General features: G+C 46.4%; 3 protein-coding genes across 11 annotated transcripts; 2 read left to right on the forward strand and 1 right to left on the reverse strand.

Moving 5' to 3' along the window:
* The first annotated feature begins 7296 nt into the window (after nt 1-7296).
* On the forward strand, nt 7297-9681 carry HSD17B10 (hydroxysteroid 17-beta dehydrogenase 10). The gene is made up of 6 exons (XM_081222919.1): nt 7297-7385; nt 7745-7909; nt 8537-8701; nt 8830-8958; nt 9037-9145; nt 9345-9681. Exons 1-6 carry the CDS (start codon nt 7359-7361, stop codon nt 9533-9535), a joined length of 786 nt encoding a protein of 261 aa, XP_081079045.1. The 5' UTR covers nt 7297-7358; the 3' UTR covers nt 9536-9681.
* A 119-nt stretch (nt 9682-9800) lies between these two features.
* On the reverse strand, nt 9801-24840 carry RIBC1 (RIB43A domain with coiled-coils 1). Of its 7 annotated transcripts, none has more exons than XM_081222914.1 (8): nt 24668-24839; nt 24249-24341; nt 17474-17678; nt 15762-15843; nt 15216-15557; nt 10988-11106; nt 10179-10559; nt 9801-10041 (listed from the first exon to the last, which is right to left on the reverse strand). In XM_081222914.1, the coding sequence occupies exons 3-8, from the start codon at nt 17588-17590 to the stop codon at nt 9997-9999; spliced, it is 1086 nt and encodes a 361-aa protein (XP_081079040.1). In that variant the 5' UTR covers nt 17591-17678; nt 24249-24341; nt 24668-24839; the 3' UTR covers nt 9801-9996. The 7 variants fall into 7 exon arrangements, with proteins under 7 accessions (XP_081079040.1, XP_081079043.1, XP_081079038.1 ...); XM_081222917.1 differs by having other exon boundaries at nt 9801-10017; nt 17474-17590; nt 24668-24837; XM_081222912.1 differs by having other exon boundaries at nt 17474-17590; nt 24668-24836.
* A 148-nt stretch (nt 24841-24988) lies between these two features.
* LOC308608394 (structural maintenance of chromosomes protein 1A) lies at nt 24989-59925 on the forward strand. 3 transcript variants are annotated; one of them, XM_081221392.1, is made up of 25 exons: nt 24989-25182; nt 30749-30937; nt 31056-31168; nt 32171-32374; nt 32468-32706; nt 33344-33602; nt 33696-33836; nt 34690-34772; nt 34926-35133; nt 36467-36652; nt 36746-36925; nt 37026-37172; nt 37272-37409; nt 38389-38505; nt 38612-38718; nt 41855-41996; nt 43956-44101; nt 44193-44346; nt 45422-45532; nt 56325-56481; nt 56957-57111; nt 57231-57382; nt 58520-58589; nt 58875-58985; nt 59419-59925. In XM_081221392.1, exons 1-25 carry the CDS (start codon nt 25074-25076, stop codon nt 59500-59502), a joined length of 3702 nt encoding a protein of 1233 aa, XP_081077518.1. In that variant the 5' UTR covers nt 24989-25073; the 3' UTR covers nt 59503-59925. The 3 variants fall into 3 exon arrangements, with proteins under 3 accessions (XP_081077518.1, XP_081077519.1, XP_081077520.1); XM_081221393.1 differs by lacking the exon at nt 30749-30937; XM_081221394.1 differs by lacking the exons at nt 30749-30937; nt 31056-31168 and having other exon boundaries at nt 25089-25182.
* Nucleotides 59926-69483: the final 9558 nt, after the last annotated feature.

The following is a 69483-nucleotide window of genomic DNA, read 5'->3' on the forward strand; positions in this document are numbered from 1 at the left end:
AGCCTGTACATCGCCATCCAATACTTGGTTCCAGAGCAGGCGACTCTTCTTCCCCACCTGGGAGTGGCAGAAATAAAAGGGGAACTTGCCCCCTGCCGATCCCCTTCGCTGGACTCTTTGGGTTCCCTCCTAACGAACCCCTTCGCCAGTCTCTTTGAGGGCCTGAGCCACCTTTGGGCTACCTGTGCCGACGGATCAGGGTCTCCCCCATTGTGTCCCATATCCCCTCCAATGGGACAGTCTCACATGGCGCAGGTGGCCTAGGGTGGAGGGCACAAGCACTAAGCACGACAGTTACTACTGACTGACCACCTTTTATACCAGGCATGACACACTAGGATAAAGCGAGTATTCGTATTCCCACTTGATTGCGGAGGAAACTGAGGCCGGAAGACGAAGAAGACTCGACCCAGGTCCCACAGCCGCCAGCCGCCCCTTCAGTGGGTGCATGGTCAAGACTTATCACACACAGGGCCTCTAAAGCCTCGCACCCGGAATGGGCACCCCTGGCCCCGCGGGCCCCCCACTTCTGGGTGTCGCCCAGTCACACTGGCGGGGGTTTCACTGGCACTGCCGCCCCGCCCGGGCTGACTCATCTCCCTCACACCCGTTTATTCTGTTCCGAGTCTTTCCTAACTCGACCCGGGCGGGCGCGGAGGGGATTTGGGGGCCCGCAGAGTTGTTGGAGAAACTAGTCTAAGACCTTGGCTAGAGAGCAGGGAGGCCCCGAGAGGGCCAGCCCCTGTGTCCGCCTCTGACCAGGAGTGGGGCGGGGGTGTTCCGCGCCGCCTGGAGGAGGGGTGATGAGGAGCCCGGAGGGAGAAGAACGCTTCCACCCGCATTGCCGGAGCCTCCCTCCTCCCGGCTCCCGCCCCCTGAGGGCAGCGGCTGTCACTGCTCGCTCCGGCGCCAGCTGGCTCCTGGTTCTCCGCCTTCATGCGTACCTGCTCGCTTTCTTGCCTTCCCACCGGCTGTCCACATCCCTTTCCCTTCCTTCCCCACTTCCTCCCTTGCTCCCGTCCTCTTTGCCTTCCTCGACCTCCATATTGCCCTCCCACTCCTCCCCTCCAAACAAACAAACAAACAAAAAACAGACCCAACTGGTCATGTAATGGCTTCACTAAGCCTGCAGGTGACTCCCAGCTTTTTAGCTCGCCTGCTGGGTGGATATGTAAACCATGAGGTAATTCTTCCAAGTCTGTGAAGGGAAGGCAGCTACAAGTGGAACTGACGCTGTGTACTGATCACAACACATCGATTCCACCAAATGATGCAGGTTTATTGGGATGTCACACATATGCATTCATTCACTCAGCAAACTGCTGTCTGTTCTGCGCCAGGCCCTGTATGGCAAATGAAGGATAAAGAGATCAGAATACATCCCTGATCTCTCAGGAGGGTAAGTATTGGTTCAGAGGTGGGCATAGAGAGCCATGGGAGCCTGAAGAGGAGTATCTCACCATCCTGGAGGTTATCTGTGGGGTAGGGGTGCCATATTTAGCAACTGAAAATAGAGGATTCCCACTCAGATATGAATTTCAGATAAATAACAAATAATTTTAATTATTAACAAATAATATTAGTATAAGTATGCCCCAAATATTGCATGGGAGATACTTATGCTAAAAATTATTTGTTGTTTATGTGAAACTCAAATTTCATTACTGAGCATCTTGTATCTCATCTGGCAGCACTACTGTGGGGGGTATCAAGTCACTCGTCATTGCTGGAAAGTACAGTGTTATACAGGCTGAAGTCAGACAGTCAGAATGCAGCAACTTATGGAGAGCCCTAAAAGTGGGGGAGAACCACTCAAAGGGTTTAAAGCAAGGAGGGGGTAACATAATAAAATTTTAGTTTTAGGAAGAGGTTTCTTCTGGCTTCTTGGAGGATCCTTTTAAGAGGGACAACAGTGGGATCTCACTAGTTATAATAGTTCAGGCAAGAGATTTTGGATAGTGATAGTAGGAAGATGGGAGAGAGGAAGTGCCAGATTTAAGACGTATGTAAGAGTTAGATCAACAGGATTTGGCAACTGATTAGATGGAATGAAGAGGGCATCATTCCCAGCGTCCAGCTTTGGAGTCTGGAAAGATGGTATTGCTACCAACTGAGATAGAACAGATGTTGGAGGCAAGGACTGAGTTTAGTTTAGGACATGTGTTGGAGGTGCCTAAGGGACATCTGGTGTAGGGGGCCAGCAAATGATTGGCTATCTCATTCTGAAATTCGGTGAAGGTAAGCCTGGAGATTAGGAAGTCTTCAGCAGAGAGGCAATATTGAAACCAGGAGGTGGATGAGCTCCCCAGAAAAGGAACTCAGGCAGAAGGCCAAGAAGAAGCAGGGGAGCAGGAGGAACCAGGAAAGTGAGGTGTCATGGAAGCCAAGGGGTGGTTTCTAGGAGGGGGAAGTGATCAACCATGTCAGATGCAGCCAGAACGTCCTGATTACACAAAGGCTGAACAACGACCATTGAGTTGGGCAAAGGTAAAGTCATCATGACCTTAGGCTGGCATCAAACAGGCTCATTTAGACATCAGTCCCATTTATTCAAATGATAAACACTCAGCTAGCATGCAGTCCTCAGCATGCTCTCAGATAAACATCACAGTCATTCTCACATCCCACACACTCCTTCAGAATTTAAACCATTCATTTGAATTGTGCCCCAACTCACTCAGAAATTACAGGCACACCTTCAGATGCTCTCCATACTCATCAGCTGGGGGCCTTCATATTTGCCAATGTCACCTCAGAGTCGGAGCTAGTGCAGCTCTGCCTTTGCAGGGATAACTGCAGGCACCCACGAGGGTTAAATGGGTTATCCTGTGGTTTTTATCTCCCAGGAGTGAAGACCACCTTTGCTCTTCGCTCACCTCCTGGTAGAGCTAACACCCCTTGGGTAATGCTGGATGTTGCGGGTTTTGGTGTCCCTGACATGACTCTTTGCTCACTTCTGGCCCTCATGCACCCTAACTGATGAGTGTGTGCAAAAGTTCAGTTTGCTCTGTTTCCTTTTTTTTTTTTTTTTTTGGCGGCACCAAGTGGTGCGGCACGTGGGATCTTAGCTCCCCGACCAGGGATCGAACCCATGCCCCTGCAGTGGAAGCGTGGAGTCTTAACCACTGGACCACCAGGGAAGTCCTGTTCCCTATTTTCTAATTATCTTCAGACAGAGGCGCGAACAGTAAGAGAGGGGATGCTCAATGGCACAAATCCCCAAGGAAGTGGGAAGGGTTGGGATCCAGAGCCCAGTGGGAAGGGCAAGCCTCAAACAGGACCTCTCTTCTCTGAGACCCAAGGAAAGGAGAGTGTGGGTAGAGACAAGGTTGGAGGTGAAAAGAGAGGAAGTGTTCACCCAATAGCCTCTGTTTGCTTTAAATGCAGTAGTTCTTAACCCAGGGTCCACAGCCCTTTCAGAGTCTGTAGAGAGAATTCAGGGAGCCCATGGACTTGGAGGTGGGGGTGGGAATTGCATCTTTATTTTCACTATCACCAACAGATATGTAGCATGTCCTTCTAGGGCATGTGGGTAACAAACTACAGTAGTATTAGCAGTACCTGTGGCTTTGTCACCAATAGAAATCAAATTTTCATAGCATATCATGGTTGTTGCAGATCTCCCAAAATTACATCACTATTTGAAATCATCGTAGTCACTAGACCTGTTGATAGAGTTTGGTATTTAATGTATTAATAAAGAAGCACTTATATAACTACATTACAGATGTCTTTCTTATTTTGGTAATAGTATTTCTTTTGTAATCTTTATTTATCTCATGCATGCATTATTCTGGGAAGGGGTTCCTTAGACTTCACCAGATTGCCAGAAGTGTTCTTAGCACAAAAAAGGCTAAGAGACACTGCTCTGAAGAATAACAGTAGCTAACACTTACATAGCTCTTCCTAAAGGCCAGGTACTGTCTTAAGTACCTTTTTCTTTTCCTTATGTAGTTGTTAACTCATTTATTCCTAACAACCCTACAAGGGAGGTGCTTTGATTACACCCATTTTATGGAAGAGGATAATGAGGCACAACAGTAAAGTAGCTTGCCCAAGGTCATCCAGCTAGTAAATGATGAAGCTGAGATTCAAACCCAGACCTCTGGCTTCAGATCCTTTGTTGAAAAGTCAAGGAGGTGAATTGGTAGAATGCCAAGGGGTAAATGGGTTGAGGGCACTGGTGAGAATGGTAAAGAGAGAGGAGGAATGAGAGAGGGTCTACACTGTCCAGAAGAAAAGTAGGAAGAGGCTGCTGGGCTGGAGAAAATAGAAAGACCCACAGATCAACAGGGTTCAAGGAGATAAGAGAAGTGGTGGAGAGGAGAAGACCTGAGGTGACTGGGAGAACACGGTCAGAGTGAGAGACAGTGGTGTGTAGATGTGGGGGAGTCATTCCAGGGCATGACAAGGTTAATAATGCGGTTTAGACAGAGGTGGTTAAAGTAGAGAGGAGGTGAAGGTCCCTGGAGCTGAGCAGATGAAAGAATCATGAAGCTGGGCCAGCAAATTCTTCCAAGATTGGCTGACTGATTGATTGATTCATTCCTTCATTCGTATTGAGTGTCTAGTACACTCTAGGCAGTGTCCTTGGCATTAGGTAGCCAAGAGGTAAACCAGCAGGACAAGACCCTGCTGCCATGGGGTTTACCTTCCAGCACAGGGAGTACAACACAAATACACACACAAACAAGGCCAGGTTAGACAAGACTCAAAAGCCTTGAGGCACAATTCCACAATGTCAAAAGTTCTGAAAAGTATAGGTTGTTTTTTCATACTTTGGAGCCCAAACTAATTAGGTGACAAAACCTGATCTGAAGTAGCATGAGGTTATTTGTAGTCTTCATTCACTCAGTGTGAATTTTCATACTTTTGACTCTAGAAATTAATGTTTAATTATAAGTGATGCTCCAGACCTTTCTAAGTAGTTATGTAATATAGAGTACATGTGGTATATAAGGTTATGTAATATAGGGTACATGTCTTCCTTTCTAAAATTGAAAAAATTCTGAATTCCAAAGCATATCTGGCCCCAAGTTTGGAAAAAAGGTGATGGACCTGTAAGTGCTATGCAGAGAATTCAAACATGCAATGTGTTGATCCAAAAACTGGCCCCTGAACAGGGAGGGCAAGGAGAAACTGAAGAAAGAGGCAGACCACTCTGCATTGGTAGGTGGCAGATTTAATGAGCAAGGGAACTTCCAAGGTTTGTTTTGGGTGGCCGAAAGGCGAGTAGATCTCCGCACCCACCTGCCAGAATCTTAAAAGTTTATATAGAGGCGTTAAGGGGGTTCAGTCATGTATTCAGTCCAGATGGTCACACCTTACTTTTTCAAGGCTGCGTCCTTAAAACAGCTCCACCTGTGGGAACGGTGGATATATTCCAAGGACAGAGGAAGGGGTAAGGAGTCTCCCAATGCCTGGGTCCAGCTCTGTGGTCGAGCAGAGGTCACGTCCTCTTGATGACATCTTCCAAGCCAATGGGATAGTAACTAGGTGGCTTACAGCTTGAGAGTTCCAGGTGACATTTAAGCTTAGTTCTGAATGACCAAGCAACAACAACAACAGCAACAAATACAGTCATGCAAAGATCGGGGGAGAGCATTCCAAACAGAGGGAATAGCTAATTCAAAGATAACACAGGGGGGGCTTCCCTGGTGGCGCAGTGGTTGAGAGTCCGCCTGCCGATGCAGGGGACACGGGTTCGTGCCCCAGTCCAGGAAGATCCCACATGCCACGGAGCGGCTAGGCCCGTGAGCCATGGCCGCTGAGCCTGTGCGTCCAGAGCCTGTGCTCCGCAACGTGAGAGGCCACAACAGTGAGAGGCCTGTGTACCTCAAAAAAAAAAAAAAATTAAAAATTAAAAAAAAAAAGATAACACAGGGGGGAGGGATAAATTGGGAGATTGGGATTAACATATACACACTACTATATATAAAATAGATAACTAATAAGAACCTACTGTATAGCACAGGGAACTCTACTCAATACTCTGTAATGGCCAATATGGGAAAAGAATCTAAAAAAACAGTGCAGATATGTATATGTATAACTGATTCACTTTGCTGTACACCTGAAACTAATGCAACATTGTAAATCAACTATACTCCAATAAAAATTAAAAAACAAAACAAAGAAGAACACAAAGAGGGCACTGTGGTTGGAGCATACTGGGCTCAGTGAAGAGTGCTATAGACTGCTGGGGGGCTTCATGTTGTCAGAAAGATTGTGAACCTGGTATTAAATCCTTTGATGAATATGGTGTAGTGACCATGAGTGTGGCGGTGGTCAACATTTAGGAGGCCCAGAGGGAAGTCTTCCTGGATGGGAAAACACAAAGGGAGATACTTCAGATAGATTAAACATACAATCGAATGAGGCTGAAAATGTAGACTAAGGTTATGGTCTGAAGACCTTGGTTTGGGGAGAAGTATACTTCCATAGAAAGAAGTCAGATTAGGTAGATTAGGTGGGCTCAGGATTCTAATTGGGATACTGGTTAAAAGATGTTCTAGGATGTTCTGGGTCTTAAATGACAGTCTCTCGTTGAGGTCCAATCTGAAATGTTTCCAATCTGATCTGGGCTTTGGGGTTTAAAATAGGTTAGACAAAGAAGACAGTAGCAAAGGCTGACCTGATGAAAGATGTTTTTGGCTTCTCTGTTTATGCCTCTTTGGGTTTGTGCTTCTCAGCAGCTGTCTCAGAATGTCTGTCTCCTAGCTTCTCTCTTAATGGCTGCCCACATCCATATCTCTGAGAATCTGTCGGTCATCTCTGTTCCTCTCAATCTCTTCCTCGACATATTTCTCTGTACATGGCTCTCAGAATCTCCATCTTTGGATATCCATGTCTGGGTTCTAGAATCTGGTTCTTTGTCCCTTCCTTCGTGTGTCTGTACTGTAATTATCTCTTTTTCCAATTGAACTTTTTCCACCTTCCCTCTCGTAAGGCATGAACCTTTTATTATTCCTCTGGTTATCCCCAGTGCCCCGCACAGAGCCTGGCATATAGGAGTCTCTCAGATATAAACATATGAATGTCGAATGGAGGCTTTTTCCGAGGAGTAAGGTACGCACGCTCAATCTCCTGTCCCCCTCCGCCCAGCGGAGCTGGCCGTCTGCCCAAAGGCCGGAGGTTGTGGTGGTGCGATGCTGCTACTCGTTGTTTTCTCCCCCGGGTGAAATAACTCTCGGCCGGGACCTTGCCCGGGCCTGCTCTCGGGTCTTGGACGCTAGCCGCCGGCACTGGCCTTTTGTTCTCAGCCGCGGACAGCCAGCCTCGCCGGCCCCGCCCCGCGGCTCTGCCTCGGCCAACCAGCGAGCGCCCGGCAGTCCTGCTTGTAGAGAGGCCAGAGCAAGATGGCTGCTGCGTGTCGGAGCGTGAAGGTAACCGGGTCTCCGTCCCTGCTTCTTGCCCCGCTGCACCCGCTGGGACGGCGCGGCCGTAGAACTAGGGGGGAGAGATCGGTGCTGGGAGAAAGGGTTACTCTTATCGAGGCCTGCTATTGCGGCGGTTGGCCTACGGAGGTGAAGGTCAACTCTCTGTGGCACGTGCATGCGGGGTGTCTGGATGGGCTTTTTGGGGATGAGACACCCAGAGGTCCCATCGTTAAAGTGAGGAGGCACATCAGGGTTAAACCGCAGGGGTGACCGGGAGCCTCCCTCGTAGAAGCCTGGGAAATGGGCAGATGCAAGGGTGGGGGTGGTCTGTACAGTATAGTTGTTGACCGTGCCCCTCTTCACAGGGTCTGGTCGCCGTAATAACCGGTGGAGCCTCGGGCCTCGGCTTGGCCACGGCGGAGCGACTGGTGGGGCAGGGGGCCTCTGCTGTACTTCTGGACCTGCCCAACTCGGATGGGGAGGCCCAGGCCAAGAAGTTAGGGAGGAACTGCGCCTTTGCCCCAGCGGACGTAAGTGGGATTACCTCACCTCTCCCATGGGGGTCCCTTTTCATAAGGGTACCGTCTATGTGGGCAGTGGACCCATCTCCTTTTCCCTTTTGGCTGGAGCCGTTGTCAAAACGCCTTCGGTAAGGAATTTCTAAAGCTGGGTTTCACAACGGAGGGGTTGGGAATTGGCCATATCAGAATCTCCTCAAGGAAGTATGTATAGTTTGAAAATACATATTGTGCCCTGTAATTTTATATTTACAAAGTCAAAAAACTTTTCATGAAACAAACTACAGGAAGTAAAGCTTGACGAAATTATCTTAGCAGGTACGGGTACAAAAAAGCTAGTTTATCTTCATATCAATAATTCTCAAAACTTCTCTGATCCACAGCAGTTGAGAATCTCTAGGGGTATGTGAATTTATCAGAAGAGGGTATGGATTTCAAAAATGTTTTGAAACACTGCTCTGTATTACCTAACATTTTCACCTTTATCCCACTCTCGAGTTTTCTTTCTCCTGGCCTCTCCCTTGCTTACACAATTCTCTTGTCACTCAAAGAGTGAACCTGCCTTGCCCTCCCCTCCTCAAGATTTAGTGGTATGTGTGTGATGGGAGATGAATACCTTCTCCACTTCTCCCTTTGAAGGTGACCTCAGAGAAGGACGTGCAAGCAGCCCTGACTCTAGCAAAAGAAAAGTTTGGCCGTGTGGATGTGGCAGTCAACTGTGCAGGCATTGCAGTGGCCAGCAAGACATACAACTTAAAGAAGAGCCAGGCCCATACCTTGGAGGACTTTCAGCGAGTTCTCAATGTAAGGCCTTAGAGGTTCTCCAGGGGTAGTAGTAAGAAGTATCTGGCTGTGGGTGTCCCCAAAGCTTTTAGGGGACAAAAGACTGCTTCTGCTTTAGGTCCTACACCATGTCTCTACTGGTCCTCCAGGTGAATCTCATAGGCACCTTCAATGTGATCCGCCTGGTGGCTGGTGAGATGGGCCAGAATGAACCAGACCAGGGAGGCCAACGTGGGGTCATCATCAACACAGCCAGTGTAGCTGCCTTTGAGGGCCAGGTGTGTGAGTAGGCGCAAGGCTTGTGCCTTGGTGACTTGTTGGGTCCCTTCCCCCTGTGACTTCCACTCCTTCTCCAGGTTGGACAAGCTGCATACTCTGCTTCCAAGGGGGGCATAGTGGGCATGACACTGCCCATTGCTCGGGATCTGGCTCCCATGGGCATCCGGGTGATGACCATTGCTCCAGGTAGACATATCCCCTCCCTGCCACACCTGGGATTGGATGGGCTCCATGGGCAACTGAGAGGGGAAGGTATTTACCATCTAAACAGCAGCAGCCTTCTACCTCTGGGCATAGGGAAGCACCACAAGTAGGGTTAAGGTGAGGAGGGACCAGGTCAATATGAAAGCGAGGGTGGGTCTCTGACTCTGGTTGTCTTGTCTAGGCCTGTTTGGCACTCCGCTGTTGACCACCCTCCCAGATAAAGTGCGCAACTTCCTGGCCAGCCAGGTGCCCTTCCCCAGCCGACTGGGTGACTCTGCTGAGTATGCTCATCTGGTACAGGCCATCATCGAGAACCCATTCCTCAATGGAGAGGTCATCCGGCTGGATGGGGCCATCCGCATGCAGCCTTGAAGGGGGAAGGCAGAGAGAACACAGGCTCCTCTGTCCCTCCTCTTCCTGGAGTACCTACTCCAGCTTGGGAGGAAGCCCAGTAGCCATTTTGTAACCTCTGCCCACCAGTCACCCTTCGTGCCTAATAAAGTCTATTTCTCACAGGGGAGCGAGCAGCACTGTGTGCTGGGGGGACTGGCATGGGGAAGAAAGGTGAATGGGTGAAGACTCTGACAGGGTTGGATGCTCAGAGCCCAGGGGTGGGGCGGGAAAGGCAGTACCTCACACCTTTTGTGTCCTGTTACAACACGTGGCCTTGATTTTAGTGAATAACTTTATTACCTAGGGTCAAAGGTGGGGGTGCTGGCTCAGCTCTCCCACTGGGTAATGGATTGGTGGAGGGGGTCTGCGTCATCTTCCTCTCGACTCAGCCTCTGTGAGCTTGATGGGGGGAGGAGGGAGAGATGACCATCCTGATGAGCTCAGCGGCTGCTGGTGTTGAACTGCAAGTGATACTGGGCTGTAGGCTGATTGGTGTAGATTATTGAATTCAGTTAGAAATCCAGAGGCCTCAGGTGATGGGCTTTCCCTCTCTCCCTGGCCCTTGCCATCTGTCTCCACCCTCCCTTGGCATTCATCCCTGCTGCCACCCCCTAGAACTCACTGGTCTCTTTAAAAGCTTCTTAGCCAGCCGCTGGTCGAAGAAGCCTAGTCCCCCTCTGAAATTCAGCTCTTCTAGCTCCATTGCTGCCTGGGCCGAGCACATGGGCTGGCCTTCCCATATGGTATCCAGTGCTTGTTTGGTCTGGCGCTGTGCCTCCTTTTCATGGTGTTGCACCTCCTGTACTTTCTTGATGGCAGCTCTCTGCTCTAGAGTCATGCCCTTCCAGCAATAGGGCAGGACCCTGTGGGGAGCCATCGGGTTTTGGGCGACCTGGGGGTTCTCAGTCAGTAGGTCACTTGTGATCTGGTTTTGGATCTTCGTGAGGTTGGCCTCCTGTTGGTGCTGATGCTCGCGGCGCTGCTGCTTAGCCATCTTAGCTACCTGGTGGGGCCCCAGAATGTGAGCATTTGGATGCCCAACCTCAGGGAACTCTCAGTCACGGGAGGGGGAGACATGGCCCTACTCAGGGAGAGAAGGAACAGATATTGCATGGCCTTTGAGTGACTTAAGGTGGGGGAAGGGCTGGAATGGGCAGGGAACTCCCCTGCCCTCTGGAAGCCCTTAGACTAAGAGGCTGGGGAAGGGAGGGCAGTGTTCTGTTCTCAGGTCATCCTGAGTCTGGAGGTGGGGAAGGGGACCTTCTGCCCTAAGAGGGCCCTTGGGTGAAGGGGGAAATCCTCAGGTAGATGAGAGGGCTGGTGTTGATTCGAGAAGGGTTGTGAGGGGAAAGATGTGGCTGAGGTTCCCCAGGACTTTGTTCAGGGGACTGGGGAGAGCCGGGTGCACTGGATGGTTCTGGCCATACGTACCTGGGCCTTGTTGGCTTTGGCCGCGGCACACTTTATGGCCTCGCGGCAGCACTGCTCCAGCTTGGCCACCTGGATGGCCCGCAATTCCACGGCTAGGCGCAGCTGTTCACTGAGCGTATCTACACAGAGAAATATGGTCAGGGCACTGTACTGGCTTGCTGCATTCCTGGTTCACTCATTCAGCCATTTGTTCAGCGAGCTTTGTGGATGTATGTGTATGTATGTTTCGGAAGGGGGTAATGTCCTCATTGGAGGGATGTGTGGAAGGAGCTACTCTTTGGGGCCAGGGATAACCAAAGTGACAGCAACAAGAATTTCTCAGGTGCCTCACTGAAAGATGCCTCCAATGGACCTGAGTCTCAATGCAGCTCTGTTGCTTCTGGGCTGTGTGACCTTGGGGAAATCATTTCATCTCTGAGCCTCAGTCTAAGGGCCATGTGTTGGGTTCTGAGGATACCAACGAATTAGATCCTGTCCTCAGAGAGTTCCTTGTCTAATGGAGGAGATGGATCAAATGTAGATCATCAGACCACAATGTGGTAAGGGCAATGACAGAGATGTGTGTAGGGCATTAAGAGAGCTTTGGGTGAGAGGAAGGCTTCCAGGAGGAGGTGATCCTTGAAATACATGTTGCATATAGTCAGAAAGGGCAAAGGGCATTCCAGGCTGCAAGCACAGCATGAGCAAATGTATTGAAACTTTGCTTCAATCCAGCCACACCAGTCTCCTTGCTGTTTCTAGAACATGCCAGACGTTCCTGCCTCGGGGATTTGCAATAAACGTTGCTCTTGTCTCATGCTCTTTTGCCTCCCTCAGGTCTTCGCTCAAATGTTACCGCCTCACTGAGGCCTTCTGTCTCTCCTACCTAAAATTGCCACCTGCCTGCCCCCAACATTTATCCTCCTTCTCTGATTTATTTTTCTCCCTAGCATTTGTCACCATCCAATATACCCTACATTTTACTTAATTATTTTTGTCTGTTGCCTGTCTCTCTCCTCACTAGAAGGTAACCCTTGTGAAAGCAGGGATTTTTGTCTGTTTTATCCACTACCATGCCCTAGCACCTGCATCAGAGCCTGGCACATAGTGGGTGCTCAGTAAATATTTATCAAATGAATGAAGGAAATCAGGAAACAGCATGGTCTGTATCTTAAATTACAAATAGTCTGCTCTTCCTAGAGCATAAAATGCAAGTGACTGGGGAGCTCTACAGGGGCCAGACTAAGGACTAAAAACTTGACCCTGAAGGTCGTGGGGAACATGGAAGGATTTTAAGTAAGGGGGTGACACAGATTTGCATTTTAGAAAGCTCCTTTTGGTGGCCAGTATAGAGGACAGTCAGGCTGGTGGGAGACAGTTGAGGTAGGGAAGCCATCTTGGAGGCTAAGGCAGTAGGCCAGTTGGGAGGGCTCAAACCAGGCCAGTGATAGAAAGGAGGGAAGGGAAATATATGGAGGTTACATCAGCAGTACTTGATGGATTGGATGAGGGAGTAAGGGAGAAGAAAGACTTGGATGCTTTCCAGGGTCCTGGCTGGGATGACTCCATGCATCGTGTGGCCACCACTGGAACTAGAGGATACAGAATTCAGAGCAGGTTAGGGAGCACTGATGAATTGTTTAGGAAGCTGAGTTGGAGGTGGTCCGCAGGCACCTAGATATCTGATTCTGCAGGTAGAGAGTCCTCAGCACAGAGGTGGCGACGTTTCAGCTGAAACCAGAATGAGGACCGAGGGTGCCTGAGGCAAGTATGCAGGGTAAGGAGTGCGCCAGGACAGAGTCTCAAGAAGGAAGAAGTAGAAGGAAGAGGAATCCGTAAAGGGCAGACAGAGGAGGAATGATCGGAGAGCTACAGGCAGAATGTGCTGTCACAGAAGCCAAGGAAGAGAGAGGTTCAAGAAGGAAGATGTGATCAGAGTCAAGTGTAGCAAGAAAGTCCCAGTCAAGGAGAGAAGACTGAACAGAGCCTCTTGTACCTGATAACACAAAGGGCATTGATGATTTTAGTAAGAGTAGTGTCAGTGAAGCTGTGTGGGGAGAAATGAGATCTCAGGGGTTGAGGTGTGACTGGAAAGTTCGGAAGGAAAGAGCAAGTGGAAGCAGATTTTTCAGAAAATGCGGCTGTAAAGGAAAACAGCTAGCTCACAGCATCTAGAGGAATCACAGAGTGGAGGGAGACTTTTGTTTTTTTCCTAAGAAGGGTTAAACACAAGCATGCTTACAGCCTTCACAGAAGGGGCCAGTGGAAGGGCAAGTGTTGAGAACCCAGCCGGGAGTACCTAGGGGAGCACAGCCTGTGTGGGAGGCAGGGGGAATGGGGTCCAGAGCATAGGTTGAGGGGTTGGCTCTGGAGAGGCACAGGGACACAGATTTCAGAGACTGGAGGGAGGGGGAAGGGAGGATAGGGGTGCCCTGTTTCATTTCACTCTTCGTAGCAACCCAGAGAGGAAAGATCAGCCCCATTTTTCAGATGAGGTCCAGAGGTGAAGTAAAATGCCCAAGGTTACACAGCCAGCAAATAGTAAGTTGGGATTTGAATCCAGATCTCTCGAGGAAACAGCCCATGCTCCTTCCATGACACGACACAGACTCTCTCCCAGCATTCTGCTGTCCCTGTTGCCTTGCTCTACCTTCTCGTACACCTGCCTGCTGCCATTGGGCAGCTGGCCCCTGGTTCCCCTGCGACTGTTCTGACAAAAATCACCAAATACTCCTAATTTCCAAATCTCATTTTTCAAATCTCATTTTCAAGTCTCATTCTTTTCCTATCTGAACTTCTCTGGGGCATTTGACGTTATTGATGACTCCCTCCCTGAAACTTCTCCCTTGGCCTCTGAGTCCCCAGTTTCTCATGGTGACTGACAGCAAGTGTGGCTTAGCGGTCAAGAGTGCAGGCTCTGGAGCCAGCCTGCCTGAGTTCACTTCCCGCACTTCCCGCTTCCATCACCCACTAGCTGTATGATTTTGGGCAAGTTATTTAACATCTCTGTTCTTCAGTTTCCTCCACCGAAGATAGGGATACTACTAGTACTTGCCTCATAGGGTTGTTGTGAGGATAAAATGAGTTAGTACATGGTAGAAAGCTTGGCACAGTGTCTGGTACACAGTAAGCGCTCAGCAAAGGTTAGCTCTTCCTTTTGCTACCCGCTCTGCCTAGAATGACCTTTTCTCATTCCCACTCTCTACGTTGCCGAAATTGTACCCAACTTTCCAAAATTGGTTCCTGACAGTGGGCCTGTGCCAACCCCCTACCCTGCCTCCTTTCCTTTGTGAGAACTGACCACTCCCATATTGATGTTCCCTCCGTGTCCTATATATACTTCTATCACAGTACCTCTCATAGTACCTAATGCGGTGTTAAAGTATAGATATGTGCTGGTAAATGACCTGTGCGTGTATCTTTTCCTCTTACTCTACACTGATTTTCTGGAAGGCGTGGTTCTGTGGGTTCCTGGAGGGTAGGGTGCCTTTCTTGTTTACTTTGGTCTTCAGTTGTTCATTCAACAATGACTTATTGAGCTCCTGACACTGTGGCAGACAATGTACTAGGCAACTGGGATATAGGGGTGGAAATGAGATATGTGGTTCATCTTTAGTGAGCTGACATTTTGGGGAGAAGACAGACATTCCACAAGTACTTTCAGATACTTAGTTACCTCCGTGATAAGCGGTATAACAGAACAGGGTGCTATAACAGGCGTGGTTTTAAAGGTGAGCAGCGTGAGTAGATAAGAGATGGTCCTTGCCCGTGAAAGGCTTACTCTAATGGAAGAGGGGGACATGGCCACAGATGTCATAGTAATATTGATAGTAGCTACTGGTTACTGAGCACTGACACTTGTGCTTTACTTACAGTATCTCATTTCATTCTCATACGAGCTCTATCTGGTATGGATTAACTTCCTCATTTTAAAGATAAGGAAACTGAAGCACAGAGAGGAAAATTCATTTGCCCAAACCAGCTAGTAAGCAGCAGAGCCATTAGGTTTGTCTTCACTCTGCTGCCTCCAGGTAATGGAGTGCCAGGCTGATTGGGGATCAGTGGCTATACTGTCAGTTGATGAAGGAAGTCAGGGAGGTTGGGGCCTGCTCAGTCTAACCTTTCAGCATCAGCCCCTATGGGTAACTGGACCTCCCCACGCAGTTCTGGTCTTCTGGGCGCTGTATCCAGCTCAGGATGACTCCCCACTAGGCCTCAGGCCACAGCCTGGAGGGCCCCCGCTGCTTACCTGCGCAGATCTCCTCAACTCTGGCTTGCTGTTGCTCTTGCTGCGGCTTCTGCAGGCTGCGCATGAACTCCTCCTGCTGCATTCTCAGGCATGTGGCCCTGTACCAATCTTCCCCAGAGAAGCACTGCAGGCTGGCTGGGCCCCAGTGGGGATCACTGTCACCAGGTTGAGCTGGAAACTCCCTCCAGAGTCGGTCTGAATCCTCATAGTCAAGTTCACGGCTTTTCTTGAGCTGCTTCTCCTGCTTCCGAAACTCGTGCATTTTCTTGACCAGGTGAGGTGTCCATTCTGCCTGTTCCTTCTCTGGCGTCTGAGCCACCATATACTGCGCCTGGTTGGTATCTGGGGGTGGTGGGTAGGGGCATGGAGAAGGCCCCACGGGAGGGACAGAGCCCACTCAGCACAGCCACTGTTCCCAGAGGCCAATCTGGTTTGTCTTACCACACCCCAGGCCTCAGGCCCCACTCCGAAGCAGAACTGCCCTGCCTTATCCCACTCAGGCCCTTGCTTTTCCCCTTTGTCTGGCCCCTGGCCTTGGGCTTTTACCATAAACTGCCACCTTGCTCTGCGTTTTTGCCTTCCAAAGCTTTTTCTCTTCCATGTGGCTGTTCAGGGCTTCAGCATCCACCTGATCCCAAAGAAATGAGTTAAATCAAGGTACAGGCCCAGCAGTGGGCCTCGAATGCTCTAACACAGACTGCTCAGAATTTACCTGCTTCAAAATCCTCCTATAGGATCCCCAGTACCTACTGGATAATATTCTACCATCTCAGCATGGTTTGTAAGTCCCTCAGTGGTCTAGCCTCTTCCTCTGTCTCCAGCCTCATCTCACCCTCTTCCCCTCTCCCACCCTCAGAAGCTCTGCTTACAGTTCCCTGCACATCCCAGGCTGTTTCACACTGATAGCCTTTGTTCCAGCATCTCCCTCCACTTGGAACACTCTTGCCTCCCCTCTTTACCCAAACTCCTATTCATCCCTTAACATCAGCTCAGACTTCACTTTCCTGACCCCTCCAGCAGGTGCTACTCCCATATAATCTAGGGCCCACTGCTGACACTATAATGAAGTTTGCCTCTATTGATTATCTCCTACACCAGACTGTGAGCCTGCTAAGGGCAGACACTGGGCCTTAGTCAGCTTTGTATCCCTACTGCCCAACCCAGTGCTTGGCACAGAGCAGGCCCTGAGGAAACGCTTGCCAACTAGATCTCAGTCACACCACTCATCCACCCAGCCAGCAATCTGTTTTTTCTTAAACTATCAATATTTTCTCTTTATTTTGATTATAATTCATTTAAAATGTTTCAAAATAGTGCAGAAGGGAATACAGTTTAGTGAAGAGTAAGTGTCCCTCCCATCTCTGTCCCTCAGGCTGGTTAACGGTTTCTTTTTTTAAAATATATTTATTTATTTTATTATTTATTTGGCTGCACTGGGTTTTAGTTGCAGCACGCAGGATCTTCGTTGCAGTATATGGGATCTTTTAGTTGTGGCATGTGGGATCTAGTTCCCTGACCAGGGATCGAACCCGGGCCCCCTGCATTGGGAGTGCGGAGTCTTAGCCACTGGACCACCAGGGAACAGTTAACGGTTTATGTAGCCTTCCAGAAAGAGTTTTAGGCATATGCATGCAATACCAAATATTCTTTTTTCTTTCTTTCTTTCTTTCTTTCTTTCTTTCTTTCTTTCTTTATTTATTTATTTATTTTTGGCTGAGTTGGGTCTTTGTTGCTGGGCGTGGGCTTTCTCTAGTTATGGCGAGTGGGGGCTATTCTTCATTACACCTTGTTGTGGAGCACGGGCTCTAGAGCACAGGCTCAGCGGCCATGGCGCACGGGCTTAGTTTCTCCGCGGCAGGTGGGATCTTCCCGGATCAGGGCTCAAACCCGTGTCCCCTGCATTGGCAGGCAGATTCTTAACCACTGCCCCACCAGGGAAGCCCCCAAATATTCTTTATAGACTTCTTTCGGCTCCATTTGCCTGTCTCTTGAGAACCAGGCCACTTGGCCCAGAGCTGACTGGAGAAGTCAGCTGTCACTGGCTCCTCTTCCCCCAGTCTCTTCCCCTGCACCCCCAGTCCCCTTTCCCAGGCCCTTCCCACACGTGGGGGTGGGTGCCTTTTCACCCTCCCCCTTCCTTTCTAGCCCTACAGTCTGCTTGCATCAGGGAGGGGCTGTGATGGGCACTGCTATGTTCCTCTCCAGGTGCAAGAGTGAGGTGGCCCCTGGTCCAGAGAAAGTCCCCGCTGCCCACTCACCGGCATTTTTCTGGTCCACACACTGAAGAATCGGCTCTGTTGCTCCTTTTCTTGATTTCTTCTAGCCTCTATGGCTGCCACCTCCTTGGGATCTGGTTGTGGGTCTACCTTATACATCTGGAGCAAGAGTGAGGTGACGCAAGAGGGAAGGGATGTGGGAACCGATGTATATGTATGACTGATTCACTTTGTTATAAAGCAGAAACTAATTTAAAAAAAAAAAGAGTGAGGTGAATGGCCAGTCAGTGCTAACCATCCTCCTTGACTACACCCCCACCCCCATTCCTTTCTCCCCACAGTATCTTACCAGTTATTGATTCCTACTGATTTTACTTCCTGCCATATTTCATATCTGTGTTCTCCATCTCTGCTGTCACCACCCTAATTCAGGCCTCACAAGCTGGTGCCAGACAGTATTCCCAGGAGCCTCACTGGCCTCCCTTGCTCCAGTGTTATGCTCTCTACCTCTTTCTTTGCCTTGGCTACCAAAGTGATTTTTCTGAAAGCAAATCTGACCATGGCACACCTCAGCTTAAAACCCTTAAAAGCAGCTTTAAAGCAAATGGTTCCCCAGTGTTTACAAGATCAAGTCCAACCCCCTTTGCCAGATTTATGAGTCTTCATGATCTGACCCCTGCTCACCTTTCCAAGTCTCAAACTCATTTACAACATCTCTTTTGCATTACGTTCTACTTAGTTTTCCCCGTTTCAGTAAAATGCCACCACCGTTCCCCCTTTATTTTTATTACTTATTCTCCAGTCAAATGAAAGGCTAGAGGGTTTAAATTTGCCTGTGTTCCTTCATATTTTGGGAGGCCCACTTTTGGCACGTGAGCCAGCCAAAGCCACAGCCCAAACCACTTCTGCTAACTTAAATCTGCTCATGTCTTGCACCTGCTTAAAATCCTCCACTGCCTTCCTACTGCACTTAGAATCAGATTCAAACTCCTTACTGTGGGCTTTCAAGATCTGGTTCCTGGGCTTCCCTGGTGGCGCAGTGGTTGAGAGTCTGCCTGCCAATGCAGGGGACACGGGTTCGTGCCCCGGTCTGGGAAGATCCCACATGCCGCGGAGCGGCTGGGCCCGTGAGCCATGGCCGCTGAGCCTGCGCGTCCGGAGCCTGTGCTCCGCAACGGGAGAGGCCACAACAGTGAGAGGCCCGTGTACAGCAAAAAAAAAAAAAAAAAAAAAAAGATCTGGTTCCTGCACACCTCTCCAGTTCATCTCACGCCTCCCTATCCCTTGCTTACGGTGCTCCAGGCACACTGGCTTCCTATCAAGTCCTCCAACACTACAACTGTTCCCACCTCAGGGCCTTTGTACACTGTGTTCCTTTGTTTGGAACACCATTCTTCAACTCCTCGTATAGCTAGTTCCGGTCTCTCTCGCTCTCTTTTTTTTTTTTTTTTTTGCGGTACGCGGGCCTCTCACTGTTGTGGCCTCTCCTGTTGCGGAGCCCAGGCTCCGGACGCGCAGGCTCAGCGGCCATGGCTCACGGGCCTAGCCACTCCGCGGCATGTGGGATCTTCCCGGACCGGGGCACGAACCCGTGTCCCCTCGTGTCCCCTGCATCGGCAGGCGACTCTCAACCACTGCGCCACCAGGGAAGCCCTCTCTCTCTCTTTTAATCATTTTGTAACTAAAATATTTGAGGCATACAAGAGAATATATATAAGCCATATGTAAGTTAGGAAGCATGATAAAAGAGACCCATGAACCAACTCCCCAACTTAAGAAATAGTGAATGATCAATACTATTGAAGGGTCTTATGTCTCTCCTCCCTCATCCTTACCCTAAGAGATAACCACTATCCAAAATGTTACCATTCCCTTACTAATATGCATTAATATACTGTGTGTGCGTGACTCCCTGAACAATATTTTAAAACATCTTCTTGTCTCAGAATTTTATGGAGTATCACACAGTATGCATTATTCTGCATCTTGCTTTTTTCACCCATGTTCATTCTATCATTTAACAAGTATTTATGGAGTACCTACTGTCGGATGATCCTTTAAGCATTTGGGAGACATCAAGGAGCGAAAGTGACAAAAATCTGAGTCCTTGTGAAAGTTACTTTCTAGTGGGGAGTACGTTAAATAGTTTGTAAGAAGATGATAAGTGCTTCGGGAAAAAATATAGAGCAGGATAAGGGGAATTGGAAGTGCCAAGGAAGTGGGGGGGCGTGTTGCAATTTTAAATATGGACGTCATGGGAGGCATAACTGAGAAGGTAATATTTGAGCAAATACTTGAAGAAGGTGAGAGAGTCTCCTATGCAGATAACTTGGAGAGCACTGCAGGCAGAGGGAACAAGTGCAAAGGCCTTAAGGTGGACAGAAGAGGCACACGTTCAAGGGGACAGCAGGGAGGCAAGGAGGAGTGGGAAATGACATTAGAGAGATTGGGTGGGGAGTGCAGAGCATGTAGGACTTTATAGACCATTGTAAAGGCTGCGGCTTCTACTCTGAGAGAAATGGGCAGCCATTGAAGGATTTTGAGCAGTGGGAGTGATGTGTCCTGTCTTTGATTTTTAAAGGATCTCTCTGGCTGCTCTGTTAAGAATAGACTGGAGGGGAGGGGAGGCAAGGCTAGAGGCAGGGAGACCAGATAGGAGGCTATTGCAGTCGTTCAGGCAAGAGATGTTGATGACTCACACCAGGTTGGTAGCAGCAGATGTAGCAAGAAGTGGTCAGATTCTGGATATATTTTGAAGGCAGAGCCAACAGGACTTTCTGATGGATTGGATGTGCTGTGAGAGAGCAGTGTTAAGAATGACTTCAAGGATTTTGGCTGGGGCAGTCAGAGGAGTTGCTATCAACTGAATAGTCTGTGTGGGGAGAACAGAATGGGATGAGGATCTGGAGATCAGTTTCGAAGTGTTGAGTTTGAGAGGTCGATTAGATACCCATTGATAGCATACATATAGTATGGTAAATTTTGTTACTGTTCAAAAAGATTTGCTGTTGGGAATTCCCTGGTGGTCCAGTGGTTAGGACTCTGCGCTTCCACTGCACGGGACAAAGGTTAGATCCCTTGTTCCCTCCTTAGGGAATTAAGATCCCAGAAGCCCCATGTGGCCAAAAAAAAAAAAAAAAAATTTGCTGTTCCTCCTTACAGGATTCTATATCCTTATCTTATTGTCCTCAAGTTTAGCCACATGATCTGCTTTGCCCTCTGCAATGTGAGAATTGACATGTGCCATTCCCAAGCAGAACTAAGAGCCATTACATGATAGCCACTTTCTCTCTTCACTCTCTGCTGTGGGACCGGCATTGTCCCAGGTGAGCGCTGCCCCTTCAGCCTCAGTCCTGGAGTGATGACAGAGCAGAGATGTAGCCAACCCACAGTGGACAAGAAGCAGGAGCAAGAAATCTTTGTTTTTATGAACTGCTGAGACTTAAAAAAACATTTTTTTAAGAGTTTGAGCAAAAAATCTTCGTTTTTATGAACTGCTGAGACTTAAAAAAACCATTTTTTTAAGAGTTTATCTGAGCAAAAACCAAACGAGGCAGTGCCAAACCAGAAGTGGTTAAGAAGAGTTCAGGGGGCTTCCCTGGTGGTGCAGTGGTTAAGAATCCGCCTGCCAATGCAGGGGACACGGGTTCGAGCCCTGGTCCGGGAAGATCCCACATGCCGCGGAGCAGTTAAGCCCGTGTGCCACAACTACTGAGCCTGCGCTCTAGAGCCTGTGTGCCACAACTACTGAGCTCTTGTGCCACAACTACTGAAGCCCACGCGCCTAGAGCCTGTGCTCCACAATTAGAGAAGCCACTGCAATGAGAAGCCTGTGCATTGCAACGAAGGGTAGCCCCCGCTCGCCGCAACCAGAGAAAGCCCGCACACAGCAATGAAGACCCAACACAACCAAAAATAAAAATAAAATAAATTTATAAAAAAAAAAGAAGAAGAGTTCAGGGAAAGATCTTTAAAGAGAAGAGATGGAAAGCAAGGAAATTATTTGATTGGCTATAGCTGAAGTGCTTGCTTTATTTGAGAAAGCCTAGGTGGCTGTTTGGATTGGTTGTCCTTAGTTTTTTTTTTTTAAACAGTTTTTTTAAAAAATAATTTTATTATTCGGCTTCTGTATAGCAGGACCTTGCCTAACTGGAATTTAGTTAACCAGCAACCTCACCCACCCGTAACATAGCTTGAAACTAAAAATAAACAAAACTAGATCACTTAAGGCTTTCTCAGGGCCTCTGTCAGAAACAATTTGTTCTTATGTAGCACATATTTTTACTAAGCTTTATATAGCCTATGATTTTATTTTATTTTTTTTCTTTTTCTTTTATTGTCATCACAGTTAACATTTACTGAGTATTTACTGAAAAGGTGCAATTATAAGCATGTTGTATTAGTAACTCATTTATTAGGTTGCACCATATGAAAATGCCGATATTTGACTATTTTTGACCTACTAGTATTCTTCTTAATATTTCTATGAAGTAGATATTATTTTTTTCACAACTCACACACACACGTTTAAACAGTTTTTTTAAAGGTTACTTTCCATTTACAGTTATCACAAAATATTGGCTGTATTCCCCATGTTGTACAATACACCCTCGAGCCTATCTTACACCCAGTAGTTTGTACCTCCCACTCTCTCACCCCTATATTGCCCCTACCCCCTCACTGGTAACCACTAGTTTGTTCTCAATATCTGTAAGTCTGCTTCTTTTATGTCATATTTACTAGCTTGTTGTATTTATTAGCTTCCACATATAGCTGCTGAGATTCTGAGGTTGGTTGTCACCTCAGCATAATTTAGCCCATCCTGACTGATATAAGGAATTTAAAGCTAGGAGGCAGTGAGAGATCTCTAAGGGACTGTAGGTAATTAAGAATGCCTCAGGGGCGACAGGTAGAGGAGGAGCCAGCACTGGAGGCTAAGGAGTGGCCAGTGAGGTGGGAGAAAAAACGGGAATGCCTGAGAAGCCAAGTGAAGAAAGTGCTTTTGGGAGGAGAGAGTGAGCAACCGATGATGGGTTAAGTAAGATGAAGACTGAGAACTGACTAACTTGAAGGGGAGGGTTGCTGATGACCTTGATTAGAACATTTTTGGTGGGGCCTGACTGAACTGGGTTCAAGAGAGACTAGGACTCTAGTCAAACAACCCAGCAGCACAAACAACCCAGTTTATTTATTTTTTAATTGCAAGAGGAAAAGAGGAGGGACTTGTAGATTAAAAGAGACATATATACAGGTGGAAAAGTTTCCCTAGCATATACCTAGGAGTGGAAGTGCTGGATCATAGGGCATAAGCCTATTTAAACTTTACGAGATAATGTTGTTTTCCAAGGAGATCGTACCAATTTATACTTTCACTATAGTGTATAAAAACTCTAGCCACTCCACATCCTCAGCAACACTGGATATGACAGACTTTTTAATTTTTGCCAACTTGTGGGTATAAAATTATAATTATCAGTTTTAATTGGAATTTTCCTTATTGCTAATGAGGGTGCAACATCTTTTCATGTGTGTTTTGTCCATTTTTCTTTCTCTTCTATGGGCACTATGAAGTGCCCATTCATATCTTTTGCTCATTTAAAAAAATCAGTTTGTCCTTTTCCTATTAATTTTAGGAGTTCCTTATGTATTCTACACACTAATCATTTCTTAGTTTACCTGTGGCAAACATCTCCAATTTGTGGCTTGTCTTTTCACTTTATTATTATTTTATAATAATTTTATGGTAACAGTTGATATGCACAAAAGAATATGGTTAACACATGTAAATTATGAAGTGTAACAACAAAATGAACACCTGTGAACCCTCCACAGAACCCAGAAAATAGAACAGTATCAAAACTTTAGAAGCTTTCTGTGTGCACTTACCATCTTTTCACTTTATGTTGTAATTTGGAGGAATTTGAATGTAGTCAAATTTACCAATCTTTTCCTTTAAGCTCAAAAGTTTTTATTATTTAAGAAATCCCCTGAGGTCATAAAGATATTCTCCTATATATTCTTCTAAAATTTCTAAAGTTTTGCTTTCCTCTTTTAAGTTTTTAATCTATTTGGGAATTGCATTTTGTATATGGTGTGAGAAGTAGGGATCCAATTTGATCCCCCCCCCCAAGCTCCATTTCATCTTAAATGGAACAGTAGTTCCTGTCAATTACATGAGATTGCTGTCCTTTGGTCATTTTATCCCCTCAGCCTGATCATGACTGTTTCTCCCAACTGAACTTCATTTACTAGATTGCATCAACCAAGCTTTCTCACTTTCCTGGACTTGTCCTAAGGCTTTAAGACTCTTCCCAGCCTCCAGACGTCATTTAAAAAATAGTTACAGGAATGGCTGTGGCAGCCACCAGACCCTTTTCATGTCTAAGCACCAACACCAGCCTACTCATTCCATCTGTCACCACAATATAAGGCCACACTGAAGGGGAAGATTCCACAGACAGCCTCTTGGACTGCTAAGGCCATTGCTTAGTAAAAAGCAGGTATAAGGTGATGGGGGATGAGGGGATGGAGGAGAGGGATAGAAAGATGGGAAACAGAGGGGAAGGGGACAGAAAGGGCAGAGTCAGGGGCAGAGGGAGAAAAGAGGAAGGAGGGCAACAGGGCGGTTGATAGGGGTGGAGGGCAGAGAGAGAAGAGGAAGGGAGGAAGCAAGGGACGGCAGAGGGGGATGGAGAGGAGGGAATGAGATGGGGGTGAGGCATGGAGAGAGAGAGAAGAAGGGGGGAGAAGGGAAGAAGGATAGAGGTGGAGAGCACTGGCTTAGGGACCCTGACTCCCAGGGGTTCACACAAAATACCTTTCTCAGTAAGGAGTCCCAATTTTGAAGCTCCCAGGTTGGTTCTAGGATCAGGTCCAAGACTATAGCAGCTATAGCGGCAGTCTCTGAACTCTGCTTGGAGAAACAGGAGGGAGGCGGGGGACAGGGACAGTACCTCTGGCCATAGTTTTCCCCAGCCCGTATCCCAGTCGCTCCAGAGTACCCTCATCTCCATCCACGCCCCATCCCCCTTCACACCCCATCCCACCTATAACCCCACCCCACTCCACTTCCAACCCTACTCCACCCTCAGCAAGATCTGAACTCTAACACGGAATCCTCCCGCTGGCCCCTCCTTCTTGTACAGCCCTCCGCTCCCTGGGGTCCTTCCAATTCCCGCCCCCGTTCTTGTTTGAGCCTTCCCGCCGGCCAGGCAAAAGCCTCAGCCGAGCTCCCACCTTCCTCTTGCCCTGGAGGGCATAATCCTGCTGTGACTCCTGGCTTGTCTCCGCAAGGATCTGCTCCTTCAGACGGGTTCCCCCATCCCAACAGCTGCAGATTCCTCCCGGCCCCGCCTGCCTCTTCCAAGACTATGTTGGGTGTTTGCGTTGCCGTGCGACAAGGAAGGGGGGAGGGGCCCTAGCGCCTGTCGTAACCTCGCGCCCTGGCAACGGATCAAGAAAACCTCCACGTCAGCCCGAAGGCCCCGCCCGCGCCGGAAGCCGAAAACCCCGTTAGGCCTGGACTTATTCTCGCGAGGTTTGCCGTCCGCCCGGCCTGCACTGCGGTGTTTCCCGCGCGGGCTATCCCAGTTCGCGGGCGTACGGCGCGGCCTTTCTAACAGGCGCCGGGGCCGCCACGGTCATGGGTTTCCTGAAGCTGATTGAGATCGAGAACTTTAAGTCGTACAAGGGTCGGCAGATTATCGGACCATTTCAGAGGTTCACCGCTATCATTGGACCCAATGGCTCTGGTGAGATAAACCCGGCTGCGGCCCTGCTTAACGTCCCAGCCTGGACCCCCCCCCTATCCGGCAGCACAGTAGTACAACCCAGCCTGTGCAGCCTGAAATGTCGCGAACCCTAACAGGTTCCTTGCCCTCCTGAGGGGTTCGACCTGGGCCTGCTTTTCCCGCTCGGGTGCGCTGACGCGAACCTCTTGCCCAGGTGTCAGTTGCCCGCTCTTTGTGCGACCCCCTTCCCGGCCCGAGTGGTACGGGCCGAAGTCTACGTTACCCCGCCCACTGCCCCCTGCAGCCAAAAGTGGCGCGTCCGGAGCCAGCTGCCAGTCTCTGGCCACGCAGTTCCTCCCCGGAGCAGCTGCATCCGGCCTCCACGCATTGTTTGAACCCCCCGGCAGATGTGGGACCGCTCGTGGCCCTCCCGTAGCCTCCGGGCCAAACAGTATACTTCTGCTTCATCCCAGCGCCCCCTCCCGCCTCGCGTTGGTACACTCCAATTCCTTTTTTTTTTTTTTTTTTTCTTTTAAAAACTCTTCTCTGGAGGCGGCACTTTTGAATTTCGGACTCCGTGCTCGCGTCTCCGGAGTGCTTGGGGTCTCGACTCCCCGGCCTCAACTGAGAGGTGGGGATGCCTCGAATTCGAGGCATGCCTTTCCTACCACTGAAACCGTCAAAAGTCAGAACTCATTCGCTCGTCAAATTTATTGAATGCTTACTGCTTTATAAGGAGTTATTCAGTCAAGGTGCTGTGGAAACAGCGGAGAAGAGAATAAGCCATGCTTTCGGAGAACTTACATTCCAGAGGGGAAAGACGATAATAAAGGAGGAAATAAGCTGTTTTTCGGCTGTGATAAGTGCTGTGCAGGATTGATGTGATACAGTGATGTGACAGAGTGACTTGGATGGCTTTTTAGGAAGAGTGGTCATTAGTTAACAATACTGTATTGTATATTTTGTATATTTTAAAGTCGATCTTTAAAAAGTCACAAGAAAAAAATTAACTGTGAGGTGGTGGATGCTAACTAAACTTATTGTGGCAACCATTTTGCAATATATACAAATACAGAATCATGTTGTACACCTGAAAGTAATACAGTGTTGTATGTCAGTTATATCTTGTTAAAACTGGGAGAAAAAAATAAAAAGAAAGAAAAAGGAAGGCAAGGAGGAAAGAAAGGGTAGTCAGATAAGGCCTCTATTTCATATCTAAATTCCCCATCTCTAAATTATACACCATGGAGTCCTCCCATCTACGGACATTAGAGGTCTGTTTGGAATCCTGCTATGTTCCTTCACCTCAGAGGTGTTCTAGCTAAATCACTTTCTAGCCTGAGGGGCTGCCCTTACTGAAGTAGCTATAACTGATGGCCTTCCCTGGAGTCTTGCCTAGATATGGCTCTCTATTAAGCAGGGTTTCTCAACAGCAGCACTATTGACATTTCCAGTGAGATAATGCTTCGCTGTGGGGTCCGTCCTCGTAGGATGTTTAGTGGCATCCTTGGCTTTTACCCACTGGGATGTTTAGTGGCATTGTAAGGTGTAGGATGTTTAGTGGCATCCTTGGCTTTTACCCACTAGGTGACGGTAGCAACCTCCCCACCCCCTCCAGGTGTGACAATCAAAAATGTCTACAGGGCTTCCCTGGTGGGGCAGTGGTTGAGAGTCCGCCTGCCGATGCAGGGGACACGGGTTCGTGCCCCGGTCCGGGAAGCTGCCACATGCCGCGGAGCGGCTGGGCCCGTGAGCCATGGCTGCTGAGCCTGCGTGTCCAGAGCCTGGGCTCTGCAACGGGAGAGGCCACAACAGTGAGAGGCCCGCTTACCGCAAAAAAAAAAAAAAAAAAAAAAAAAATGTCTGCAGACACTACCAGATGTCCCCAGTGGGGAGGGGCAAAAATCACTCCACCCTCCCCCACCTCATTTGAGAACTACTGGCCTAGATGGCTAATGCTTGGGGTTCCACTGCAGTTTCTTAGGATTTTGGTGTGGTGGCCCCTGTGGAAAGAGCTGAGACGCACCTCTTGGCATTCAGTCTCCTCAACACGGGTAAATTTGTATACCCAGGTATTCCGAAAAGGCCCTTGGTCTGACTGGCCCTCCCTTACCCCGTTCTTTTTTTTTTTTTTTTTTTTTTTGACAGGCAAGAAGTAGGTTTATAGGATGCTTGTGAGGGATACAAGTGGGAAGGCGAGGGAGCTCTGCTCCAAGGATTCAGTTGAGCTACATTTTTATAATCAAAGGAGAATGGGGGAGGGGGAAGAGACTGCCTTCTTCCTCATTCTTCGAGTAGATGTCAGGCTTACATCCGACCCCATTCTTCAGTGCCCGGCTCCACAAGGCATTCTTTGATTCCCCTCAGTGAATTTCTCTCTGCCACATAGTAGACACTTGCTACATGTTCACGTTTATTCTGTTCTGTATCTTCATCACTGGTCTATGGAGTGCCCCAAAGAAGACATGCCTTGAAACATTATATCATTGTTCAGGTCATAATGCTTGTTATAAAAATGTTTACAATATTGAATGATTGCAAGTAGGGAGGCCTTTGGTTGTGAGATGTTCTTGCCATCCTTGGAGAGCATGGGAGAAGCCCAAAAGTTGGAAATGGGTGCCTAAAAGGCTGACTCCTGGTCAGTATGATGTGCTAGTCCTGCTGTGATGAGGGAGACTAAGCTAAGAGTCCAGACCTGGTTAGGATAGGATTGCCATTTATTGAGCATTCACTGTGTGGCAAGTACTTTATTTATTAGGACACTTTACCTTTAAATTCTCACAGTGACCCTAGGAGGGAGATACCATTATCTTTGTTTTATAGATGAGAAGACCCAGGCACAAAGAGTTGTGATCACTTGCACACTTGATTCTCAGAGCCAGGATCAGAACCTGTGCCCGTCATACCTGTGCTCCTGCCACTCCCACAGAGAACTGTGTGCCAACCATTGTTTTAGATGCTTTACCCATGAGTCATGGTTTTTCAGATTTTCCAGGTGTGGGAAAGGAAGGTCAGCTAAGAAGTGGTGAAACTAAGATTAGAACCTGGTCTGTTGGACTAGAACCCAAGGTCTTTTTTTTTTTTAATTTTATTTATTTATTTTTGGCTGTGTTGGGTCTTCGTTTCTGTGCGTGGGCTTTCTCTAGTTGCAGCGAGCGGGGGCCACTCTTCATCGCGGTGCGCGGGCCTCTCGTGTTGTGGAGCACAAGCTCCAAACGTGCAGGCTGAGTAGTTGTGGCTCACGGACCTAGTTGCTCCGCAGCATGTGGGATCTTCCCAGACCAGGGCTCGAACCTGTGTCCCCTGCATTGGCAGGCAGATTTTCAACCACTGCGCCACCAGGGAAGCCCCTAGAACCCAAGCTCTTAGTCACTGTCTTGTTTTGCCTCTGTGGAAGGACCTGGGCTGCCATTTTTATAGCTGGGTAGAAGGGTTTTAGAAATCAGGTCCTCAGTTCAAGGTCAGATAGCATGTTGGGGGGAATCTTGAGATAGAATTTATAGAGATTAAACTATTCCCTACCCCCAACCCCAGTCTAAATTTTTTTTTAATATATTTCTTTCTGAGTCTAAAATAGAGAAAGTAAAAACTGTGACTCCACTACTGAAAAGATAATCACTCTTTTTTTTTTTTTTTTTTTTTTTTTTTTTTTTTTTGCAGTAGGCGGGCCTCTCACTGTTGTGGCCTCTCCCCTTGCAGAGCACAGGCTCCGGACGCGCAGGCTCAGCGGCCATGGCTCACGGGCCCAGCCGCTCCGCGGCATGTGGGATCCTCCCAGACCGGGGCACGAACCTGTGTCCCCTGCATCGGCAGGCGGACTCTCAACCACTGCGCCACCAGGGAAGCCCCAAGATAATCACTCTTAATGTTAAAAACCTTATTTATTTATTTGAATAGTGAATATATGCACATGGTATAAAATTCAGAAAATCCCAAAGGATATACAGTAAAAAGGAAGATTCTCTCCCTTCTCTGACTTGTTACCTATTTTCTTTCCCAGAAATGACGACTGTTACACTGTTTATATTTTTATGCCTTTCCGTCTCCCCAAGTTTTGTTGTTGTTGTTGTTTTTAAATTTTTTGGCTGCATTGGGTCTTAGTTGTGGCATGCAGGATCTTTCGTTGCAGTGCGCAGGCTCTTCGTTGCGGTGTGTGGGCTTCTCTCTAGTTGTGGCGCGTGGGCTCATTAGTTGCAGTGCGTGGGCTCTCTAGTTGTGGCGGGCTTAATTGCCCCGCGGCATGTGGGATCTTAGTTCCCCTACCAGGGATCGAACTGGCGTCCCCTGCATTGCGAGATGGATTCTTAACCACTGGACCACCAGGGAAGTCCCCCCAAGTTTTGATTATGAAACTTTTCAAACTTACACCTGTGTTTTACTTAATCATTTGAAAGTAAATTGCAGACATAATGATGTTCCACCCCTAAAGGATTCAGCATTCATCTACTAAGATTACCATTCTCCTGTTTACCAGTATACCATTATCACACCTGAGAGAATTAATTTCCTCATGTCATCAGTTATCCAGTTTATATTCAAGCTTCCCAAATTGCTCCCCAAAATGCCTTTTTGGGATTTTTTTGGAACCAGAATCCAGTCAAAGTTTGTGTGCTGCCTTTGCTTATGTCTCAGTAATCTCTGTATCCTGGAATGGTTCTCCCCAAAAGACACTGACTTTTTAAAAAGACCAGACCAGTTGTCTTGTAGAATATCCCACATTCTGTGTTTGTCTTAAGGTTTCTTCATGGTGTCATTTACCATGTTTCTCTAACTGCTGTATTTCCTATAAACTGGAAGGTAGGTCTAAAGGTTTGTTTAGATTGAGGTCAAATATTTTAGGTAAGATACTTCATAGGTGAATGTTGTATCACTATAGGGATATGCCTTTTTAAAAAAATTACGTTAAAATACACATAACATAAAATTTACCATTTTAACCATTTTTGAGTGTACAGTTCAGTAGTGTTAAATATATTCACATTTTTGTGCAACCAATCTTCTGAACTTTTTCATCTTGCAAAACTGAGACTATACTCATCAAATAACAGCTCTGCATTTTCCCCCTTCCCTCAGCCCCTGTGTGTGTTTTTTTTTAAACTTGGTTGAGATCAAACTATGTTGAGTTTTGTATCATGCTTGCTTCTCCTATTGTGGGTATTTTCCCATGTCATCAAAGGTTGTAGAGGGACTTCCCTGGCTAATACTCCACACTTCCAGTGCAGGGGGCGTGGGTTCGATCCCTGGTTGGGGAACTAAGATCCCACATGCTGCACGCCATGGCCAAAAAAAAAAAAAAAAAAAAAAATGTAGAACGATTTATTCTGTGAATATACCATTTCCTTAGATGGGGTTCTAGTTTTTGGCTGCTGTAAGTGGTAACTGCAAAGGAGCTGTTTTTCTAAGCCTTTGATCCAGGGCTTTGGTCAGGCCCAGCCTTTACAGGGGCAAAGCAGTATTTTGTCCTCCTGTTAATCTGTGCACTGAGTGGTTAGGGAACATTTATGTTCTTGTCAATGTCTCCTTTATTCCTTTTCCTCTCCCCTTCTTCGTGACTTCCCCTCCTCTACTTTGTCCTGTCCTCCCTTAGGTAAGTCAAATCTCATGGATGCCATCAGCTTTGTGTTGGGTGAGAAAACCAGCAACCTGCGGGTAAAGACCCTGAGGGACCTGATCCATGGAGCTCCTGTGGGCAAGCCAGCTGCCAACCGGGCCTTTGTCAGCATGGTCTACTCTGAGGAGGGTGCTGAGGACCGCACCTTTGCCCGTGTCATTGTTGGTGGGTGAGGCTGGCCAGAGGTTCTCCTTGGGTCCACGGGCATCGGGGGGTGGCTAGACTAGTTTGTTGGGGTAGGAGGGAGGCCTAACCCTCGGTTGACTCATGCATTGTCTTGTAGGGGGTTCCTCTGAGTACAAGATCAACAACAAAGTGGTCCAGCTACATGAGTACAGTGAGGAATTAGAGAAGTTGGGCATTCTTATCAAAGCTCGTAACTTCCTCGTCTTCCAGGTGAGCATTTTTAACAATTATTGGCTACCTGCTTTTTGTTCTATCCCCACTGGACCTGCTCCATCTCTGGCCTCATCATCTCTCCCCTGAACTAATGTAACAGCTTCCTCGCTGGGCTTCCCGACTCCAGTCTTGCCCCTTCCTGTTCATCCCCTAGGCCAGGGTCATCTTATGGGAGCACAAATATGTTTCTTTCCCTCCTCTCCTTAAAACATTTCAGTGATTTCTCATTGCCTTCTGATGGCAGTTCTCAAATTGTAGTCTCCAGATCGGCATCAACTGGGGACATGTTAGAAATGCACATTCTCAGGCCCTACCCCAGACCTATAGGGGCAGAGACTATGGGGTGGGGCCCAGCCATTTGTGTTTTCCCAGGCTCTCCAGGTTATTATGATGTACGCTAAAGTTTGAGAACCGTTGCCTTAGCATGAAATCCAACTCCTGTCATTCGTGAAACACCACCCTTCGGTGCTTGCTCACCTCACTAGCCTCATATGCCATTACTCTTCCCTTCTAGCCCTGCCCTCCAGCCTAATTAAGCCTTTTACAGTTTCCCAAATTCACCTGCTTTCTTTGGCCTGCAGGCCTTTGCAATATTAATTTTCCTCTATGTGGAATAACCTCGTCTCTCTTACTTTCTTGGTTAGTTTCTTTCTTGGTTAGTTTCTTCCCCATCTTCCAAACTCATCTTAGATGTCACCTTTGGGAAACCTTCCCACATAGGTACCCCTACCAGTCTCCTACCCTCAAGCTTCATTTAGTTCTTTTTCTGTGCTACTGGTGTCACTGCACGTAACACACGGTGTTGTCTGTGCTTCTGTCTCTTCTGTTCCCCATGTACCTCAAAAGGCAGGGAATGTGTCCTCAAAGCTCAGTGGTGAAATGTGGCACCCACTGTGTGGAAGGGATCAGTGAACTTTTTCTGAATGATTGAGTGGGAGTGGGTAGCGGGAACTGGACTGGCTAGGGTCTAAGTGGGGAGAGTGTTTTGACCTTTACTAGGGTGCTGTGGAATCTATTGCCATGAAGAACCCCAAAGAGAGGACAGCTCTTTTTGAAGAGATCAGTCGCTCTGGGGAGCTGGCCCAGGAATATGACAAGCGAAAAAAGGAAATGGTGAAAGCTGAAGAGGACACGCAGTTTAATTACCATCGCAAAAAAAACATCGCAGCTGAACGCAAGGAGGCCAAACAAGAAAAAGAAGAGGTAGGTGACCAGGTTGCCTCTGGGCTCTGAGAGGCCAGATTTAAGCCAGTGCCTTACTGATGCACCCCTGCCTCCACACCCCTATTTGCACAGGCTGACCGCTACCAGCGCCTGAAGGATGAGGTGGTGCGAGCTCAGGTACAGTTGCAACTTTTCAAACTTTATCATAATGAAGTGGAAATCGAGAAGCTCAACAAAGAACTGGCCTCTAAGAACAAGGAGATCGAGAAGGACAAGAAGCGCATGGACAAGGTAGAGGATGAGCTGAAGGAGAAGAAGAAGGAGCTGGGCAAAATGATGCGGGAACAGCAGCAGATTGAGAAGGAGATCAAGTAAGTGGCAGGCCTGGGTATGTGACTTGTGGAAAGCCAAGAGGCTGGGCTGTTTCCTAGGGCTCCTCTGAGCCCAGAGCCCAGTGCCTGTACTAGTTTCTCTCTCTTCCCCTTGACTTGCTTTGGCTAGAATCAGGCACATTAGTTGACTTGCATTTTAGACAAATAGAGTATTTAAGTACTCAGACTCCGGGTAGATAGATACTCAGAAGAGGAGAACTTGAAAGGGGTGGTGGCTTTGCCAAGTGAGAGGGAGTGATGGGAAGCCACTCGTGGCTGTAGTCTCTTCCTAGAAGAGGAAAACTGGAGCTTGAAGTTTAAAGGACAGAAATTTGAAAAGGTTAAGTCAGATTACATGAACACAGGTTACTCTTGGGAGTGGTTACTGAGGGGCCTGACCTGGCTAGGGTTGAGGCAGGGGTGGTAGCTTTACCTTATAGAGTGGCTGGAATGCCAGGCCAAAGCCATCATTTCTAGGGAATAGCCCCTTTTTTGAGGATCTGTGGGGCATTAGGCCCTTGTTCTTTTAGGCACTTCCCTGAGGCTTGGAGTTTAGGCCCCCTTTGGATTAAAAAGCCTTGGAACCCTCCCTTCTCCCACAGTGCTAACTGGTTTCCCCCTTCCCTTCTCGCAAAAGGGAGAAGGACTCAGAGCTGAACCAGAAGCGGCCTCAGTACATCAAAGCCAAGGAGAATACCTCCCACAAAATCAAGAAGCTGGAAGCAGCCAAGAAGTCCCTACAGAATGCTCAGAAGCATTACAAGAAGCGTAAAGGTGACATGGATGAGCTAGAAAAGGAGATGCTGTCAGTGGAGAAAGCCCGGCAGGAGTTTGAGGAACGGATGGAAGAGGAGAGTCAGAGTCAGGGCAGAGATTTGACCCTGGAGGAGAATCAGGTAAGCTCTTGCGGGGGTGGGGAGTAGAGAGATCGCTGGGCTGATATGGACTGACTTGGTCATCCCTGTCCTCCTTCCCTGTCCCTGACACAGGTGAAGAAATATCACCGGTTGAAAGAAGAAGCCAGCAAGAGAGCAGCTACCCTGGCGCAGGAGCTTGAGAAGTTCAATCGAGACCAGAAGGCCGACCAGGACCGGCTGGATCTGGAAGAGCGGAAGAAAGTAGAGACAGAGGTGGGCATGCCGTACAAGATTAGGAGTGATGGTCCAGAGAAAAGGAAGTAAAGATAGTCTTAACAGTACTGACAATAGCTAACATCTAGCAAGCACTTACTGTGTGCTAGACACTGTTTTTTACATGTATGCAGTCATTTAATTCCTCATTTTCCAAATGAGGAAAGTACAGCACAGAGGTGAAGTAATTTGCCTAAGGTTATTAAGTGGCCAAACTGGGATGTGAACCTGGGCAGTCTAGCCCACACTTTTTTGGTTCGATCCTCTCTTGATTGGTGAGGAAGTTAGCCCAGGCTGGGTAGAACACCTATGAGAGGGTTTCATAGGGCCCAAGGTGACCCCATCAGTTAGCAGAGCCACATTGAACACCATCTTTGTGTCTGCTTTTTTTTTTTTTTTTTTAAGATTTAATTTGATTTATTTTTGGCTGCGATGGGTCTTCATTGTCGCACACGGGCTTTCTCTTTTTGTGGCGAGCGGGAGCTACTCTTTGTTGCAGTGTGCCGGCTTCTCCTTGCGATGGCTTCTCTTGTTGTGGAGCACGAGCACTAGGGTGCTCGGGCTTCAGTAGTTGTGGCTCGTGGGCTTAGTTGCTCTGCGGCATGTGGGATCTTCCCAGACCAGGGATCGAACCCATGTCCCCTGATTGGCAGATGGATTCCTATCCACTGTACCACCAGGGAAGTCTCTGTGTGTCTGCTTTTTAATGGGCCTCCTGCACTAGTGACCCATTGTCCGTGACTGTTGGGCTCTTGGATGAGCAGGCACGTGGTGGGTGGTGAGCCAGGGCCCCATGGTCTTGGAGTTAACTTACTCAGCCTATGGTGATGTAGTGTATTTGTCTTTCTCCCAGGCCAAGATCAAGCAAAAGCTGAGGGAGATTGAAGAGAATCAGAAGCGGATTGAGAAACTGGAGGAATACATCACAACTAGCAAGTATGTGGCCTTGTAACCTTTCCTCTTACTTCCAGGCCTGTTCTTGTGAACCCTTCCTGTCCTGCCCCTCTCCAGGCAGACCCACAGAGTCCCTCTCGGCCAGGAATATTTTCTGGCCGGCCAGGGTAACCCTTGTGTTTCCTTACTTTGTAGGCAGTCCCTCGAGGAGCAGAAGAAGCTAGAGGGGGAGCTGACAGAGGAGGTGGAGATGGCCAAGCGGCGAATTGATGAGATCAATAAGGAGCTGAACCAGGTGATGGAGCAGCTGGGGGATGCACGCATTGACCGCCAGGAGAGCAGCCGCCAGCAGCGAAAGGCAGAAATTATGGAAAGCATCAAGCGCCTGTACCCTGGCTCTGTGGTAAGAGTGGAGAGGGAACTCATTTCCTGAGCACTTACTTTCACACTCACTGTCAGATAATTTTCACAGCAGCCCTGTGAGGACAGGATTGCTAGTCCCATTTTTACAGCTGGGGAAACTGAGGGTCAGAGAGGTTAAATGACTTGCTCAAAACAGCGTAGCTTATAAGTATAAGAACTGCAATTCAGGGACTTCCCTGGTGGGGCAGTGGTTAAGAATCCGCCTGCCAGCGCAGGGGACACAGGTTCGATCCCTGGTCCGGGAAGATCCCACATGCCTCAGAGCAACTAAGCCTGTGCGCCTCAACTACTGAGCCTGTGCTCTAGAGCCCGAGCACCACAACTCCTGAAGCCGTGTACTTAGAGCCCGTGCTCCGCAACAAAAGAAGCCACCGCAGTGAGAAGCCCGCGCACCGCAACGAAGAGTAGCCCCTGCTCACCACAGCTAGAGAAACCCTGCATGCAGCAACGAAGACCCAACACAGCCAAAATAAATAAATAAATAAAATTAGAAAAAAAACTGCAGTTCAGACCCAACTTGTTCTGATTCTTAACCTCGTGTTCTTTTCATCACACCAGTTGTATCTTTCTGAAAGTTTTGTCTTGCTTGTGTCCACTCCTCTGTGGGAGGTGGGGAAACTGGAGAGGGCTTGGGGAAGGGAAGGGGACACAGGGCAGGAATTAGCTCCCAGGAAGTAGCTCTGTGCAGGCATCAGTATGAGCTTCTTTGGCATGTAACAACCAGCTCATTCATTAGGCTTTATCAGATCTCTTGGCCTCTTAAACCAAATCCTGAGTCCCCAGATTCCCTGAATATTATTCCTCTATTGCTGTACTTCCATCCCTGGGTTCAACTTAATTGAGTTCCACAACTATTTCCTGATCTTTCCTATAGACACTGCTGGGGAGTTGGTAAGAAGGAGTTAGACTCAGTCACTGCCCTTAAAGATCTTACCCTCTATCTGATAGTTCTTAGGGAACCATGGTTGATTTGGGGGGCATGGGGGAAGTGAACTGAACAAAGAGATTTACTTTGCTGGGTGTTTGTGAGAATTTGATATAATGCATATAGGGTCTCTGACATAATGCCTGGGTGGCAGTGGTCTGTGAAATGGTAAAAGTGAGGTTTAGAAAGATGATTTTTGGATTCAGACATGACTGCCTGAAGTTGTTGTTGCTTTAAAGCCAAAGTAGGTTTTTCTTCTGTAGTGTGGGGGCTGTGTTCCTGATAGAAATTCTGACCTGTTCCCACCCCCTTCCAAGCTGGGAATTGGGGTTCCTAAGCCAGCTCCCAAAAGCCTCATGCTTCACTTTTCTCTTCTGACTTTCCCTAGTACGGCCGCCTCATTGACCTCTGCCAGCCCACACAAAAGAAGTATCAGATTGCAGTAACCAAGGTTTTGGGTAAGAACATGGATGCCATTATCGTGGACTCAGAGAAGACAGGCCGGGACTGTATTCAGTATATCAAGGAGCAGCGTGGGGAGCCTGAGACCTTCTTGCCTCTTGATTACCTGGAGGTGAAGCTGGTGGTGATGGGGTCAGGGCAGTGTGAGAGGGCTGCTCCTCCTAGCCCTCCGTGTTCTGCCATTTAACTGAGCTTCTTCTCACAGGTGAAACCTACAGATGAGAAACTCCGGGAGCTGAAGGGGGCCAAGCTGGTGATTGACGTTATTCGCTATGAGCCACCTCACATCAAAAAGGCCCTGCAGTACGCTTGTGGCAATGCCCTTGTCTGTGACAATGTGGAGGATGCCCGCCGCATTGCCTTTGGAGGCCACCAGCGCCACAAGGTATGGATTCCCTTGCCCATATTGGAGTTGGACAGGCTTAGTATTGGCGATTCCTCTGTTTAGCTTCTCCCCTCTCTTCTCTTCTCCCTGCTGTATGTAGACAGTGGCACTGGATGGTACCCTGTTCCAGAAGTCAGGGGTGATCTCTGGCGGGGCTAGTGATCTGAAGGCCAAGGCCCGGCGCTGGGATGAGAAAGCAGTAGACAAGTTGAAAGAGAAGAAAGAGCGGTTGACAGAAGAGCTGAAGGTAAGCCATAGGCAGGGCTGTCCCTAAGAATGGGGGTCCGAAGCCCAGGCCAGCCGGCCACCTTCTTACCACCTAGCCCCTCTCTCTTGTCCACTTTAGGAGCAGATGAAGGCAAAGCGGAAAGAGGCAGAACTACGTCAGGTGCAGTCTCAGGCCCATGGACTGCAGATGCGGCTCAAGTACTCACAGAGTGACCTAGAACAGACCAAGACACGACATCTGGCCCTGAATCTGCAGGTGGGGCCTGGCCTTCAGCCCTGTTTGCCGAAAGCCATCCTCACATTCCTGGCCTAGGTTTTTCTGGGGGTGGGGAACTTGTCCCACTTCCTTTGGGGAGCCAGACATAGCATAGAGTCAGACAAACAGGGGTTCAGATCTTGGCTCTGTATGACATTAGGCAAGTTACTAAACCTCTGTGTTGTATCTGTTCAAATCTTTTGCTCACTTTTGTATTGGTTTGTAAGTTTTTTGAAAAATATATTCCAGAAACAATATCTTTGTCAAACATATGTATTGCAGATACTCAAAAGACAAAACAAAACAGGAAAAAAAAACAAAAAACAAACAAAATAAACCTCTCAGTGTCAATTTTTTCATCTTAATCTGTAAAGTGGGAGTTAGAATTATAGGGTCCTTACAAAGATTGAATGAGTTAATACATGTGAAGTATTTAGAGTGATTCCTCATAGCCAGTGAATGTTCAGTAAATGTTAGGTGCTATTAGCATAACTAATTCATTCAACAAATATTTGAGTTCCTTCTGAAAGTTTTCAAAGTGAACTACAGATATTTCAGTCCCTGTGGGTGGGGGTACTTTTATAGATATAGTAATGTGTTTGATTATGGGTGCTTCCCCAACTCACCCTGGAGGTTTATGTAATATGTAGTATATGTATCATTTTTCTAAAATCAAAAAGTCTGAATTCCAAAACATACCTGGCCCCAGGGGTTATTGATGAGGGAGTGTGGACCTGTAAGTAATGATGTTTACTGTGTGCCCAGCCTTTTGGATTGAAGCTGGCTGACTAGAGGCCAGGGAGGAAGCCATGTGATGGTCCAAGTGAGAGATGATGCAACCTTAACAGCAGTGCTAAGTCAGGTTCTCTCAGCATGTGGCGAGTTAGCCCTTTTTGTCCATGGGGCTAGTATACTCAAGGTGGCTCTTTTTCTCCAAGGATCCTGGTCTCTTTTGTCCTCTCAACCCCGTTTCCTTCAGGAAAAGTCCAAGCTGGAGAGTGAGCTCGCGAACTTTGGGCCTCGAATCAATGATATCAAGAGGATCATCCAGAGTCGAGAGAGGGAAATGAAAGACTTGAAGGAGAAGATGAACCAGGTTGGTAGGGGATGAGCCATGCCAGCATGTGCATCAGGGCAGGACTGAGGCTGGAAGCAGCACTCTGACCCAGAGGGCCTTTTCTCTCCCTTGCTTCCCCCCTCAGGTAGAGGATGAGGTATTTGAAGAGTTTTGTCGGGAGATTGGTGTGCGCAACATCCGGGAGTTTGAGGAAGAGAAGGTGAAGCGGCAGAATGAAATCGCCAAGAAGCGGTAGGTGGAAGTGTGGTTAGAAGGGGAGGCTGGGGTGCCCTTGAGCCCCTAGCCTGACATCTGGGAAGTCAAATGCCATCGTAAGGCAGGGAGCAGCTTTTACAACGATGGGCATTTATGGTATGTCAGCCTTAAAGAACAGGGACATCAGGGAAGCATGTGGCACAGTATAGGGATTAGGAGTACCAACTTTAAACGTGGTTTGCCTGGGTTAAAGTCCCAGCTCCATGGTTCATTTATCTTGGGCAGTGACTTGACCTCTCTAAGCCTGTTTCCTTATGCGTCAAGTGGGATAATTGTGATACCTATCTCATAGAATTGTTGGGGTGGATCAGAGGTTGGGCTTAATCCTTATAAAGTATTTAGCATGATACTTTGCACCTACTAAGAGCAATAGATATTAGCTTTTTTTTTTTTTTTTGGTCACGCCATGTGGCTTGCAGGATCTCAGTTTCCCAACCAGGGATTGAACTTGGGCCATGGCAGTGAAAGCACCGAATGCTAACCACTAGACCACCAGGGAACTCCCAATAGATATTAGCTTTTATTATTGTCATTGTCCTGATGGGTGATGTGGGAGAGGAGGACCAAAGTTCTAGGTTGGAAGAATAGTAAGAACAAAGCAAGTTTCTCCTTTCTTTCCCACTTTAGTTTATTCACTTGTTCAACAAACCTTGTTTGAATACCTACTTGTGCCAAGTTGTCCTGTGCTAGGTATTGGAGAGAGTGGGGAGATGAGGGTAAGATAGGTGAACACAACACAGTCTCTCTGAAGGAGGTCACCCCCTGGACCCAGGGCTTCAGTCAGCAGTTCATCTAGCCCATCACCCATACAGTAACTGTTCATTGCTCTCCTACCCCCAAGTCAGGCTCAAGGGATATAGAATTGAATCAGAGACTGTCCTTGTCCTCAGGGAGTTATGGAGTAAAGAGGAAGACAAACAAGTAGATCAGCAGTTTCAGAATGATGCCGTACTTGAGGTAGGTAGAAAATACAGAGGAAAATGTTCAAGGAGCTGCAAATCAACAAAAGGAAAAATAAAAACCTAGAGACCCAGTAGAATAATGGAGAGAGGATGTATTAGCATTTCAAGGAAAGAGAAGCTCGAATGGCTAATAACTGTGAATTGATGTTCCATCTCATTCCTAATTAGAGAAAATGCGAATTAAAACAACCTAGCAGTATTTGGTGAAAATAAGTCTACACGAGCCCAATGACAGCAAAGCCACTCCTGAGTCTATATCCCAGAGAGAGTCTTGGCCACAGGGTGACAAAGAGACACATTCAAAGTTGTTCATCTTGGCATAATTTGTAATAGTGGGACATTGGTGGCAATGTAGACGGCCATCACTGCAGAGAAGTATAAGTTAAATATGATGACTATACAGACTATGGAATACTGTGTAGCAGTTCAGACAAGAACTAGATTTACAGGCAGTAACAGGATAAATTTATAACACTGTACATTTGTATAAATTTAAAAACAAAACAACATTTTACAAGGATATGCATTTTTAAGGTTATATACGTATGTATGTATGTGTGTGTATGTATGTATGTGTGTGTATGTATGTATGTATGTCACTTTGGTGTACATGCTCACTGTAGGGAAGATAATAGGAGTAGAAATCAGATTGAACCAAAGGAGAAAAGGGAAAGGTCTTGTACAGACAGCGATCATAAGTGTTTTATGGACTATGGGGTATGATTATACCAAAAAGGGAGGAACCCAACAAAGTGTAATAGGAACTAAGAACCTGCTCACAATCGTTGGGAAAGGTTTCATAGACCAAGGAGTGATGAACTGGAGATCTGTAGAGTGAGTAGGATTTAGCCAACCTGGCAGTAGACAGAAGAAGGGAGTTCCAAGCAGTGAGAACAGCATGCTCAGAGGTGTGAGAGAGCATACCTTGTTCTGCAAACTAAGTATTGAATGTCTGGAGCAGAAAAATGGGGTCAGGAGGAAGGCGGAGGTGTTGGAGAGGTCAGCAGGGGCCAGATCACAGAAAGCTTTGTGAGTCATGCTTAGGAGATTGAACTTAAAATTGCATAGCTCAAAATTATAGAGTTAATTACATCCCATTTGGATTATAGTGACTAATAGGTTTAAGCTGCTAGCATGACATCTGGCAGCATCTGTCACTCCACATTGGGGGGTGGAGGGACAGTTGGAAGTTAGACCTGCCTGTCCTGCTAGTATCTGTGTATGCTGGTTACATACTCTTGAGTTTCTATAGAGATGGGGAGGAGGGAACTAGCAGGAATCTATTTTCTCCATTTTTTTTTTTTTTTTTTTTTTTTTTTTTACTACCCAAGCTCTGCCCCTTTAGAGATTCTGGAATGTTGGGGCAGAGGTGTATGCGGGGGTTTGGGGGTAGTTGGAAAGAGTCAAAGCCCATGAACTGAATATGAACTGAATACAGCCAGTATACCTGGAGGTGGTGATGATAACTAAAATTTGTTGAGTACTTATTGTGTACCAGGCATGGTTCTAAGGACTTTATACATATTGACTCCCAATAACTCTGAGGTAAGTGCTATTAATATTTCCATTTTTCAGGTGAGGAAACAGGCATGGAGAGTATGACTGACTTGTCTGAGATTCATTACTAGTAAATGGCAGAGTTGAGATACCAGTCCCCTTATCCCACCACATTATATTGCAAGGATGCCAGGAGAAGAAACCCAGGTTTTGGTGTTTACACCCGGGATCTAATCTCTCTTTGCCAGCTCTGTGGCCTTGGGCAAGGTCTTTTACCTCTTGGCCCAAGTTTCCTCATTTGTAAAATTAAGATAATAATGCCTTCTCGTGGAGCTGTTCATTAGAGGATTAGAGGTAATGTATGTAAATTACATAGAAGCTTAATAAATAGGAATTATCATAGCTGGTGGGTTCAGGTGGACCTTTTTGTGCCTCCTTCTAGGAACTCAGAATGGGGGCTCCAGTGTTTAAAGGAGGATTCATGGAGTTTGGCCCAATCTCCTCTGCCTTGTGCCATATCTACAAAGCTAGGCCAAGGAACTTAGTTCTGTAACTTCAGGGGACAGTTTTATGTGGATGAGCTGAGTGGTGACTAAAATTCAGCAGTAACTGAGTCCCTGTGCCCTAGGCCTAGTTCTCCTTTCTCCCCACAGTTTGGAGTTCGAGAATCAGAAGACTCGCTTGGGCATCCAATTGGATTTTGAAAAGAACCAACTGAAGGAGGACCAGGATAAAGTACACATGTGGGAGCAGACAGTGAAAAAAGATGAAAATGAGATAGAAAAGCTCAAGAAGGTAAGGAAGGAGACCATGAAAAACTAAACTAAAAGCTAAGAGGAAAAATTGGAAGAGATAATATCCATAATTTATAAAGGCCTCTTCTAAATAAGAAAAACACCAAGACCTAGATAGGGAGAAAAAATGAGTAAGTGGCACAAACAGTTCAAGAAGAGATTCAAATAACCCATAAACACATATATATAATTTAGCCTTAGTAGAAATCAAAGGAATGCAAATTAAAACAATTATGTGTAATTTGTTTCCTATCACATCACCCAAGATTTTTTTTTTTTTTTTAAATGATACTGGCCATGATGCACAAAACCAGCATTCTTAGGCCATATGGCACCATCCATTGAGAGTCTTCGGAATACATTTCTCCTCAGTAATACATGAGGAAATCCAGCATGCTGGCACATAGGTTGATGTTTTTGTTTTGTTATTTATTTATTTATTTGGTTGTGCTGGGTCTTAGTTGCCGCAGGCGGGCTCCTTAGTCCTGGCATGCAAACTTAGTTGCGGCATGCGTGTAGCATCTAGTTCCCTGACCAGGGGTTGAACCCAGGCCCCCTGCATTGGGAGTGTGGAGTCTTATCCACTGCGCCACCAGGGAGGTCCCCCAGGTTGTTTATTTTTTAATTTAAAAAAAATTATTATTATTATTTTTATATTTTGGCTGCTTTGGGTCTTCATTGCTGCGCATGGGCTTCCTCTAGTTGTGGCAAGCGGGGGCTACTCTTCATTGCGGTGCGCGGGCTTCTCATTGCGGTGGCTTCTCTTGTTGCGGAGCACAGGCTCTAGGCGTGCGGGCTTCAGTAGTTGTGGCACACGGGCTCAGTAGTTGTGGCTCCTGGGCTCTAGAGCGCAGGCTCAGTAGTTGTGGCACATGGGCTTAGTTGCTCTGCGGCATGTGGGATCTTCCCGGACCAGGGCTTGAACCCCTGTGCCTTGCATTGGCAGGTGGACTCTTAACCACTGTGCCACCAGGAAAGCCCTGCATATTATTTCTTATGAGCCATTTGAGAGAAAGTTGCAGATATGTCCCCTTCTGTGACTTTCAGATCAAAATGAAAACATCCTCCTTTAAAAAAAATCAGAGCATAATAGGTAAGATGACAGTCCCCTTTGACCACTCTCAATCCCAGTCCCCTTACTCTTCCTGGGGCTAATCTCATGTAGGGTGTATTCTTCCAGACCTTATAGGCATTTACTTAAATACTTTTTTTTTTTTAATTTTTTTTTTTTTTTTTTGCGGTACGCGGGCCTCTCACTGTTGTGGCCTCTCCCGTTGTGGAGCACAGGCTCGGGACGTGCAGGCTCAGCGGCCATGACTCACGGGCCCAGCCGCTCCGCGGCATGTGGGATCTTCCCAGACCGGGGCACAAACCCGTGTCCCCTGCATCGGCAGGCGGACTCTCAACCACTGCGCCACCAGGGAAGCCCTACTTAAATACTTTTGCATTCATATATATGTACTCATGCAAAGTGCACAGTATTGTTTTTGTGGGTGTTTTAAAAACATTGATGTTATTGCTCATGACAGTAGTCTTGGTGTGGAAAAGATGCTTAAATAACATTAAGTCAGAATATAGACTTTTAATTACAATCTAGTCTCAACTATGTAGACCTGTCCATAAGTAATGCTGAGGGGAAATAGGCTAAATGTTAATTGGTTCTCTCTGGCTGGTGGGATTACAAGTAATTTCTTACTTTCCTCCTACTTCATACTTTTCCTATACTTTGAACTTTTCTACAGCAGGCAACTTGTATATTGGGGTAAGGGGGAGGTCAACAAAATAATTTGGAAAAAGGTAAAAGAACTCAGAGGGCTGATGGGGGTTTGTAAAAGCAGAGCTCATTGAAGACAGATTCCAGCAAACTGTCTGGTGGAAAGGGTGGGGACAATGAGGCAAGATCCCAAGGTGAGCTGGGGAAAGCCTTCACTTCTTGTCCTGTTCACCGTGCTGGGACCAGGAGGAACAAAGACACATGAAGATCATAGATGAGACCATGGCCCAGCTACAAGACCTGAAGAATCAACACCTGGCCAAGAAGTCAGAGGTGAATGACAAGAACCATGAGATGGAGGAGATTCGTAAGAAACTGGGGGGCGCCAACAAGTGAGTGGGTTCAGGCCTGGGCCTGGGGGAGGTACGTAGTACGGGCAGCTTGCTGGATTTGGGTCTCACCTATCTCCCTGGATCTTCTTAGGGAAATGACCCATTTACAGAAGGAGGTAACAGCCATTGAGACCAAGCTTGAACAGAAACGCAGTGACCGCCACAACCTGCTACAGGCCTGCAAGATGCAGGACATCAAGTTGCCACTGTCTAAGGGCACCATGGACGATATTAGTCAGGAAGAGGTGAGTATTAAGGCTGGTGGTGGGTGTGAGCTGTGAACAACATAACCAGGAATGGGGGATGAAGGTGGCTAGGGAGGGCAGGTGAGAGAGAGAGAGAGAGAGAGAGAGAGAGAGAGAGAGAAAAGGATGGTGGGTGCAGGTGGTGAGAGACAAAAGGAGGGATGCAGGGGAGATGAGGCAGGGTGAGGCTGTGAAGGCAGGTGAGGTGAAAGGTAATAACCTTGGTGTGAGAGGGAAGTTGTTGGGGGTAGGGCTGCATGTCAGTAGGTGGTGAGGGAGGTAAGCCAGGAGAGGAGGAAGTCATTCATTAACCTTAGGGACTTGAGCTAAGATAGTTCCAGCAGGTGATGGATATTGGTAGGAGTGGGAATTGAGGGACATTAGCCAAGAGCAAAGGAAGATGGAATTGAGGGACCTGAGGGATGGTAACTTAGCTGCAGTGAGGGAGGTTGGCCAGGAGAGAGTTGGGTAAGGGACATCAGCAATGCAGAGGTGATGAAGCTTAGTTATGGAAAAGGGAGAGACACCAGCCAATAGAAGAGCCAAGGCATTTTATCCACTGGAAGTGAAGCTTGGTAGCAAGGGGCTGGGAATGTTAACTGAGAGGAGGTTTGCAGATATCTTGTCTTTGACCTGAACATGTATTTCAGTCCCACATGTCTTTCTCCCTCCTTTCTTCCCAAATAGCATTTCCATTTAATTCAGCAAAATATTTTGAACACCGGCAGTGTGCCAGGCATCATGGTAGCATGTGATATAATTACTCCTAATCCTAAGCACAGCCCTGCCAGGCAGGCATCGTCCGGTGTTACAGATGAGGGTTTGTGTGTTTAAATGAGGATTCAAGCAACAGCATGGCTTGCCCAGGGTCACGCGGTTAGTCGGCGGTAGAGCCCAATTTTGAACTCAGATCTTTCTCCTGTCAGAGCTGCTCTTCCTTTTGCCACAGGTACTTTCTAGCAAGGTGCTTCTCAAAGACATCGAAGGCTGCAAAGGAGCCCCTCAGCCCCCTCTAGAGGAGCAAGTGCTCTTATGGCCATTCGGGTCCATTTGACTCTCCCTCTTGCCATTGCAGGGTAGCTCCCAGGGGGAGGATTCAGTGAGTGGCTCCCAACGAACTTCCAATATCTATGCACGAGAGGCCCTCATCGAGATTGACTACGGCGACCTGTGTGAGGATCTGAAGGTGAGGCTCAGCCTCGGGGAGTGGGTACATCCTCCCAGCTGTCCAGAGAGAGGGTCAGCTCATCTGGGGGCCCTGTGGAGACAGACCATGTCTGGAAAGAGGGGCAAGCTGGCAAGGCGGGGGGTGGGGTGGAGTTGTGATCCATGGCTTCCCCCCATATGCACACACAGACACAGGCACATCTTCCACCTCCACCCCCAGCTGCCCCCATCCCTGCCTGTTGCCAGTCTTCCCCTTCCACCTGTGTACACATCTCAGCCCAGATACACGGAGAACAGGCTCCTGTACAGTGAACAGATAGACCTCGGGGGGTTCTCAGGGCTCTGTCCCAGGCATCCTTTCCTTCTCTCATCCTGGGTATCTCCTCTACTCCCCTGGCTTCAGCTGCCATCTCTATGCTAGGGCCCACAGGTACCTCAAACCCCAGCCTTCCTCCCCAAATCGGCCTCTTCTCTTCAGTGCCAGCCCCAGGTTCAAACCAGAAATCTGAGCCTTGTCCTTAACTCTCTCTCTCACTTTGCATATTCAGTGAATTACCAAGCCCTGTCAATTCTACCTTCCAAATATCTACTGAATTCTACTCTTCTCTGTTTCCACTGTCTCTCTAGTTGAGGCTGCTTTCACCACTCACATGGACTACTGTGGGAGCCTTCTAAATAGTTTCTGGTGCTTTCCAATCTTTCCTTATAGCCAGGCAGGGGGACTTGATTTGTTTTTTTTTAACCTTTTTATTATGGAAAATTTCAAACAGATACAGAAGTAGAGAGAATGATACAATGAACCCCAGGTACCCATCATCCAGCTTCAATAATTAGCAACATATGGTCAATCCTGTTTTTTATACCCTTCCCCCTCCTGATTGGCACATTTTAAATCAAATTCTAGATATTCCATTCATAATTACCTCAGTATATATCTCTAGGACTCCTTTTTAAAAAATGTAACCACGATATTATACCAAAAAATTAGCACTAACTCTGTAATGTCACCTGATATTCAATAAATGTTTAGATTTCCATGAATGTCCCATAAATATCTTTTTTAAAAATATTTTTTCTGGGCTTCCCTGGTGGCGCAGTGGTTGAGAGTCCGCCTGCCGATGCACGGGACACGGGTTCGTGCCCCAGTCCGGGAAGATCCCACTCGCCACGGAGTGGCTGGGCCCGTGAGCCATGGCCGCTGAGCCTGCGCGTCCGGAGCCTGTGCTCCACAACGGGAGAGGCCACAACAGTGAGAGGCCCGCGTACCGCAAAAAAAATAAAATAAAATAAAATAATTTTCTGTGTTTAAATCAGGATCCAAGTGAGGTCCATGTGTTAAAATTGGTCTCTTATGGTCTATAACATTTTTTATCCCTTTTTATTTTTTTCTTGCTATTTATGGAAGAAACTGGGTCATTGGTCTTGTACAATTTTCTATACTCTGAATTTGGCTGATTGTGTCCCATGATGTTTTTTGACATGTTCTTCCATCCTTGTGTTTCCTATAAACTGGTAGTTAAATCTGTGGTTTGATTGGATTCAGATTCATTTTTTATTTTGGGCAAGAATATATCATACATGGTGCCGTGTACTCATGAACTTCCTTTTGCATCGCATCAGTAGACACTGAATGTCAGTTCTCTCTATCTTTGTAATGATAAGATTGATGAATGCTCAACACTACCTGTGAAATATTCTTGCCAGAAACTCAAACAAGGATCTGATTAAGCTTTTATGTCCACCAATTACATGAAACACTGGTGCCAGAGGAACATGTTAAATAAAAGCACAGGGATGCAGTTAACTAAATCCAGACTGTGGGAAACTCTAAAGGACAAAAGACCTGGTCTCTTCCATAAATAAATGGGAAGAAAGAAATAAACAGAAAGGGAGAACTTTTATAGGCTTATGAGACAAATCAACCAATTACAATGTGTGGCCTTCCCTTGAATCCATTGCAAAGAAAAGAGAGGCAGGGGAATTTATAGATTAAATGAGATTTAAGAGACATATCAGCGAGTTGTAATGTGGGCACCTTATTTGGAACCTGCTTTGAAAAAAACCTGTAAAAAAATTTTTATGTAACACAATTGGGATGATTTGAACACTGACCAGATAGTTTATGATGTTCAGGAATTGCTGTTAATATTTTTAGGTGATAATGGTATTGTGGTTTTGTTTTTAAAATGTCCTTACCTTTTACAACAGTGGTTCTCAATGGGTGGGGTGGATTTTGCCTCCCCAGGGGACACTTGGTAATGTCTGGAGATACTCTTGTCACACCCAGTTGTCGCAACTGGGGCAGGGGTTGCTACCAGTATCTAGTGGGTAGACAACAGGGATGCTGCTAAACATCCTACAGTGCACAAAGGACAGCCCCCACAACAACAAATTATTTGGCTCAAAATATCATTAGTGCTGAGATTCAGAAACCCTGTTTTAGAGGTACATACTGAAGTATTTATGGATGAAACATTTGAGATTTGGTTTAAAATAGTTGAATATAGAAAGAAATTGGGTATAGATGGCAGAGTATTGGCCATGAGTTGATAATTATTGAAGCTGGGTACGTGGGGTTCATTGTATTATTCTCTGCATTTCTGTGAATGTTTAAAAATTTACGTAATGTAAAGTTAAAAAAGGAAAAGCAATCATGATCACCATGTTCAGGTGTTGTTAGCCCCATCAATCTTATAAAGTTCCCTATCAGCCTTTCACAGCTGGTTTCAGCAGCTATTAACGAACGATCATTGCCTACATCTATTAAGGGCTGCAAAATGGTAATTTTCTGATTCTTTCATTCCTCCTACATTTATTAATTGGATTTCTAAAAAAGAACTTTCTCACATCAACTGTTTAGTTCCCTTGAAATTCAGTTAGTACAGAAAAGGTAGAATAAATACTTAATTCTTTGCCTTTATTTACCAGCTTTCAGAATGACTTGGTTGCCCTTGTAACCTTTAAAGTTAGTGACCAGTGAGGTTTCTAATTTATATTTATTATAAACTTAAGTGTTGAAATGTCTTTTGGTATGTTTCAGTCTATTTGGAGTCATTTTTCTTTTTGATATTCAAATTGTCCCATTCTTGGCCAGCGGGAGCCACTTCAAGTTGATTTTTGCTGTTGTTCTTATTAGATTTTTATTATGGAAAATTTCATATGCAGAAGTAAAATAGTACAGTGCTGTCTCATGTGGCCATCACCAGTTTCAGCAGTTATCAACTCATGGCCAAAGTTGTTTCATATGCCCCCCCACACACTCCAGCCTCCCCTTCCCACCCCCAGGTTATTTAAAAAATTCTGGGCACCATGTCATTTCATTTGTAAATATTTCAGAATGTATCTCTATAAGAGAAAATTCTTAAAAATATTTAGAATCATTATCATACAAAAAACCCAATTACTTAACATTGGAGTTATATATTATTATATAATTCCTTAATAATAGTATTATGATTAGTGTTCACATTTCCCTGATTGTTATACACACACACACTCACAGTTTGCTTGCTTGAACTGGGAGTCAAGTAAGATGAAAGAGAGATAGATGATTGATATAGTGATTGCTTGATGATGTCTCCTAAGTCTCATTTAATCCAAAAGTTCCCCCTCTGTCTGTTTTTATTTTTCTCTGCACTATTTACTGTTGTTGAAGAAATTCGCTCATTTCTCCTGAAGGATTTTCTACATTCTGTACTTTGTTGATTGTATCCTGTGGTTTTTGAAATGTTCCCGCAGAGCAAAGCAAAAAAAATAAGTTCTGCTGTCCCCCATAGTTCCTGTAAGTGGGTAGTTAGATGTAGATCAGTGTTGTTCAATAGAGATACAGTATCATCCACATGTGTAACTTTTAAAACATGAAATTAATTTTAATACTATATTTTGTTTAACCGAGTATATCCAAAAGAATGATCATTTCAATGTGTAAACAGTATAAAAATTATTGATGAGAAATTTAACCATCTCTTTGTACTAAGTCTTCAAAATTCATTATCTATTTTAAGCTTCCAGCACATCTCAATTTGGATGCTAAATTTTACTCAGAAATACTTGATCTGTATTTAGATATCCTAAAATTTACAATTGAAAAAGGAGAACCACATACCCGAGTTGTTCCAAATATACTTAGAAGTTTTGTAGTAACTGAATTGAGTATCAGTTTTTAAATTTAAATTAGCTAGCATTCAATAAAATTAAAACTTTAGTTCCTCAGTCACACTAGCTGCGTTTTTCATGCTCAGTAGTGACATGTGGGTTGTGGCCACTGTATTGGACAGCTCAGATCTAGAGGTTTGATTAGATTGAAGTTTTGGGGTTTATTTTGGTCAAGACTACTTCATATGACGTCATTACTTCCATCAGGCGGTTTATAATGTCTGGTCACTGGCTCTTTTTGTGTGGCTTGCAGCCATGATGATTATTGCCTAGATCCATTACATAATTTGTCAGGGGTTGCAAAATGGTCATCTTATTCTATCATTTCTTTATTAGCTGGAATACTGTAAAGAGATTTCCTCTCGTCAATTATTTGGTTACCCTGAGGTAGTTTGTATAGGAAAGGCAGGATATATGTGCTTGATTCTTTCCCTTTATTTACCAGTTTATAAAATAATGAGGTGGTTCTTTGGCATTCTCAAGATTTGTCCACTGAGTTGCTTTCATGTTATTATGAACTTAAGGATTTAAACACATTTGACGTGTTGCACTCTGCTGTGGTTATTATCCTTCTCATTGCATCAAGGTGTTGTATCTTTGGCCAGTGGGAACTCGTTCAAGTTGGCTTCTGAATAATTTTGACACAACCCTTGTAGTCTTTTTTTTTTTTTTTTTTGGCTGTGCCACGTGGCATGTGAGATCTTAGTTCCCCGACCAGGGATTGAACCCGCACCCCCGTATTGGAAGGCAGATTCTTAACCACTGGACCACCAGGGAAGTCCCCTCCTGTAGTCTTTGATATCTTCCTTGCTTTCTGGTATGTCCAGGCTCATCCTTTACGTTTCCCACCGCAGATCTGGAATTAGCCATTTCTCTGAGAAGCTCTGACTTCTTTTAGTAGGGAATGCTATTATTTAGCAACTACCATCTGGACACTGGAATGTTCATGACTGCTGGGTTGCTCAGTGCTTCTAGAACTTTTCAGTAGACTGGGCTACAAAATGCATTTTTTATTAGAGGGAAAAATGTATCATGAGTTCATATTGATACTTCCAACTGAAATTGTAATTCTCACAGTTTAACGTTGATTTTATGTTTGAGTTTCCAATTATTCTTGCTAAAAATCTGGCTTCTAGCAAGTATTCAATAGTATATTTACTTTAGCCTATCATGTATATAGAAAATCATAATAAGATATTATTAGTAACAATTCGATTATTGAATGCTATTTAAGATTTTCTTGATGCTAATGGCTCATTAAGCTAATGGCTCATGGGGCATGGATAGTCGTGTTCCTATGTTTTAAAGTGATTTGAAAGAATCTTCTGAGTGTTTAACCAGGCAGATTTCTTTTGTTTAGTTTTCAATTTTTAAAGGATTTTGCTTTTTAGTATTCTCCTTTATTTTTTCCAAGTTTAATTTTGAAACTTTTCAAACCTACAAGAAAAACTGAAAGAATAGTACAGTTGAACACCCATATGCCTTTCACCTTAGATTGACCAATGAACATTTGCCCAGTTTGCTTTCTCTCTAATCTCTCTTGACTCTCTCCCTCCCTCTGCACTGCACACTTTTTTTGTTTTTGCTGAACCTTTTGAAGGAAGTTGTAGACTTCAACTCTAAATTCTTTAGCATGCTGGAACGAGGGATTCTCCTCCATAACCGCAGTTCAATTTTTTTTTTACATCTTTATTGGAGTATAATTGCTTTACAATGGTGTGTTAGTTTCTGCTTTATAACAAAGTGAATCAATTATACATACACATATGTTCCCATATCTCTTCCCTCTTGTGTCTCCCTCCCTCCCACCCTCCCTATCCCACCCCTCCAGGCTGTCACAGAGCACCAAACTGATCTCCCTGTGCTATGCGGCTGCTTCCCACTAGCTATCTACCTTACGTTTGGTAGTGTATATATGTCCATGCCTCTCTCTTGCTTTGTCACAGCTTACCCTTCCCCCTCCCCATATCCTCAAGTCCATTCTCAAGTAGGTCTGTGTCTTTATTCCTGTCTCACCCCTAGGTTCTTCATGACTTTTTTTTCCCTTACATTCCATATACATGTGTTAGCATACGGTATTTGTCTTTCTCTTTCTGACTTACTTCACTCTGTATGACAGACTCTAGGTCTATCCACCTCATTACAAATAGCTCAATTTCGTTTCTTTTTATGGCTGAGTAATATTCCATTGTATATATGTGCCACATCTTCTTTATCCTGTCCTCTGTTGATGGACACTTAGGTTGCTTCCATGTCCTGGCTATTGTAAATAGACCTGCAGTGAAGATTTTGGTACATGACTCTTTTTGAATTATGGTTTTCTCAGGGTATATGCCCAGTAGTGGGATTGCTGGGTCATATGGTAGTTCTATTTGTAGTTTTTTAAGGAACCTCCATACTGTTCTCTATAGTGGCTGTACCAATTCACATTCCCACCAGCAGTGCAAGAGTGTTCCCTTTTCTCTACACCATCTCCAGCATTTATTGTTTCTAGATTTTTTTTTTTTTTTTTTTTCTGTATGCGGGCCTCTCACCGTTGTGGCCTCTCCCGTCGCGGAGCACAGGCTCCGGACGCGCAGGCTCAGCGGCCATGGCTCACGGGGCCAGCCGCTCCACGGCATGTGGGATCCTCCCGGACCGGGGCACAAACCCGCATCCCCTGCATCGGCAGGCAGACTCTCAACCACTGCGCCACCAAGGAAGCCCTGTTTCTAGATTTTTTGATGATGGCCATTCTGACTGGTGTGAGATGATATCTCATTGTAGTTTTGATTTGCATTTCTCTAATGATTAATGATGTTGAGCATTCTTTCATGTGTTTGTTGGCAGTCTGTATATCTTCTTTGGAGAAATGTCTATTTAGGTCTTCTGCCCGTTTTTGGATTGGGTTGTTTGTTTTTTTGTTATTGAGCTGCATGAGCTGCTTGTAAATTTTGGAGATTAATCCTTTGTCAGTTGCTTCATTTGCAAATATTTTCTCACCACTCTTCTTCAACATAGTTTTGGAAGTTTTAGCCACAGCAATCAGAGAAGAAAAGGAATCCAAATCGGAAAAGAAGAAGTAAAGCTGTCACTGTTTGCAGATGACATGATACTATACATAGAGAATCCTAAAGATGCTACCAGAAAACTACTAGAGCTAGTCAATGAATGTGGTAAAGTAGCAGGATACACAATTAATGCGCGGAAATCTCTGGCATTCCTATACACTAATGATGAAAAATCTGAAAGTGAAATCAAGAAAACACTCCCATTTACCATTGCAACAAAAAGAATAAAATATCTAGGAATAAACCTACCTAAGGAGACAAAAGACCTGTATGCAGAAAATTATAAGACACTGATGAAAGAAATTAAAGATGATACAAATAGATGGAGAGATGTACCATGTTCTTGGATTGGAAGAATCAACATTGTGAAAATGACTCTACTACCTAAAGCAATCTACAGATTCAGTGCAATCCCTGTCAAACTACCACTGGCATTTTTCACAGAACTAGAACAAAAAAATTTCATAATTTGTATGGAAACACAAAAGACCCCGAATAGCCAAAGCAATCTTAAGAACAAAAAACAGAGCTGGAGGAATCAGGCTCCCTGACTTCAGACTATACTACAAAGCTACAGTAATCAAGACAGTATGGTACTGGCACAAAAACAGAAAGATAGATCAATGGAACAGGATAGAAAGCCCAGAGATAAACCTATGCACATATGGTCACCTTATCTTTGATAAAGGAGGCAGGGATGTACAGTGGAGAAAGGACAGCCTCTTCAATAAGTGGTGCTGGGAAAACTGGACAGGGACATGTAAAAGTATGAGATTAGATCACTCCCTAACACCATACACAAATATAAGCTCAAAATGGATTAAAGACCTCAATGTAAGGCCAGAAACTATCAAACTCTTAGAGGAAAACATAGGCAGAACACTCCATGACATAAATCACAGCAAGATCCTTTTTAGCCCACCTCCTAGAGAAATGGAAATAAAAACAAAAATAAACAAATGGGACCTAATGAAACTTCAAAGTTTTGCACAGCAAAGGAAACCAATAAACAAGACCAAAAGACACAGTTTGGGCTTCCCTGGTGGTGCAGTGGTTGAGAGTCCGCCTGCCGATGCAGGGGACACGGGTTCGTGTCCCGGTCTGGGAGGATCCCACATGCCGCGGAGCGGCTGGGCCCGTGAGCCATGGCCGCCGAGCCTGCGTGTCCGGAGCCTGTGCTCCGCGACGGGAGAGGCCACAACTGTGAGATGCCCACGTACCGCAAAAAAAAAAAAAAAAAAAAAGTTCAGTTTTATATCTAAGAAAATTAATAATTTTATGTCAATATTCCACCCATATTCAAATTTCCCTAGTTGTTACAAAGTGTCTTTTGTAGTAGTTTGTTTTTTTTAAGCTGTGATCCAATCAAATTCATGCATTGCTTTTGGTTGTTCTCTTTAGTTTCTTTTATTTAGTTAGTTTCTTTTAATGTGGAGCAGTCCCCTCACTTTTTTTCATAACATTGATGTTTTGAACAGTCTACATGTTGTCTCGAAGAACAGGATATGTTATGGGTACATTATGGATATGTTAGTTTCCTTTCATTACTCTGTTTAATTTGTTCCACCTAACCTTGTATTTCCTATGAATTGGAAGTTTGAACTATTTTAGAGGCTTGATAGACTTGGGTTAAGTAATTTTTTGGCAAAAATATTTCACTGTGTACTCCCCCTCCCCGCTGTCTGTGCAGCATGGCTTGCCGAATCTTAGTTCCCCTAGCAGAGATTGAACTCGGGCCATGGTAGTGAAAGCACCAAGTCCTAATCACTGGACCGCCAGGGAACTCCCCACTGTGTACTTTATATTGCACCACGCCAGGAGGCACATAGTGTTAGGGTGTCCCACTATTCATGATTCTAGGTTTGATCCTCAGTTAAGGTATCAATTGCCAGATCTCAGTGCTAAGCATACACTTTTACCTTTGTAAGTAATAAGGAATCTTTAGGGTGATTCTTTGGCATCTTGTCAGTATCTTGTTCCCCAACAGTTTTTTTACCCAGTGGCTTTCACATTTTGATTCAATTTAATTTTGTTTTATAATTATGTAAATTCTTCATTTGGTCCTGAAACCAGAAGTATAATACAAGGTATGTGAAGAGAAGTTTAGCTTTCTTTCCTGTCCAACTTCACCCCGCTTCCTGTATGTGTGACCATTTTAGTTTTTGGATTATCTTTTTGTTGTTGTTGTATTTTTAAAATACAAATATATTTGTATGTAAATTATTCACATTTCCTCTCTTAGGTAAAAGATAGCATTCTATTGTGTACCTTTCATATTTGACTTATACTGTATCCACGAATCACTCCATACATATATATAGAGAGAGATGTTCAGAAAGGCTTTTCTAAAATATATATATATATATTCATGTCCTTCCTGTGCTTGAAGTCATTCAGTGGTACCTCACCTCCCTTGGGAAAAAGTCCAAATTTCTTAAAAGGCCCATTATCATTGGGCTTCTTCATGTGCCTCCAGCTTTGTCTCTTTGCCTAGCGCACAGGCATACGTGTGCTTACACACACACACACACACACACACACACACACACACAGTTGCTACTATTGCCATGTTGAATTGCCCTTTGCTTATTTGTTTGGCCTTTTTTTTTTCCTGCTGTGCTGTGTGGCTTGTGGGGTCTTAGTTCCCTGATCAAGGATTGAACCTGGGCCCTGGCAGTGAAAGCGCTGAGTCGTAACCACTGGACCGCCAGGGAATTCCCCTGTTTGGCTTTTGAAGTTCATTAAAGTTGATTACTTTTTTGAATTGCTTTGATTTCCTTGAATGAACCATGAATAAACCCTGGTTTTGCATGTGATACTCCTGTCTGCATAGAAGACTGTTCCTTCTCTCTGTCCTCACCATTCATCCTACAGGCCTGAGCTTAAAAATATTCCTGGAAGCCTTCCCTAGCCCCATTGTCTGAGTTAGGTGCCCTTCTTGTGTGCTGACCCATCACCATCTGTTTATCATTGTTTGGGTATTCACCATACGATGCTCTGATTGTTTGCTTATATGCATTCCTCTGTTAGTCCATGAGCTCTGTGAACACAGGAGCCATGACTCACAGGATATGAGTGGCCAGTGCCTGGCATTGGAAGGCATTCAGTAAATATTTATTGACTGAAAGTGGCAGAAAGGCACAAGCCCAGACATGCATCACAATATCCATAAGACCTAAAACCAAGTTCAAATGGGATTTGCTCAGGTGTGGTGATCTGAGCAGAAAACGTGAGTTGCCTTATTCGTTGTAGAGCTGTAAGTGGAGTCCAGACCAGCCTATGTGGGAGCCTCTAGGTCACCCTGGGATGGCGCTGGCTCATGGCCTGGGCTGAGAGCCAGAGAGGGGCACCACCAGCTGCTCCTCCTGAGAGATGGAGAGGTTGACAGGGCCTGGGGGAAGGGCTAGAGATGAGAAAAGCGACGTCAGCCTGTAATTTCTAGGGACGGTGGGAATGATTACTGTTGGTAGGACCTGATGAGAGGAGCAGGGTTAGGGAAAAAGAACCTGCCTTCTGCGTGGGAGTAGGTCCCCAGGCCCCCGCCCGGATCAGGTATCTCTGTAGGGGCCTGGCCCTTCTTGATGTTGCTGGACCTGGGATTTGCAGGATGCCCAGGCCGAGGAGGAGATCAAGCAGGAGATGAACACACTGCAGCAGAAGCTGAATGAGCAGCAGAGTGTGCTCCAGCGTATTGCTGCCCCCAACATGAAGGCCATGGAAAAGCTGGAAAGTGTCCGAGACAAGTTCCAGGAAACCTCAGACGGTAAGGGTTTCCTCTTCTTCTTGGTTCTAAGATGAGGGCAGGAGGCTAGAGGTATGGCAAGGGCCTGTTATACATCACAACGGCTCCTGTTTTTACGTGCTTTCTTACTCGAAACTCCCAAGAGCCCTAAACAGTAGGGATTATCACACCTGTTTTATAGAGTAGAAAACTGCTGAGGTTTAGAGAGAATGAGTGACCTGCCTGAGGTCACACAGCTGGTTGCTGGTAGAGCCCAGGGAAGAATCCGTGTTATGTGGCTGTAAGCCCATGTTTCTTCCTTTGCACTATGTGGCTGGCCCACTGGATACAGGTGATCGTGGAACTGTCTTCCTGGGCCCCTCCGCAGGCACTCCTCTTCCTGTGGGATGTCCCTGCTCTGTGGATTGTCAGTTGTAGGTCATTTTTGCCAGGGCATGGTCCTCAGCCGTGGCAGAGCCTGGGTACTGAGGGGTCACCTGTCTTTCCCTTGTGGCAGAGTTTGAGGCAGCCCGAAAGCGAGCCAAGAAGGCCAAGCAGGCATTTGAACAGATCAAGAAGGAGCGCTTTGACCGCTTCAATGCCTGTTTTGAATCAGTGGCCACCAACATTGATGAGATCTACAAGGCCCTGTCCCGTAACAGCAGTGCCCAGGTAGGCTGGAGCCCCTTACCCAACTAGCCCCTACCCATCCTCATTTGCCCTTCCCTCTAGGCTTCCTGTCCTCATCCCCATCTAGACCCAGACCCTTGACCCATCTCCTTTCCCCCTAGGCATTCCTGGGCCCTGAGAACCCCGAGGAGCCCTACTTGGATGGCATCAACTACAACTGTGTGGCTCCTGGCAAACGCTTCCGGCCCATGGACAACTTGTCAGGGGGGGAAAAAACAGTGGCAGCTCTGGCCCTCCTCTTTGCCATCCACAGGTATGGCTGTGCCCGCCCGCCCCCCCCCACCCCCCCCCAGGGCAGTTGGTGGAGACTGTACTGAGGCCACTGGAGGCTCTGGGGTCCAAGGATATGCAGAGTTATGCCGAGGTGAAGATGATCTGGTGGACTCTGGATTGAATCCCTGTTTCCCTACCTACTACAGCATATCTGGCCTTGGTTTCCTGGACCTGTCTTCCCAATCCAGCCTCATCCACTCAGCATGCCCTCCCCTGCATGTATTCAGTCCCACCTCCAGGCTTTTGCTCACATGTTTGCTGGCTCATAAGCCCTTTTCATGCAAATCTAGCTTGGCCATCACCTTCCACCCCTTCACATCTCATTCTCTTCCTCCTGTTCCTCTAGGAAGCCTGCTTCAACCACTGTGGCATACCCTGACCTCCCCCTCCTGAATGCCAACAGTACTTGAATCTGACTCCCCCCCACAACTTAGTGCTTGATTGTACAGCATCATTCAGTGAGCATTTCTTGAGGGCTGCTCTGTACCAGACCTTGTTGGGGGATTAGGGACACAGCTGAGTCAGACGTGGTTTTTGTCTTCGAGGAGCTCATGGTCTACTGGAAGCCAGATGTGTAAACAGACAGTGAGCTAAATATTGTAACCGGGTGAGCGTGTGAGCTGTGGATGCACAGAGGAGAGCCACCAACCCAATCTGGGAGGGTGTGGGTAGCCAGGAAAGCCTTTCAAGGGCAGCTAACACTTGAGCAGGAAATGCAAAGGATAAGTAGAAGTTAGCCAGGGAGACCAGTAGGCATTCCAAGGCAGAGGGTACAGCATGTGCAGAGGCAGGGAGACATGGTGTGAGTGGGTGGGGTAGACCTCCAGGTAGCTTGGTCAGTATGGCCAGAGCCTAGGACACTTTATCTCCCCAGCCAACCTGGACGCTCCAGAGAGGACCATGTCTTCTGTTCTGTGGGATCCTGGAGCGCAGGGCTGGATGCAAAGGAGGACTCAGTTGGTATATTGGCCTTTAGGGGCTCAGGCAACATTCAGACCTGGGTTTTTTAATCTCTGAAGAAATGGAAGGGGGTGCTGGCCTGTATGATGGGCTCTGGGGCTGTCATGCCCCGCCCCTGCCCCCATCAGTGTCAGCTCACCTACTGGTTCCCTCCCAGCTACAAGCCAGCCCCCTTCTTCGTCCTGGATGAGATCGATGCTGCCCTGGATAACACCAACATTGGCAAGGTGGGTGCAAGGAAAGTGGGGCCTGGGAGGGAGGCCCCCAGGTCGGGGCTGGGTTTCAGGGAACAGCTCCTGAGTGCGCCCTAGCCATTCCTGCAGCCTGTTCTCTGTGCCTGGGAGGCTGGGCCCAGGGTCAGCCGCACTGTGCTAGTCAGTGGCCTCCTTTCAGCCTCTCTTCCCCCAACCCTCCACCCCCTACCCCACCCCACCTGCCTCTGGTTCTGACTGGATAAGACAGGGAGCGTTAGGGCTTCAGCCCTGCTAAGTGCTCCACGGCCCCTCCCACAGGTAGCAAATTACATCAAGGAGCAGTCGACTTGCAACTTCCAGGCCATCGTCATTTCTCTCAAGGAGGAGTTCTACACCAAGGCTGAGAGCCTCATTGGAGTCTACCCCGAGGTAGGGCGGGCCTGGCTCAGGAGCCGGCCCCACTCCCTGCCTGACTCCCCAGGGCAGGAAGGGAAGGCTGCAGTGGAGGGGCACAGGGGTGGGGGAGCATAGGGACTCAGGTCCTGGATGGCCATCTGGGCTTGTTGGAGCCCTGCCCTGGAGGCTTAGCCAGCTCAGCTGGGCAGGGCCATTGCATTTGGGGACAGGTGGAAAGGCGAGGCAGAGGCAGCCAGACAGCAGAGAAAAGGATGAGAGTGCAGAGATAGGCAGGAAAAGAAGGCACATGGGACTGAGTACATCCTCTCATACCCGGAGAACCATTGCCTGCGCTTTGGGCAGGTATGTAGGGAGGAGGGTTTGAGGCCCCACAATCCTGGGGCACTTGACCCCTCTTAATTCTCTCCTTACAATTTTATTTTTCTTTTTCTCCATCCTCCTTCAGCAAGGGGACTGTGTGATCAGCAAAGTCCTGACCTTCGACCTCACCAAGTACCCAGATGCCAACCCCAACCCCAATGAGCAGTAGCAGTAGTTCTGCCCTCCTGCCCTGTCTGGATCCCTAAGTTACGCCTCTCCCAATCTCTGGATATTTGGCTCCCAACCTTCCCCTACCTCCTGTCCCTGTTTGGTAAATCATGGGGTCTAGGCACTGCTATCAAGCATGAAGAGGAACAGAGGTGATGTTAGTTCTGGAGCAAAAATTCCTGAGCTTCAGGGAGCATCCTGGCCTCTGGAACGAGGTGCTGAACTGAACTGAGCTGAACAGGGCCATCTGTCCATCCCCCCCTTCCGCCACCCTGGACCTTACCCCCTCACCCATAATCATGGATTCCTTGGGCCCCCTGCATTTTGCTTGTGTGTGGGTATGTACGTGTGTGTATATGTGTCCACATGTGCGTATGTGGGTGTGTTTGCAAAATAATAAAGATATTGGAGACCCATTTTAGAAGGAGCCTAGGCTGAATTTGATTCCAAGAGAGCTTAGTATGACAGCACCCCGGCGCTGGGCATAGTTATTCCAGACCCTCAGGATTCAGGCAGTTACGTGAAACCACCCTCATTCACTCATTAATGTTTTCATTCATTTCGTGTGTTCATCAAATACATACTGAACACGCTCTTTGTCAGACTCTATGCTAGGAATACAGAACTGAATCAGACATGATCTCTACCCTCCTACTAAGGAGATGCTAGTGGGTTCATGAGTTCCCGTGGTTAGCTGAATCATGTATAGGTGCTTTGAATTTGAGAAGAGGATGATCAGCTCCAGGCTTCCTGGAGGTCACATTTGAGCTGGACCTTGACAAGTTGGTAGGATTTGGTTGGGTGCTAGGAGCAGAGCCTGGGCTCTGGGGACAGTTCTAGTCCCATTTTTTTATCGCTTACTAGTTTGACACTGGGCAAGTCATTTGACCTTTCTGTGCCTGTTTCCTCAACTGTAAAATGGGGCTAACAGTATTTACCTACCTCATAGGATTTAATGGTGTCAAACTCCTCACTGGAGGCCTTATCCCTGCTTGGAGCCCACTAGGTGCCAACCCCTCAGAATACAAGCCTTCTCATGCCTTACCCCTGAGGGCTTCTGATCCCAGTTGTTAGGGACAGAAGGAGCCTCCAAATCTGGGAGATGCTGAATGCCCTGGTTATTGGGAAAGTTCCAGGGCATTGATGGGGTTTACCTGGTAAGTGGAGGACCTAAGGAACCCTATTGCTTCAATCATGTATGATAACTGGGTGCCTAAGCCCCAACCTGGGTTGTGAGGAAGTAGGGGGGAGGTAGCCTGGGCCGCATCCTGGCTGAATGCGTGTAATGTTCCTTCTGGGAACTAACCGCATTAGTTGCAGGCACTGTGCAGAGGCAGTGCAGCCTGCTGCCATGAGGTCGGTCTTTGCTTGTTCATGTGTACTGTCAGACCGTCACCTTGTCCGACCTGTATACTACATTTTTTCTTTTTAAAAGTTAAATCAGTTCTAATTACCCAGGTAATGCATGAATCCATTTTCTTTTTAAGAAATTAGATTGTTGCAAATAAAGCTAGCTTCATTCGACTACCATTCCCCCTCCCCCTCTCAATTGCTATAATGTCTGTTGTACATCCATCTTGACTTTAAGACTTTTACATGAGTTCATTGAAAATACTGTGTTTAATGCAGATGGTATATTGAATCATTCCGCAGTTTTCTTTCTTAGCAATGTTTTTGAGATCTATGCATGTTGCTAAATCTAGATGCAGTTCATCCTTAGTAATTGTTATGTAGATTGCCATGATGTGACTCTGCCACATTTTATTTACCCATTTCTCATGTGATAGACAGTAAGACTCTTCTGTTTTTGCTGTTGTAAGGATACTACGCAGGAGCATCATGTGTGCGTGTGTGAAAATGTACCTAGGGTTGATTCCTACAAGTTGAATTACAGACTCGTAGGTTATTTATATTTTTGTTTTTAATAGATACTTCCAAATTGCCTTTCTGTACTGTTTACTCAGTATTTTTCTTGAGGTTGTCTTAGGTCTAATATCGTTATCTACTTCATTTCATCCTGAGTAGTGATAACCGTGAAGCCATGGGTTTGATGTGCTAATAAGTATGTATTTTCTAATACATATTAAAAGGGATAGCTATCAAAACAAAATAAATTTGTGTTCAACCACAGAAGTCACATACCACTAGTGGTATGTGTGCTGTAATTTGGGAAATGCTGGCCTATGTGGAAGAGCACAACTGGGGAGTCACCCAGGTTCAAATACTAGCTGTAGAAACTTGAACCTGTTAGTTCACCTCCTTGAGCCTCAGTTTCCTCATGTAGGAAAGGAGATAATATACACCTACCTTGCAGCAGTGTAAGGAAGATGAAATACATCTGAAGCAATTTGGCTGGCATGTAGATTGTCACAGGACTTTAAAGGTAGCGATTGCTGGGCTTCCCTGGTGGCGCAGTGGTTGAGAGTCTGCCTGCCAATGCAGGGGACACGGGTTTGAGCCCTGGTCTGGGAAGATCCCACATGCCGCGGAGCAACTGGGCCTGTGAGCCACAACTACTGAGCCTGCGCGTCTGGAGCCTGTGCACCGCAACAAGAGAGGCCGCGATAGTGAGAGGCCCGCGCACTGCGATGAGGAGTGGCCCCCGCTCGCTGCAACTAGAGAAAGCCCTCGCACAGAAACGAGGACCCGACACAGCCAAAAATAAATAAATTAATGAATTAATTGTTTAAGAAGGTAGCGATTGCTATTCTTCCCACTTTGCAGATGAGGAGACTGAGGCCCAGCAAGGTTAAATCACCCAGCTACCAGATAACAGTGAGGGTTTGAACCCACACCCTCCAATTCAGTCTTGAGCTTTCTCCCCTCTAAGGGTGGTTATCAACCTTACCTGCGAAGCTTTTTCCTTTTCTTTTTTTTTTTTTTGGTTGCACCACGCAGCTAGCAGGATCTCAGTTCCCCGACCAGAGATTGAACCCAGGCCATGGTAGTGAAAGCCCGGAATCCTAACCACTAGGCCACCAGGGAACTCCCTCTTTTTCCTTTTTAAAAATCAAAGCCATATATACACCAGTTAGAAAATAAAATAGTACAGGAGGGCTTATAATGAAAAGCAGCAGTTCCCTGCTGCACCCCCATGTCCAAAGGATGTGGAGCTCCTTGCTCTGGTCCCACCCCTGGAAATCTTATTCAGTAGGTGTGGATGATAATCTGGGTAACTAATCCCTACCTCACGAGGTAGAAAGCATTACAGGAGATGCCTTAGGATAAGACCCTGGCACATAGGAATACAAGTGCTACAAAAGGTTTAAATCCTGAGGATCAGAGAGGTGAGATGACTTGTCTGAGATTCCACTGGTTCACTGCCAGAGCCTAGACTTCCTCTGGGATCTCCTCTGTGCTTGCCCAGTGCCTTCCCTTGTGCCAGACCACCTCCTACCATCACAAGGCAACACGTGCTCGGTGCAGGCTGTGCCCAGAGAAGAGCAGACGCCATGGTGTGTTTCCAAGAGCCAGCTGGATCTGAGTAGAATCCCTAGCGCTGAGTAGAATCCCTAGAGGACACTAGGTTGACTCCCTTATGTTCTGGACCTGGTAGCCTTAGTCTCGGGACACAAACATGAGTCAAATCTTTCTCCTTTCTTTGAGGAACTCACTGTCTAGTTGGGGAGGCAATTCATAAAGCAGTGTGATCAGTGCTCTGACAGGAGCATGGATAAAGGAGGGGCATCTAGCTTAGGTAGAGGTTCAGGGAAGACGTCCTCTAGTCTAGGAAGTGACACCTGAGCTGACTCTTGGGGGAGTGGCAGGAATTAGCCAGTTGAGGAGGAAGTGGAAGGAGTTTCCAGGTAGTGGGAACAGTATGCACAAAGACCTGAAGGCAAGAAACATCCTAGCAATTCAGAAATACTGAAGCATAAGGTTTCCTGGGCTGGGGAAAAGCAGCAGGAAATGAAGCTAGAGAGGTAGTCAGGAACCAGATTTGAAGAGGGTCGTAAGAGCCTGGCTACAGAGCAGATTTACCTTGTAGGACAGTGTGGTTCCCAAACTGTCTGTGCACCAGAAACACTTGGGGCATCCTGGGCCCCAACCTCTAAAAATTCAATTTCCATAACTGAAGTGGGGGCCTTGGGATCTGGAGTGCTTATAAAGGTCTGCACACAACTCCGGGGTGCAGCCAGGTTTGGGAATTGTGGGTTGGAGAAAGCAGGGGAGCCGTGGAATAGTTCTAAGCAGAGGAGACTCCAGATAAGATGTGATTTTAACAAACTCCTTTCTGGCCAGCCAGTGTGGAAATAGATTAGGTTAGATGCTCAAGCTGTATGCTCCCATGCCTGTAGTTTCCTTGTTGTTCAGTTCTCACACTGTTTTTTATTTGCTTGTTTTGTCTCTGAATAAGCTGTAAGCACTACAAGGATCAGCCTGGGGTTATCCTGCTACTGGTATATCCCCAGCAAAAAGCACAGTGCGTGACCCCAAACAGGCACCTAATAAACAGTTTTTGAATGAATGAATGCATGAATGAATGCATTTGTGAGGGAGAGAGGGGAGACAGATTAGTTAGGGAACAGTTGAAAATACTAGGCCCACTCAAAGGCAAGGGCAGTGGGAATGGATTGGAGATGCGCTGTTAAAGGAAGATGATGAAGCAGACTTGGTGACTGATTATTGGATGCGGAGGGTGACTGAGAGGGTAGCATGAATACTCGGTAACAGCCAAGATTCCTACCCTATCTCAGTCATTCTCCTTCCTTATCCATCTGACTCAGAATCTCCTTCCAGCCTCCTCAGCAACTGGAATTCCTCAAGTTAGGTAAACATTCTCTGTGTGCTGTGTGGTCTCCCCCTCCCCCCGGCCATTGATTCATTATTCAAGTTCAATAAACCTTGGCTAAGCACCTCCTGTGCTTTTCCAAGCCAGGACTCTGACTCCCTCTTTCCTACCTCAGGTGTGTTTGTGGGCTTCCCCAGATAAGACTTATATCCCTTATACAGTAACCTAAAGGGAGATACCCAGATGTCAGACCTGTAAGGGAACTTACGGATTTTGTCTAACCCCTTCCTGAGGCTCTCAGAGGGGAGGGAACTTGCCCAAGGCCCCTCTGCTAGGAAGCGTTGGAGCCAGAACTGGAACCTAAGTTCCCTTTCCACATTGCCCCTAGAGCCTTGATTTCTCCCATTGCAGATCAGGACAGGGAGAGGAGGCCATGGAGAAGGTGGGACTTAGGTTGGCCTTGAAGGTCGATGTACTGGACAGCCCAAGAAGCAGCTTGCCAATTACACTGCCCCCTTCTGGAAGCCCTCAGCAGACCTGCCATGCCCACAGTCCCTTCTAAGGGGTTTCTTAAGCATGAGTTGCCATGTTCTGTACCATGTGACCTCACAGTCCTGACCACAGATGGTTAAGTTGGGGTAGTATCTTACTCAAGGACAGCCAGTCTCTAAGCTGGCCAGTGGCCTACTAGATGGACTGATGTAAGAACTCTGCCTCCTAGTGATGGGCTGTATCGGATGGCAAATACATGAAACAATCAGATGCTTTTTCAGGGAGGTTGAATGTGAGGCATTCAGAAGAAGTGAACAGTTCATTAGAATTTATCAAGGCAGGAGTGGTGGTGGATGAAGGGTGTCAGAAACCGAACAGTGAAAGCAAGGAGAAAGCTGCAGAAATAATGAGACGTATCGTTAGAATGTGGGGCCACAGGTAGCAGAAGCCGTGAAGCAGCAAGACAATGGGTCAAAAGGACACAAGCCATGAAGCAATGGGAGCCACGATGTAACAGTAGCCATGAGGAACAGAAATCATGAGACAAAACCCTGAATCTGTGAGATTCACGAAGCAGCGTACGGCTTGAACAGACAAGATCCATGAGGCAGCAGAAGCGATGAGACTGCAAGAGCCACAAGGTAGCTGCAACCGCGTGGCAGCAAGGCAACAGGAATCAAAGAGGCAGCGGGATAGACAAGGCAAGCATAAAGTACAGCACATAGAAGCCCTGGATTAATTGGAACTGAAGCCCCAGAAGCCAGGAGGCCCAGAAGCTCTGAGGCCCTGAAGGCCATGGGCTAGGGAGGAGGGGAGCGGAGAAAAGGTAGTCAGTAGCAGTAGGAGGAGTATAAATACTGCCAGAAAGAAGTTGAGTCACCATTTTGGGAAGCACTAGAGAAGGGAGCAACAGATGCCTGCAGCTGAGGGGGTGACAAGATAAGCCAGGCACTAGAGCTGCTTTGGATCATGAACCATTTTCAAGTTTCTGTTCTGTGAGGCTGCCTGTGTAGCTGTTTTTGTCTTCCTTATTTCCCTGTGAATGCTTCAATAAATCTCCATCACTAACCTGAGTGTGTCTGTTCCTTGTAATCTAAAAGAGGTTAACACCGTGGCGTGCACTTTAGATGGGTGAAGAGCAGGGCAGAAGGTCTTCCAGGTGGGTTTGAACCGAGACACAGAGGTGGGAATTTATTCATTCTTCTCTCATACCCTCACTGGCACAGGCACTTTTCAGTCATTTACTCATTGGCTTCTTTTTCTCATTCATTCGTCTGGTCATCATTCATTTATTCACTTATTCATGTATAACTCATTCATTCACTTATTAACTTATTCATTCATGCATTAATACAAGCTCACTTGTTCTTTCCAGTATTCACTCGGTCATAACTTTTCCATCCATTTGTTCAGCAAGCATACATTGAGTTCCTGCTGCATGTCAGGCCCTGTGTTTGGTTCTGGAGATGAGATATACTCCCTGAGCTCCAGGAAGTCGCAGTTTACCTGGAGACTCAGATAAGTAAGCAGATAAGTGCACCAACTGTGACAAATGATCTAACAGAAGTCTAGATGAGGCAGAGTAGAGAATATAAGACCATCGGATTGTTCTTCCTGGGGTGGGGTGGGATGGAGGGAGTAATCAGGAAAGCCCTTATGGAGAAGGGGGTACTTGAACTGAGTCTTGAAGGAAGAGCTGCTGTTGACCATGTAGAAATGGGGGAAAGAACATTCCAAGCAGAAGAGCTGCCTGAGCAAAATTACATAGAGTGTGAAAGCACATGGATTTTGGGGGGAGCAGTGGAAGAAATGGTGGAAGCCAGGGAGTCAAGCTTAGCTTTGATTCTATGGGCAATGGGAAGCCATAGAAGGGTTTGAAGCAGGGAAGTGAGAGTCAGATTGGTATTTTAGGAAGATCACTCTGATAGCTGCTCTGAAGGATGGTGGGGGCATGAAACATTGACCAGAATAACGTACTTGAAGAAACAACATGTAAGTGTCATAACTAGAGGCATGAATGAAGACTCGGGAGTCACCGAGGAGGGAGGAAGTTCTGCCAAGGGACTAAGGAAGACTTTTTGGAGGAGGTGGAATTTGAGCTGAGCCTTGAAGAATAAGGAAGATTCCAACTAGTGGAGATAAGGAGTAATTTTTTTTCCAAGCAAGGAGATGAGCATAAGTATGGCAAGCTTGGGCTAACGAATATTCCAGTTTGACTGCAGTAGAGCTGCATTTAAGGGAGAGGCAGGAAGGGAGACTGCAAGGTTTCTCAAAGATTTGTATATTCTGATGCCATTAGGTCTGCAGGGACAAGGGAATTTGTGGGGAGGGAGTAAGTGGTGGGGAGGAGTGTCCTTTTTCTGTTTTTAAAAATTAATTTTAAATACACGTTCATTTTAAAATAGAAGTAATGCATGCACGTTGTTCAGAAAACAAATCAATAAACTCAAATTAGTACAAAAGGAAATGAAAAGGGTCTACTGACCCACACATCCCCACCACCGTTCTACCACCTTTAGTTATTAGCAGCCACTTTTAGTTATTTCTTCTGATTGTTATCTCCATATCTAAATACTATGCCATGTGATTTGTCTTTTATCAGTTTCAGGCATTACCCATTGATGTCCTGCTATGACAGATGAGGATTTAGATAATTTACACCAAGTTCAACTCTTGTCCTTCCTGCTCCTAATATAATTTAGTTTCTCTATTGGATACTTTTCTGAATTTAAGCAACATTGTGATTCCTTGTTCCATGAGACAATTTTTCTTGACCAGAATTTTGTTAGCTGAGAATATCTTTTTGCTTTCTTCCCCACAGTTCAACCTCTCAACTTCTGTCATCTGGTCTTTTATGTGTCAAAGTTGGTAACATTGAATTCTGTTCTGTAAACATGATAAAGGCTTTTTCTGTGTGTTTTGTCTACAGTTTAATAGTTTGATTCTAAAAGTTTAAAAGCAATATGCAGTTATTATATTAATATGACTAATTGTTCATTGCAGAGCCAATTATGTACTTTTTAAAAAATAAATCTATATTTTTTATTTTTGGTTGCACTGGGTCTTCGTTGCCGCGCGCGGGCTTTCTCTAGTTGTGGCGAGCGGGGGCTACTCTTTGTTGTGGTGCGCGGGCTTCTCATTGCGGTGGCTTCTCTTATTGAGGAGCACGGGCTTTAGGTGCACAGGCTTCAGTAGTTGTGGCTTGCAGGCTCTAGAGCGCAGGCTCAGTAGTTGTGGTGCGTGGGCTTAGTTGCTCCGCGGCATGTGGGATCTTCCCGGACCAGGGCTCAAACACGTGTCCCCTGCATTGGCAGGTGGATTCTTAACCACTGCACCACCAGGGAAGTCCCAATTATGTACTTTTATAATTTTTTCCTTGTAGCAGTTTTTCATTTTTCCTGAAGTTTCTAATTCTTTGTTTCTCTTTCACTATTTTACTTTTTCATATATTCCATTTTTTTCTTTCCCAAAATCTCTATCACATTAAGTACATCAAGTCCACCCTCCCACCAAAAAAGAAAAAGACCTTCTTCTTGGAGCCCTCCATCTCCTTTCTCAAATCTGTACTAGTTGCTCTCTAGGCCTGATGCATGGCTGTCATTTTGAGACTTTCCTTCACAGCTTTCCTTGGTTATATCTACTATTTACTGGTTCTCAGGGTTTTTGTTTTGTTTATTTTTTCCATTGTTTTGATAGTATACATCCTCAAGTAACTTTCTCAAAAAGGTTGTGTAGGGGGTAGACTTCCTGGGTCTTTGCATATCTGAAAATATCCACATTCCATTCTTATACTTGGCAGAAGTTTGATTTGTTTTGGGTTTTTTTGTTTGTTTGGGGTTTTTGGGGGGTTTTTTGGCCATGCAGCATGCAGGATCGTAGCTCCCTGACCAGAGATCGAGCCCATGCCCCCTGCAGTGGAAGCACAGAGTCTTAACCACTGGACCACCAGGGATGTCCCCTAAAGTTTGAGGTTCAACGTCATTTTCCCATAGAACTTTGAAGGCGTTGCTCCACTTTCCTCTAACATCCAATTTTGAGGATAAGAAGCCTAATATTAGTGTGAGTCTAATTGCTTTTACATAAATCTACCCATCTCTACTTCTTCTCTCCTGGGATCTCAGTGACATGAATGTTATATTTTTTCTTATAGTGTCGCAGGCCCCTGAGTCTCTGTTCACTTTTTGCCCAGTCTGTTTTCTCTCTGTTTTCTAGATTGGGTAATTTCTATTGCTCTATATTCAAGTTAACTGATTCTTTCCTCTGTCCCCTACATTTTGCTGTTAGCCCATCCATTGAGGTTTTTGTTTGGGTTATTGTATTTTTCAGTTCTAAAATTTCCATTTGATTCTTCTTTGTATCTTCTATTTTTTTATTGACAGTTTCTGTTTTTCCACTTGTTTTAAGCATATTCCTAATTGTACATTGAGGCATTTTTATGATGGCTCCTTAAAAACCCTTGTCAGGTGATTTTTAACATCTCTGTCATCTTGGTGTTGGAGTCTATTGAGTGTCTTTTCTCATTCAAGTTGAGATTTTCTTGGTTCTTGGTAACATAAGTGATTTTCTATTGAAACCTGGGCACTTTGGGTATGGTGTTACATACGAGGATTTTTAAAAAAAATAAATTTATTTAGTTAGTTAGTTTTGGCTGCATTGGGTCTTCGTTGCTGCACTCAGGCTTTCTCTAGTTGTGGCGATCGGGGGCTACTCTTCATTGCGGGGCACAGGCTTCTCATTGCGGTGGCTTCTCTTGTTGCG

Source organism: Mesoplodon bidens (genome assembly GCF_964165515.1).
Source record: "Mesoplodon bidens genome assembly, chromosome: X".
NCBI classification, from domain to species: Eukaryota; Metazoa; Chordata; class Mammalia; order Artiodactyla; family Ziphiidae; genus Mesoplodon; species Mesoplodon bidens.

What these genes read in the sequence shown, in the direction of transcription:
- HSD17B10 (XM_081222919.1), top strand. Translation starts at nt 7,359, where the DNA reads ATGGCTGCTGCGTGTCGGAGCGTGAAG. An exon ending in CTGCGTGTCGGAGCGTGAAG is followed by an intron (nt 7,386 to 7,744) that starts GTAACCGGGTCT and finishes CCCTCTTCACAG; the next exon opens with GGTCTGGTCGCCGTAATAAC. An exon ending in GCGCCTTTGCCCCAGCGGAC is followed by an intron (nt 7,910 to 8,536) that starts GTAAGTGGGATT and finishes CTCCCTTTGAAG; the next exon opens with GTGACCTCAGAGAAGGACGT.
- LOC308608394 (XM_081221392.1), top strand. Translation starts at nt 25,074, where the DNA reads ATGGGTTTCCTGAAGCTGATTGAGATCGAGAACTTTAAGTCGTACAAG. An exon ending in GCCTGTACCCTGGCTCTGTG is followed by an intron (nt 35,134 to 36,466) that starts GTAAGAGTGGAG and finishes GACTTTCCCTAG; the next exon opens with TACGGCCGCCTCATTGACCT. An exon ending in AGATAGAAAAGCTCAAGAAG is followed by an intron (nt 41,997 to 43,955) that starts GTAAGGAAGGAG and finishes TGCTGGGACCAG; the next exon opens with GAGGAACAAAGACACATGAA.
- RIBC1 (XM_081222918.1), bottom strand. Translation starts at nt 17,590, where the DNA reads ATGTATAAGGTAGACCCACAACCAGATCCCAAGGAGGTGGCAGCCATA. An exon ending in TGTGGACCAGAAAAATGCCG is followed by an intron (nt 15,844 to 17,473) that starts GTGAGTGGGCAG and finishes CTTTGGGATCAG; the next exon opens with GTGGATGCTGAAGCCCTGAA. An exon ending in AGTTGAGGAGATCTGCGCAG is followed by an intron (nt 11,107 to 15,215) that starts GTAAGCAGCGGG and finishes TTCTCTGTGTAG; the next exon opens with ATACGCTCAGTGAACAGCTG.